Raw genomic sequence first — 72,089 nt, 5'->3', positions numbered from 1 at the left:
TGCCACCCTTGCCAACGAGGAGCCAGCTTGATTAAAGGGCGAGCGGGCTAAGCAGTGACTGCGAAAGTGGCATAGGTTGTGCAGCGGCTGCAAGAGCTGCAGCCAGCGAGGCACCCGCCGCAGACATCCTTGTGTCTACGTCCTCTACCTCCACCTGAGTTGATGACCATGATGATGATGACGACGTGGTGTTTGTATGCACGTAGACCTATATGCTAGTCCATTAGCTAAGGGCTCTTCGTTTCGAGAAGTTAGTGATGTTTAAGTTCCAATTTTGTCAGTTCATATGTATAAGACGTTTTTTTGTAAATGGAAAGAATGAACTACGAATTTTGAGCATGAACAAAATCAATGTTCAATGTCATCTTGAAGAGGCTCGAAAACTTGTGTATCCAAAAGGACCAACAACTTCTAGTATATATAGGTTGGAGAGGGAGGAGGAGGCGCCACACAAGGGGGAAAGTTTCCCCTTTGTTGGGCGGCCAAGAGGAGGGGGAAACCCCCTGCAATTTGGCCTCCTTTCCTCCTTACCATGAGGAGAAGGGGACGCCTCCCTATTGGGCCCTTGTGGCCCAATACTGCTTCCACTGTTAGGCCTTTTGAGACCAGTTGATATTACATTAAATATGAAATTGTTTTATATACCTTCAGTCCATTTTATATATAATTTAACATCCCGAGAAACATTTTCCAGCTATATATATTTATCGGTAATACCCGGTATTACCCGATATTCACTGAAACCGTTCTGATAACCCCGAAATGATTCCGGATCCTCTTGGAAGTACTCCGAATATTAATGAAACAATTCTTCTCATCACTACCATCCTACTAACACTCAGAAGATTGTAATTGCTTTAAGCTTCCGACCCTGTAGGTTCAGTAACTCATAGACATGGACGATGCCGTTCATTCAATGACTGACAGCGGGACTGTGGATGTCCTTACCGAGCCCTATGAGCACAAAATGATATTCGAGTGAATCTATGGTTATCATGTGATGTTCCCTTTTACTTCGTGATACATCACAAAACCTGGGATGCATCGGTATCCTCCTAAGTCATCACTATGCTCACTATACCGTAATCCTTGTTACTGGTTTTGTTCTTCTTTCTCATTATTGTGTTCTGGCATCTCCGTGACATAGCCACCTGCGTCTGGCCAGACTATGATGAATGATGTCACATCAAGAGGGGCCTAAGAATATCTCTCCATCATCAGAGGAGCAAATCCCACTCTCGACCTATCCGGCCACTTGTCAAACTTTTTGATGAACCTGTAAGTTGTCGTTATGATCACCGTGTTACAGGTGACGCTTGAGCAACCCCAAGGTTCACCGTATGGTAAGAAGTGACCATGATACTCCGATGGTCTAAGGAGCAAAATCACATGTTAACACTATATTATTACAATTGAATGTAGACGATATTATCTCAATTCATAACAAACAAGTTTGGGTCGATTCAGTATGATCGTTCATCCAATGTCATAATCTCAATGTTGTTTGGGACTATTGTTACACTTAACAATATCGTAAGATCTGAAAAACGTGATCATCAACAACACTTTATCTAGTCTTAGAGGCGGGACTAGGAACCTTTATTTTTCTTTCATTTATCATTCCACACATGCATATGAGTTTTCCACTGAATTGCATTTCCACAGTCATAGCAGTTATAGCATAAGATGTAAACTCTTTAATTATGAATATGGAAATGTAATAATACAAATATTATTGCCTCTAAGGCATATTTACAACAAGTGTATGTATGCATACGTCAGCATTTGCGTCTATACTGTGTTTCTATAATAAAAAGTAGATCATGTTGATCAAACATGTTGTCATAACAGATGGGTAGCCTGCAGTACACATTGTGAGTTTTTTTTTCATATTGGAACTTTTTTCTGTCTTTTATTATTTTTAATTTTGTATTGTTCAAGACACGATGCACACGATTATTTCCATACAAATGCGTGTGGTGACACTAGTTATCGCACACGATTTGGTAATTGGAACAGTGTACACCACATTGATATGCCTCTCTTTTCCCAATTGTGCACGGTGAGTGAGAGATCGCCCATGTTTCAATTTCCAGCAGATGTTTCTGTTTTTTTAACACGTGTGATGTGTTTACCATACTAAGCATGATTCGTCCCTTGTGCCTTGCATGCAACCTTCTTCTCAAACTAATTATTTTCTGCCAATCAACATTCGTAGTTCTAGCAGAACCTAGCATAAAAGCAATGCGTCAATTACGATTAGGCTTGGAGTTATGGACAGGGGATCATGGCCGGGTGGACATTTAAACCCGGACAGTGGTAGTACTAAGATAAACTCCCTAGCATGAACCCTTCTAGCATTAAAAGTAATTATATGAGCAAAACACAACTTTTACAATGGTTGACCTCTTGAGTTTATGCCTAGGCCATGCAAAATAAAAGTAACTATGAGTTCCTTTATCATTTAGAGGCTATATTCATCCAACGTGTATGGTGGTCCGTTAAGTGGATTAGTGAAGCATGATGTGTTATGTTTTTTTTGACTGAAAGACTGTAAGGGAACCCCTACAGTATATTGGTGCAACAAATCCAAATTGCAAGTATCATGCCTTGAACCTAGGTGGGTGGGAAGGCATCAGCCCCTTCCCACCACTAGGCTATGCCTTACACTACTAGGGAAAACCCTAGTAGTAGCACGGGTTTAATGCCCACTAGTAGCACGGGTAGCCGTGCTACTAATAAGGCGCTACAGCTATTACTTAGCAGTAGCGCGTGCGACAAGCGCTACTGCTAAGACACATAGCGGCAGCTTGTTCTATCCCGCGCTGCTGCTAATCTAGCTAGTTGCAGCGTGTTTACTATCCATCGCTACTAGTACTTTTTTTTTCATTTTTAGTATATATTTATACGCCGTTATACAAATTTTGGTACAATACCAGTTATGAGGTTTATATTATAATGTCCATAACAGTGTGTCAAATGAAGGTGGATTAGGTTCAAGTGGAGGCAATATGTGGTGCATGTTAAAAGTATACTACTAATCCACACTTGATCTAGTTTGGACTAGTAGTACTTTCGATGTGCACCACATGTTGCCTCCACTTGAATCTAATCCGCCAGCACGAGCTATTTAATCATCATCATAGTCATTATCACCAACAATATTTATTTAATCACCATAGTCATAGTGTAGCACATCATTATCTTCAAACTCATTCTAGCTAGCTAATCACCACAAACACTAGATGCGGTAGCTATCTAATCGCCAGCAACACTAGCTAATAATAATCGTCATAGTCATTACCACCAACACTAGCTATTTAATCATCATAGTCATAGTGTAGCACATCATCATCTTCAAACTCATTTTTAGCTAGCTAATCACTCCTGCTGCTCTCTCTCAGGTAAAATAACATAAAACACGTGTAGCTCTCCTCCTTCATCAAGTTGGAGCATGCAGATGAACCTGTCTCCTAATCGTGGGCTGCGCTTCTGATTGCTGCCCCTAGTACTTCTCTGCGCTCATCCATCATAAATTTGGTCCAGTCTTTCACTATTAAGACTTCCTCACTATTAGAAATCCTGAATACACTAAAGTACATTGTAGGATATCTTGGCCGTAAGCTAACAATACTCATGGTACCATTAGTCTCGATCCCATGAGGCACAACATTCATCGGGAGTCCCTGTTGAAGAACATCGTATAGTAACATACTTAGCAATGAAGTTTAGCTTCAAAAATAATGTATGCAAAAGATGCACTGAGGACAAATAGTAAAAATCTTACCATCTTTCCTAAATAGATGTGACCGTAGTTCATTACAGACAATATTGGTCGCACGTTTTCAGTACTAACATTTTTAAGTGCAGGAAGAAAATTTGTCTTGACAGTATCAAGATCCTCAAGCCATGAAACATAATGACTTAGCTCCTCGTAGTTTAGTTCAGCCCCGGGACAGTAGTAGGTCCTGTCTACCAAGCGCTGGACATGTTTGCTTGAACCAAAATAAGCTGACAATAGAAATTAGTTGTCAACTATTTTTGAATAAACAATATCAAAGACATAAATATGGTTGAGAAACTCACATAATGGTATAACTGGAGGTGTCTGCACATCGACCCAGATGTCGGTATTACCTTCAATATCATCTTCCGGACGAATATCAAAGGTGATAACCATATCAGGCTAAAATGCATAAGTCTTGCATAGTGCTCGCCAAGTTTTGCATCCAAAATAGGTGTAGTCGTCTGCGTTGTATAATTTTGCGTGGAAAATATAACCATGCTCGTTCTTCAAGTAAACTTTCTTTACCTCCATAGTACGACTGAAACCTATCTTATCCAAGGCAAAAATTCTTGCATGGCAGGGTATACGCTAGTAGAATAGTAAAAAAATTAAAATATAAGTTGAAGCAAATGAAGCAGATGTCATGCTTAATTACGAAAAAAGACTTGTCGTTGTGACTTACTGTATCCACTTCGAAGTTCACGTCCAGCTTGATGCTGAAGCGCCTATCATCATCTAGGAAGACTCCGTAGCACAGGTCGCGCTCGTCTTCGCAGTATTTTCAAATACCGAAATCCTTTTCGTTGTCAGACATTTCCTATGTTCATAGTTGAAACATTAATTGAAAATCGATCGAAGACAACTACCAGGATACTCAAAATATCTTATAGGACTCATATTGACATGAGCATTCAATAAGAAAAACCAAATTGTAAAATAAATAAGTATTGAAATTAGCATGCATTCAGTAAGCAAAAGTAAATGATCTCATGCGACCGTAGATCGTCGAATATTATCACTAATCACTAGTAGAAAAAGGGTCAAACGTGAAGCACATTAGTGCCGGTTTGTATTTGAGCCGGCACTAATGTATACATTAGTGCTGGTTCCAACGGCTAGCCGGGCCGCTTTCATTAGTACCGGTTCGTGGCGAACCTTTAGCACCGGTTCGTGCCACGAACCGGTACTAATGAGAGTGGTGGCATGATGTTGTCACACTGGGACCCCTCCAGCCCCTTTAGTACCGGTTCTTGGCACGAACCGGTACTAAAGGTCGTCCTACATAAACCCTTTGTCCACCCGAGCTCGCTCTGTTCTTCCCCTTTCCCCTCTCCTCTCTGTTCTTCCCCTCTTCCTCTCGAGCTCATCACACATTTTGCCCAAAATTTGTCAAGATTTGAAGGCCCTCATCCATTCAAATGATCACAAAGGTTAGCAACTTTGTCCTTTCATCTCTCATTGCTAGATTAGCTCTTGCAATGCTTTATATAGTGATTAATTTGTGAGTTTAGTAATTTGGGAGGATATATATATATATATGTGCTAGTATTTGATTTATATGCAATTTTTTCTAGAAGGTATGTGAACCGGAAATTCCAACCGACCCTATTGTCGAGAGGTTAAATTTAGTTGAAAGAGAAAACGAGTACTTGAAAGAAAAATTGAAAAGAATTGAGGGGGAGAAGATGGAATTGGAGTTGCATGTTGCCGATGTCATCGATGATCACAAGATCAAGATGGAGAAAATGCGCTTGAAGATTAGAAAGATTAGAAAATATGCCATCGATAGTGAGGCTTGGTATCATTATGCTGTTGGATCCATTGTTACCTTAGTTGCGATCTTGATCGTATTTGTTGTTGCACTTAAATGCTTTAGCTAGAGAGTTATTTGTTTGTTGCATTTATGTGTTGTATGAACTTTATGTGTGAACTTGTATTAATTTGGTCTATTCGGTGTTGTGTAATGAAGATGAGCCGGCAATGGATGTACGATGACCGATGCTCTCCCCAGTTCGTTGAGGCCGTGCATACTTTTCTGCTTGCGGCTGAGGCAAACAAGCGGGCGGATGGTTTTATGCCTTGTCCATGTGCTCGCTATAAGAATGGTCACAATTACTCTACGTCAAGAACCATTCACGTCCACCTGTTTAAGTCCGGTTTCATGCCCCATTATAATGTTTGGACCAAGCACGGAGAAAGAGGGGTTATGATGGAAGACAATGAAGAAGAAGAGGACGACGACAGCTATCCTGGCCATGGGTTCCCTGAATATGATGATACAACAATGGGGGAAGAAGCTGAGCCGGTAATGCGGAAAGAAGCTGAGCCGGCAATGCGGGAAGAAGCTGAAGAAGAGGCATCAGATGAGCCCGTTGATGATCTAGGCCGGGCCATTGCCGATGCAAAGAGAAACTGCGCAAGTGATTTGGAGAAGAAGAAGTTGCAGCGCATGTTAGAGGATCACAAAAAATTGTTGTACCCGAATTGCGTAGGTGACAAGAAAAAGCTGGGCACCGCACTGGAATTGCTGCAATGGAAGGCAGAGAATGGTGTATCTGACAAGGGATTTGGAAAGTTGCTGGTAATGATAAAGGATATGCTTCCAAAGGACAACGGATTGCCCGAGAGTACGTACGAAGCAAAGAAGGCTGTCTGCCCTCTAGGGTTAGAGGTGCAGAAGATAAATGCATGCCCTAATGATTGCATCCTCTACCGCGGTGAGTACGAGGATTTGAACGCTTGCCCGGTATGTGGTGCATTGCGCTATAAGATCACCCGCGATGACCTTGGTGATGTCGAGGGCCGGCGCCCCAGGAAGAAGATTCCTGCCAAGGTGATGTGGTATGCTCCTATAATACCATGGTTGAAACATTTGTTCCAAAACAAAGAGCGTGCCAAGGCGATGCGATGGCACAGAGAAGACCATAAGAAAGACGGAAAGTTGAGAGTACCTGCTGACGGGTCGCAGTGGAGAAAAATCGAAAGAAAGTACGGGAAGGAGTTTGCAGATGACGCAAGGAGCGCATGGTTTGGTCTAAGCGCAGATGGCATTAATCCTTTTGGGGAGCAGAGCAGCAACCATAGCACCTGGCCTGTGACTCTATGTTTGTATAACCTTCCTCCTTGGTTGTGCATGAAGCGGAAGTTCATTATGATGCCAGTGCTCATCCAAGGCCCTAAGCAACCCGGCAACGACATTGATGTGTACCTAAGGCCATTGGCTGAAGAACTCTTACAACTGTGGAATGGAACAGGTGTACGTGCGTGGGATGAGCACATGGGGGAAGAATTTGACATAAAGGCATTGCTGTTCGTGACCATCAATGATTGGCCTGCTCTCAGTAACCTTTCAGGACAGACAAACACAGGATACCGCGCATGCACGCACTGTTTGCACGATACCGACAGTATATATTTGGCTAATTGTAAGAAGAATGTGTACCTGGGACATCATCGATTTCTTCCGAGTAGGCATCCCGTAAGAAAGAAAGGCAAGCATTTCAAAGGTGAGGCGGATCACCGGACGAAGCCTCGCCACCTTACTGGTGCTGATGTACATGATATGGTCAAGGATTTGAAGGTGGTCTTTGGAAAGGGTCCTGGTGGACAACCTGTTCCGAATGACGCTGACGGACGCGCACCCATGTGGAAGAAGAAATCTATATTTTGGGACCTGCCCTATTGGAAAGACCTCAAGGTCCGCTCCGCAATCGACGTGGTGCACGTGACGAAGAATCTTTGTGTGACCCTGCTTGGCCTCTTGGGCGTGTATGGGAAGACAAAAGATACACCTGAGGCACGGGAGGACCAGCAACGTATGCACGGAAAAGACGACATACATCAGGGTCATGCAAGCTACGCTCTTACCAAAGAAGAGAAGGAAATCTTCTTTGAATGCCTGCTCAGTATTAAGGTACCGTCTGGCTTCTCGTCAAATATAAAGGGAATAATAAACATGGCAGAGAAAAAGTTCCAGAACCTAAAGTCTCATGACTGCCATGTGATTATGATGCAACTGCTTCCGGTTGCATTGAGGGGGCTTCTACCAGAAAATATTCGATTAGCCATTGTGAAGCTATGTGCATTTCTCAATGCAATCTCTCAGAAGGTAATCGATCCAGAAATCATACCAAGGTTACAGAATGATTTGGTGCAATGTCTTGTCAGTTTCGAGTTGGTGTTCCCACCATCCTTTTTCAACATCATGACGCACGTCCTAGTTCACCTATGCGAAGAGATTAACGTTTTGGGTCCTGTATTTCTACACAATATGTTCCCCTTTGAGGGGTTCATGGGAGTCTTAAAGAAATATGTTCATAACCGTGCTAGGCCAGAAGGAAGCATCTCCATGGGCCGTCAAAATGAGGAGGTCATTGAGTTTTGTATTGACTTTATTCCTGACCTTAAGCCGATTGGTGTTCCTGAATCGCGGCATAAGGGCAGACTGGATGGAAAAGGCACGCTAGGAGGGGAACAAATAATATGTATGGACGGACATTCTCTCACTGAAGCACACTACACAGTTCTACAGAATTCCGCCTTGGTGGCTCCGTATATGGATGAACACAAGAATTTGCTACGCTCCAAACACCCGGAGCGGTCTGATGACTGGATTACACGTGAACAAACCAGGAGTTTCGCCATCTGGTTGCAAGCACGTACCATGCATGACACCTCTATTGAAGATGACCTGTACTAGCTGTCCCAGTTACCATCTTCGAATATAATGACTTTCAAAGGGTACGAGATAAATGGTAATACATTTTACACGATCGCCCAAGATAAGAAGAGCACCAACCAAAACAGTGGTGTCCGCTTTGATGCAGAAACCAAGATGGGAAAGGAAACATATTATGGTTATATACAGGACATATGGGAACTTGACTATCGACGTGGTTTGAAGGTCCCTTTGTTTCGGTGCAAATGGGTCAATATGACACGAGGCGGGGTAACGGAAGACCCGCAGTACGGAATGACAACAGTGGATCTCAACAATCTTGCGTATGCAGACGAATCATTCGTCCTAGCCAATGATGTGGAACAGGTTTTCTATGTGAAGGACATGTCCACCAAGCCAAGAAAAAGAAAAGATAAGGAAGCGAATGCATCATACGATGAGCCAAAGCGTCACATAGTTCTTTCTGGGAAGAGAAACATCGTGGGAGTGGATGACAAGACAGATAAGTCAGAAGATTATGAAAAGTTTGATGAAATTGCTCCATTCACAGTGAATATTGACCCGAGCATCCCGTTAAATGATGAAGATTTTCCATGGTTACGACGCAAAGGGACACACGCGAAGAAAAAGTTTCACGCCCAAAGATCTGGGATGTGATCGGCTTAACTATCATCACTTTCTTCTGTGTTTCACACCCAGGAGGGAATCTCTGTAACAGTTAGGGTAGCTAGTTATGTGTTTTGGCATTTGAAACGCGAAGAAATTTGATGTGCAAGCAAATTCTTTCATGCATTTACTGATTTTTTCAGCTAAATGACCCTGAAATTGAAAAGCATTTCAAATGAACTCAGAAAAGGATGAAAGTTGGCATGGTATCATAATTTCACCCACATAGCATGTGCAAAAAAGTAGAGAGGGTTACCGCAAAAACTGGATGCACTTCATGTACAAAATGGACAATCTGTTTTGAAGTATCAGGGTTTCGGATGAAAACTCATCCGTTACAAAGGCATTTCATTTTTTAAATAACTTAAGCATTACCAAATTGAATATAATGATAAAACACACTAATATTAAACATAAGAAAAAAGAATCACTGAAAAATGTATTTTTAAAGTTAAGTTATTCACAAACTAGTGATTCACACAAATTTCAAATAATTCAAAATTTAAACTATTCAAATTTAAAAACTACCGGAACTAACTAAAAGTTTCTAAAAACTATCAAAAATATTCACAAAGAAACTCTAAATACAGCAAAAAACAACTAAAAATAAATAAAACAAAACAAATAAAGCAGAAAAGAAAAAACTAAATGAAAAAAGCCCACCTACCTGGCCACAGCGGCCTGCATACGACTAGAAACCCAACCTGTTGTTGGGCCAGGATGCAGGCCCGCAAGCCCAATAGGCCCCACAGGGTAGAGTAGCAGAGGTAGGCCCAGAAGGCCTGCTTTAGAGAGGAGCTCGAGACAGCAGCGGCGGCGGGGCTTATAAGCAGGTGTGAGCGCCCTTCAGCTAGCGAGGTGAGACTAAACTTCTGCGCTCCTCGCCTGGCAGCGCACCCCCTTTAGTACCGGGTCATGGCATCAACCGGTACTAAAGGGGGGGTCTTTAGTACCGGTTGGAGCCACCACCCGGAACTAAAGGCCTGCCCTTCCCGCTGCTTGGCCTGGCCAAAACAGGCCTTTAGTACCGGTTGGTGGCTCCAACCGGTACTAAAGGTGCCTTCTATATATACAGCACTTCGAAAAATTTCATTCTCCCTATGTTTCTTCCCGATCGATTGACGCCGTCGCGCCCCCGTCGCGCGCCGTTGCCCTCGCCGCCCCCATCCTCGTCGCCGCCCCTGTCCCCTTCGCCGCCCCCGTCGCCGTCGCCGCCCTCGTCTGCGTCGCCGCCCCGGGCCCGTCCCCGTCGCGCCTTCCCCGCGTCGCCGCCCCGTCACGCCCCGGCCCGTCGCCACCCCGGGCCGTCGCCTCGCCGTCGCCGTCGCCCCGCTGTGAGCTCTCCCCCTCTAACCCCTCTCCCTCGCCCCCGGTGGCCACCATGGGCGCCCCCCCCCCCCCCCGAGCCCATACAAACACACAAGCATGCATGATGAACACACACACACACGCACATTTCCTTAAGTTAATTACTATATACGTATTTTGTATGTTTAATTAGTTTAGATTTTTTAGATTATTATTTTTTCACTAGTATATATGTATGAATGCATGTTAGATGGATATAATTAGTGTTTAATTAGTATGGAATTTTTTTTATATAATGTTGTTTTTCTGTTTTTAATGGATGTATAGAAGTTGTTTTTTCTGTTTTTAGTGATAGATGCTTAATTAGTATGAAATAGCATATAGAATTTTGACATATGCAATGATAGCATAATTAGTGTTACATTTGCATATAGTATTTGTTGTCGGCGATGCCCGGCCCGCATCCTCGCCGTCGACCCGTTCGCGACGACGTCCTACTTCAGAGGACCCATGTCCGGGACTGGGCTCCGCCGGGCTGGCACTGGGAGGTGCTACCTTCAGGGGCGTGATGCTTGGTGAGGAACCCGGCCCCGAGTCCCGTCGTCGACCCTCATCTCCTTTGGTGGCATTTGCGTGGGCCACTTTCGGTGCGGAGGGAGCCGGCCCCGCCGGAGGTGGTACGTCGCCGTGTCAGGGAGGAGGACGAGCACGTCCATCGCTACATGGCTGCTATGGACGTCAGGTTCTCCAATACCTGGCAGGTTCTTTGGGGAGATCACCCGAGCTATGATCCAGTGATGGTTCCTTCACTTTGGTTGTCCACCGCCTAGATTATTCTCTAGTATTCGATCTTTATTAGCTAGCTAGCTAGCTAGTGATGTATTCGATATATAATATTCGAGGTGATTTATTCAAGATTATATATATTATTTGAGAGGATGTATTCGAGATTATATCTATTATTCGAGACGACGTATTCGAGACGATGTATTCGAGATTATATCTATTATTCGAGATGATGTATTCGAGATTATATCTATTATTCGAGATTATACTAAATTGTTTTATATTTCTTTTGGCATGGTTAAATAAAAGCTATGGCGGACAATACCGACAGAGAGAGAGAACAGACCATGTTCGATATCATACGCGGGCCAGATGATGATCAGAATGAAGAAGATTTTGACGGCTCCGAATTTCTAAACAACACCGGAGAGGGTGATATGATATTCGATCGCGACGACCGAGAAGATGAAGTCATGAACTACGACGAAGAACATGTTGATCCTGAAACAACAAACACCGGCGAGGTATATATATTTATATAAGCAGGAATCTGGTGATCATCGCATGTTTTAAATGAGTTGAAGATATATTAACGAATCGATCTTTCTTCTTTCAGCCATCCGGATTGAGCAAATCTTCAGGCAAAAGGACGAAACGAGGCCCGAACAAAAAGTTGAAGGAGGGCGTAAAGTACAATATCGAGGCATTCAAACCTAATGGCGAACCATTAGCGCCTAAGAAGATTGCGGACAAGTTCGTTCATCAGTGCGGAGTTCTTGCGAAGGCCCAACTCCCGATCTCCCTTCAAGAATGGAGAAAGCCAGCAAAGCCACGTCCAGATGTTACTTTTGTCGACGAGAATAAAAAAAAACTGCTTTGGGATACTCTCATGGAACATTTCACCCTACCAGATAATATCATAGAAGCAAATGTGCGGAAAGTCAAGGACGCTGCTTTTAGGAAGATGGCGGTTGCATTCAAGAACCACAAGAGAACGACGTGGGAGAAGTACGTCAAGGGAGGAAGGAAGACTCCAGTATTCGAGGGGATACTAGAGAATCAAAGTGCTCATTGGGACGATTTCGTGAAATTCAAGGATTCAGAATTAGCTAAGGAACGGTCGAGAATAAACAAGAAGAATGCCGAAAAAAGGATAAGTTCCATAAGCTGGGGCCAGGTGGCTACGCGGTGGCAATGCCTAAGTGGGATAAGTCTGAGAAAGAGATGGAGTCACTCCGGTTACTAAGAGCTGGCCCCCCACGTGCAGGACTTGGTTCTATGCGCATGGGGGGGAGTCGGACCCGAAGACAGGCAATGTTTCAACGAAGGCATGTCTGAACGGAGCCGACGATGCGCTACTTGTTGCAATAGAAGAGGCTCGATCGGGGGTGTTCCAGCCCAACAGAGAGAACGACGAGCTTACGCGTGCCCTGGGAAATCCTGAACACCCGGGAAGAACACGAGGCAAGGGCGCTCTTCCGTGGTATGAGGGGTTTTCGGACTTGAACGCCGACTACAGAACCCTTGCGAGAAAGAAGATTGCGGAGGAGAAGAAGAGGAAGATGGAGGAGGAGCAGAGGAAGCGGGACTATGAACGCCTTCAAGGACTAGAAGCAAGTCAAGCGGAATTGGTAGCTAAATTCCAGCGGCAGCAGGAGTAGATCGACTCACTTAGCCAGCAAAGGGGGTCTCAGCATCTGCAGCAGCTAGCGGATGATCCAGCATTGGATACCACCGCCCCATCCATGCCGAGAAGCAGCGTGGGTTCCGCCCCGGGCGACGCAGTAGTGCTGGATAGATACCCCGTGGATGACATCACGGAGAACACTAACTGCGAGCTACACTTCAAAATGAAGAACATATCCATGAAGGTGGCGGACGCCGTTGCTTTTTCAAATTCCCCCGAGGCAACCTTCCATTGCAACCCGATTCCAGCGGGCTATGCTCGTGTCTTGGTTGATGAGGTGGTGGACCCATATTCGGAGCTACAGCTTGACATTCCTGGAGGTGACGACGAGCACACATTGGGAGAGGCCATACATCGTGTCATCCTATGGAGAAAGGATTGCATCATCTTTCGAAGGCCACCGACACCGCGTCACCCGACTCCTCGTCGAAGTCCGCCACTGAGTCAGCAGACTCCCGCTCCTCCAAGTCCACCAACGCGTGAGGCCACTCCTCCTCCTCCAAGTCTGGCAAAGTGTCAGGCCACTCCTCCTCCAAGTCTGACACAGCGTCAGACGTCCACTCCTCCTCCAAGTCCGGCACAACCTCAGGCCACTGCAAGTCCCGCACAGCTTCAGGCCACTCCTCGTCGTCCAACTCAGCCCCGTCAGCCGTCTCCACCGCCTCAGCAATCGCAGAGGAGACACCCCGCAGCTATGGTGCGTAGCGGTACGAGTCGAGGTCATAGCACAGGAAGTACAGGCGGAGGCAAGCGATATAAATATGGTCCAAACCTCACTACTCCTCTTCCTGTGAGGGCTTACGACAGGACCGAGGAGCAAACCAATGCCATAGTGCAGGCAGAACTCGACGCCCATTTTGGACCGAAACCGCCACCGCCGCCAAGGGAGAAAGTGCCTGTGGAAGTAGTTCACCACTTCATTCGTATGGCTGAACCACCAGCTCCTAAGCCTGTTGACACAGACTATGAGCGCCACATCAGGAAGTTACATCGACGACGTCTACAGAAGGAGGCGAGCTCGAGCTCGAGCAAACAACAAGCAGCTGTCAAAAAATGTGGGAAAACCGTTGCCCAGCTGGGAAAACAGGCGTCGCAATCAATCCCCCCGCTTGTTGTGCCGCCAACAACACGTGACAGTACGCGCACCCAATATTATTGTGGCCAAACAGTTTACGTTCCCGAGGTGGGTGATGTGGTAATAACCCAGGAGCATATAATGCAGGCTGAAGAACTCAAGATCACTGTTGGACAACTCCTCGAGATCGAGGACATGCCTGGGATTACAGAGGAGGAAATAAAACGGAAATATGTCCGGGGCCAACCTTTGGTCGAGCCAGAAGATGTCAACAAGCTCCCAACGAGAATGTATGAATTGCATCAATGGTACATGGACATTACCAAGAGATCCAATCGAGAGTCCCTCATGGTGAATGTCAAGAAGGATGATTACTACCATGAGAAAGCTGTGGCCATTGAGTATCCTGAACTGTTTCAGTTATACAATCAAGACGCACTCGACAAATCTATCGTCAGTTGCTATTGTCTGTAAGTGATTTCTTTCTGTAATTTAAGTCTCAAGCTAGCTGTAGTGATCCTTTTGATCAATCATTACATGTAATTATCCTCACTATATTCTTTTCTGTGGTATTATGCAGGATGAAGATGTATGAAATGAGAAAAGGTGGACGCTATGGCATTGGGTTCATTGACCCAAACACCGTTAATGAATACACATGGAAAATGAACAAGCATCAAGAAAAAGAGGTAGAGGACAGCATGCTAGAGTTCTTGAAGCGCCTCAAATACAATGAAGATATACTACTTCCTTACAACTTCCAGTGAGTCACACTTTCTTGTACTACAAATTCTCTGTTTTTGCCTACTAGCTAGCTAGCTACATGTTTTTGCTTACATATGCCTGCTTAATTAAGACATGCAAACGTGTGTGCATGCAGATTTCACTGGATCTTGTGTATCATTAAAGTTGACGCCGGAACAGTTGAAATACTAGACTCGCTACTTAAAAAACAAAGTGACTATAACATCTTGTTTGGGATAGTCAACAGGTAATTTCAATCATTACTAACTATATATCTCGGCCTATTTAGTAATTCGTCATTTCATGATATGAACTAATTAATAACCCCTTTATTCATTTTCTTTGTCGGCGGGCAGGGCTTGGGCAAGGTTCATCAGCGTCACGGAAGGCGAATGGAAACCAAAGCTGAAATGGTTTCGAGCCAAGGTAAGTAATTAAGTAGTACTAGCTAGCTAGCTAGCTAGCTGCCATCTCTTTAATTATCATGCTTGATTAATTATTATCTGATCAAATTAAATTCCATTCTCATGATAAAGGCCCTGAAGCAGGCGCAGGGGACTGATCTGTGTGCATTCTGCGTTTGCGAGAACATTCGCATGATGGCGTCCGAAAGGAGCAGATCTCAAAGACAGGAATGGGTACGCTTGTCAGAACACTATTCACAATTTTTACACCATTATCGATATCTAGTCACACAACTAATACACATGCATATTGATCTCCTTCTTAACAGTTCAAAGAGGTGCGGGACAAGCTCCTACCAATGGAGCGCGTAGAAGCACTTCAAGAGGAAATAGAGGGATTTTTGCTCGACCAGGTCATAAATCCGAAGGGAGAATACTATTACCCACTACCGCCCCCATGAAGAACTTCCAATTGTCATCGTGCTCCGAAGGCACCAATTAGGCTAATGCCACTGGCTCCGAAGGCAACATGCATATGTAGGAGAAATTGTATATAGCTATACATGTGTGTATGTGTGAATTAATATGGTTTGCGAGACATTGATGATATATATATGATTGGTTCTACTAGAAATTCTATTTATATATATATATATGCATAACGTGTACAATGTGTAGTACCGTAAAATACCAGCAAACGAAAAAGAATTAAAATGGAAAACACAAAATTAAATGAAAAAGAAATCATAAAACCAAAAATGCCCCAAACATTTTAGTACCGGTTGGTGTTACCAACCGGTACTAAAGGGCTCCCGGCCCCCAGAGCTGGCTCGTGCCACGTGGTTGCCCTTTAGCACCGGTTCGTGCTGAACCGGTACTAAAGGGGGGGGGGCTTTAGTGCCAAAACTTTAGTGCCGGTTTAGGAACCGGCACTAAAGGGCCTTACGAACTGGTGCTATTGCCCGGTTCTGCACTAGTGCTCATACATGGATCCCATCTCAGATTTCATGGCCTCAAGCCATTTCCCGAAATCTGGGCTCATCATCGCTTCCTCATAGTTCGCAAGTTCGTCATGGTCTAGTAACATGACTTACAGAACAGGATTACCGTACCACTCTGGTGCGGATCTCACTCTGGTTTACCTACGAGATTAGGTAGTAACTTGATCTGAAGTTACATGATCATCATCGTTAGCTTCCTCACTAATTGGTGTAGTAGTCACAGGAACAGATTTCTGTGATGAACTACTTTCCAATAAGGGAGAAGGTACAATTACCTTATCAAGTTTCTACTTTCCTCCCACTCAGTTCTTTCGAGAGAAACTCCTTCTCTAGAAAGGATCCATTCTTAGCAATGAATGTCTTCCCTTCGGATCTGTGATCGAAGGTGCACCCAACTGTCTCCTTTGGTTATCCTATGAAGACATATTTCTCCGATTTGAGTTTGACCTTATCGAGATGAAACTTTTTCACATAAGCATCGCAACTCCAAACTTTAAGAAACGACAGCTTAGGTTTCTTGCCAAACCATAGTTCACACGGTGTCGTCTCAACGGATTTAGATGGTGCCCTATTTAACGTGAATGCAGCTGTCTCTAATGCATAACCCCAAAACGATAGTGGTAGATCGGTAAGAGACATCATAGATCGCACCATATCTAATAAAGTACGGTTATGACGTTCGGACGCACTATTATGCTGTGGTGTTCCAGGTGGCGTGATTAGTGAAACTATTTCACATTGTTTTGAACTGAACGCCAAACTCGTAACTCAAATATTTTACTTCTGCGATCATATCGTAGAAACTTTTATTTTTGTTACGATGATTCTCCACTTCACTCTGAAATTCTTTGAACTTTTCTAATGTTTCAGACTTGTGTTTCATCAAGTAGATATACTCATATCTGCTCAAATCATCTGTGAAGATCAGAAAATAATGATACCTGCCTCGAGCCTCAATATTCATCGGACCACATACATCAGTATGTATGATTTCCAACAAATCTGTTGCTCGCTCCATTGTTCCGAAGAATGGAGTCTTAGTCATCTTGCCCATGAGGCATGGTTCGCAATCATCAACTGATTCATAATCAAGTGATTCCAAAAAGCCCATCAGCATGGAGTTTCTTCATGCGCTTTACACCAATATGACCTAAACGGCAGTGCCACAAATAAGTTGCACTATCATTATTAAATTTGCATCTTTTGGTTTCAATATTATGATTATGTGTATCACTACAATCGAGATCCAACAAACTATTTTCATTGGGTGTGTAACCATATAAGGTTTTATTCATGTAAACAGAACAACAATTTATTCTCTTACTTAAATGAATAACCGTATTACAATAAACATGATCAAATCATATTCATGCTCAACGCAAACACCAAATAACACTTATTTAGGTTCAACACTAATCCCGAAAGTATAGGGAGTGTGCGATGATGATCATATCAATCTTGGAACCACTTCCAACACACATCGTCACTTCACCCTTAACTAGTCTCTGTTTATTCTGCAACTCCCGTTTCGAGTTACTAATCTTAGCAACCGAACTAGTATCTAATACTGAGGGGTTGCTATAAACATTAGTAAAGTACACATCAATAACATGTATATCAAATATACTTATGTTCACTTTGCCATCCTTCTTATCCGCCAATCACTTGGGGTAGTTCCGCTTCCAGTGACCAGTCCCTTTACAGTAGAAGCACTTAGTCTCAGGCTTAGGACCAGACTTGGGCTTCTTCACTTGAGCAGCAACTTGCTTGTTGTTCTTCTTGAAGTTCCCCCTTTTCCCTTTGCCCTTTTCTTGAAACTAGTGATCTTGTCAACCATCAACACTTGATGCTCTTTCTTGATTTCTACCTTCATCGATTTCATCATCATGAAAAGATCGGGTCGTTTTCGTCATCCCTTGCATACTATAGTTCATCACGAAGTTCTACTAACTTGGTGATGGTGACTAGAGAATTCTGTCAATCACTATCTTATCTGGAAGATTAACTCCCACTTGATTCAAGAGATTGTAGTACCCAGAAAATCTGAGCACATGCTCACTAGTTGAGCGATTCTCCTCCATCTTTTAGCTATTGAACTTGTTGGAGACTTCATATCTCTCAACTTGGGTATTTGCTTGAAATATTAACTTCAACTCCTGGAACATCTCATATGGTCCATGACGTTCAAAACGTCTTTGAAGTCCTGATTCTAAGCCGTTAAGCATGGTGCACTAAACTATCAAGTAGTCATCATATTGAGCTAGCCAAACGTTCATAACGTCTGCATCTGCTCCTGCAATAGGTCTGTCACCTAGCGGTGCATCAAGGACATAATTCTTTTGTGCAGCAATGAGGATAAACCTCAGATTGCGGATCCAATCCGCATCATTGCTACTAACATTTTTCAACACAATTTTCTCTAGGAACATATCAAAATAAACACGGGGAAGCAACAACACGAGCTATTGATCTACAACATAATTTGCAAAATACTACCAGGACTAAGTTCATGATAAATTTAAGTTCAATTAATCATATTACTTAAGAACTCCCACTTAGATAGACATCCCTCTAATCCTCTAAGTGATCACGTGATCCAAATCAACTAAACCATGTCCGATCATCACGTGAGATGGAGTAGTTTCAATGGTGAACATCACTATGTTGATCATATCTACTATATGCTTCACGCTCGACCTTTCGGTCTCCGTGTTCCGAGGCCATATCTGTATATGCTTGGCTCGTCAAGTATAACCTGAGTATTCCGGGTGTGCAACTGTTTTGCACCCGTTGTATTTGAACGTAGAGCCTATCACACCCGATCATCACGTGGTGTCTCAGCACAAAGAACTTTCGCAACGGTGCATACTCAGGGAGAACACTTCTTGATAATTAGTGAGAGATCATCTTAAAATGCTACCGTCAAACAAAGCAAAAATAAGATGTATAAAGGATAAACATCATATGCAATCAAAATATGTGACATGATATGGCCATCATCATCTTGTGCCTTTGATCTCCATCTCCAAACATCGTCATGATTTCCATCGTCACCGGCATGACACCATGATCTCTATCATCTTGATCTATATCAATATGTCATCACATGGTTGTCTCGCCAACTATTGCTTTTGCAACTATTGCTATCGCATAGCGATAAAGTAAAGCAATTATTTGGCGCTTGCATCTTATGCAATAAAGAGACAACCATAAGGATTTTGCCAGTTGCTGATAACTTCAACAAAACATGATCATCTCATACAACAACTTATATTTCATCACGTTATGACCATATCACATCACAACATGCCCTGCAAAAGCAAGTTAGACGTCCTCTACTTTGTTGTTGCAAGTTTTATGTGGCTGCTACGGGCTTAAGCAAGAACCAATCTTACCTACGCATCAAAACCACAACGATAGTTTGTCAAGTTGGTGTTGTTTTAACCTTCGCAAGGACCGGGCGTAGCCACACTCGGTTCAACTAAAGTTGGAGAAACTGTCACCCGCTAGCCACCTTTGTGCAAAGCACTTCGGGAGAACCGGTCTCGCGTAAGCGTACGCGTAATGTCGGTCCGGGCCGCTTCATCCAACAATACCGCCGAACCAAAGTATGACATGCTGGTAAGCAGTATGACTTATATCGCCCACAACTCACTTGTGTTCTACTCGTGCATATAACATCAAACCATAAAAACCTAGGCTCGGATGCCACTGTTGGGGAACGTAGTAATTTCAAAAAAATTCCTACGCACACGCAAGATCATGGTGATGCATAGCAACGATAGGGGAGAGTGTTGTCTACGTACCCTCGTAGACCGAAGCGGAAGCGTTGACGCAACGTAGAGGAAGTAGTCGTACGTCTTCCCGATCCGACCGATCCAAGCACCGAACGGACGGCACCTCCGAGTTCTGCACACGTTCAGCTCGATGACGCTCCCCGGGCTCCGATCCAGCAAAGCTTCGGGGAGGAGTTCCGTCAGCACGACGGCGTGGTGACGATCTTGATGTTCTTATTGTCGCAGGGATTCGCCTAAGCACCGCTACAATATGACCGAGGTGGAATATGGTGGAAGGGGGCACCGCACATGGCTAAGGAACGATCACGAAGATCAACTTGTGTTTTCTAGGGTGCCCCCTGCCCCCGTATATAAAGGAGCCAAGGGGGGTGCGGCCGGCCCTAGTAGGAGGCGCGCAGGAGGAGTCCTACTCCTACCGGGAGTAGGACTCCCCTCCCTTTCCTTGTCCAAGTAGGAGAGGGGGAAGGAAGGAAGAGAGGAGAGGAAGGAAAGGGGGGGCGCCGCCCCTCCCTCCTTGTCCAATTCGGACTAGGGGGAGAGGGGGCGTGCGGCCTGCCCTGGCTGCCTTTCCTCTTCTCCACTTTAGGCCCATGAGGCCCATTAACCCCCCGGGGGGTTCCGGTAACCCCCCGGTTCTCTGGTTTTATCCGAAACTTCCCCGGAACACTTCCGGTGTCCGAATATAGCCGTCCAATATATCAATCTTTATGTCTCGACCATTTCGAGACTCCTCGTTATGTCCGTGATCATATCCGGGACTCCGAACAACCTTCGGTACATCAAAATACATAAACTCATAATGAAACTGTCATCGAAACCTTAAGCGTGCGGACCCTACGGGTTCGAGAACAATGTAGACATGACCGAGACACGTCTACGGTCAATAACCAATAGCGGAACCTGGATGCTCATATTGGATCCTACATATTCTACGAAGATCTTTATCGGTCAGACCGCATAACAACATACGTTGTTCCCTTTGTCATCGGTATGTTACTTGCCCGAGATTCGATCGTCAGTATCCAATACCTAGTTCAATCTCGTTACCGACAAGTCTCTTTACTCGTTCCGTAATACATCATCTCGCAACTAACTCATTAGCTGCAATGCTTGCAAGGCTTAAGTGATGTGCATTACCGAGAGGGCCCAGAGATACCTCTCCGACAATCGGAGTGACAAATCCTAATCTCGAAATACGCCAACCCAACATGTACCTTTGGAGCCACCTGTAGAGCTCCTTTATAATCACCCAGTTACGTTGTGACGTTTGGTAGCACACAAAGTGTACCTCCGGCAAACGGGAGTTGCATAATCTCATAGTCATAGGAACATGTATAAGTCATGAAGAAAGCAATAGCAACATACTAAACGATCGGGTGCTAAGCCAATGGAATGGATCATGTCAATCAGATCATTCATCTAATGATGTGATCCCGTTAATCAAATAACAACACTTTGTCCATGGTTAGGAAACAGAACCATCTTTGATTAACGAGCTAGTCAAGTAGAGGCATACTAGTGACACTCTGTTTGTCTATGTATTCACACATGTATTATGTTTCCGGTTAATACAATTCTAGCATGAATAATAAACATTTATCATGAAATAAGGAAATAAATAATAACTTTATTATTGCCTCCAGGGCATATTTCCTTCAGTAATAACCCAGGAGCATATAATGCAGGCTGAAACTCTCAAAATCACTGTTGGACAACTCCTCGAGATCGAGGACATGCCTGTGCTTACAGAGGAGGAAATAAAACGGAAATATGCCCGGGGCCAACCTTTGGTCAAGCCAGAAGAGGTCAAGAAGCTCCCAACGAGAATGTATGAATTGCATCAATGGTACATGGACATTACCAAGAGATCCGATCGAGAGTCCCTCATGGTGCAAGCCAAGCAGGATCATTACTACCATGAGAAACCTGTGACCGTTGAGTATTCTAAACTGTTTCAGTTATACAATCAAGACGCACTCGACAAATCTATCGTCAGTTGCTATTGTCTGTAAGTGATTTCTTTCTGTAATTTAAGTCTCAAGCTACCTGTAGTGATCCTTTTGATCAATCATTACCTGTAATTATCCTCACTATATTCTTTTCTGTGGTATTATGCAGGATGAAGATGTATGAAATGAGAAAAGGTGGACGCTATGGCATTGGGTTCATTGACCCAAACACTGTTAATGAATACACATGGACAATAAACAAGCATCATAAAAAGCAGGTAGAGGACAGCATGCTAGAGTTCTTGAAGCGCCTCAAATACAATGAAGATATACTACTTCCTTACAACTTCCAGTGAGTCGCACTTTCTTGTACTACAAATTCTCTGTTTTTGCCTACATATGCCCGCTTAATTAAGACATGCAAACGTGCGTGCATGCAGATTTCACTGGATCTTGTGTATCATTAAAGTTGACGCCGGAACAGTTCAAATACAGGACTCACTACTCAAAGCAAATAGTGACTATAACATCTTGTTTGGGATAGTCAACAGGTAATTTCAATCATTATTAACTATATATCTCGGCCTATTTAGTTCGTCATTTCATGATATGAACTATTTAATAACCCCTTTATTCATTTTCTTTGTCGGCGGGCAGGGCTTGGGCAAGGTTCATCAGCGTCACGGAAGGCGAATGGAAACGACAGCTGAAATGGTTTCGACCCAAGGTAAGTAATTAAGTAGTACTAGCTAGCTAGCTAGCTGCCATCTATTTAATTATCATGCTTGATTAATTATTATCTGATCAAATTAAATTCCATTCTCGTAATAAAGGCCCTGAAGCAGGCGCAGGGGACTAATCTGTGTGCATTCTGCGTTTGCGAGAACATTCGCATGATGCGTGCGAAAGGAGCAGATCTCAAAGACAGGAATGGGTATGCTTGTCAGAACACTATTCACAATTTTTACACCATTATCGATATCTAGTCACACAACTAATACACATGCATATTGATCTCCTTCTTAACAGTTCAAAAGGTGCGGGACAAGCTCCTAGAAACGGAGCGCGTAGAAGCACTTCAAGAGGAAATAGCGGGATTTTTGCTCGACCAGGTCATAAATCCGAAGGGAGAATACTATTAACCGCTACCGCCCCCATCGACCAGGTCATGAACCACTTCCAATTGTCATCGTGCTCCGAAGGCACCAATTAGGCTAATGCCACTGGCTCCCAAGGCAACATGCATATGTAGGAGAAATTGTATATAGCTATACATGTGTGTATGTGTGAATTAATATGGTTGTTTGTGAGACATTGATGATATATATATATATATATATATATATATATATATATATATGCATAACGTGTACAATGTGTAGTATCGTAAAATACCAGCAAACGAAAAAGAATTAAAATGGAAACCACAAAATTAAATGAAAATAAATCATAAAACCAAAAGCCCCCAAACATTTTAGTACCGGTTGGTGTTACCAACCGGTACTAAAGGGCTCCCGGCCCCCGGAGCTGGCTCGTGCCACGTGGTTGCCCTTTAGCACCGGTTCGTGCTGAACCGGTACTAAAGGGGGGGGCCTTTAGTGACCACACTTTAGTGCCGGTTATGGAATCGGCACTAAAGGGCCTTACGAACTGGTGCTATTGCCCGGTTCTGCACTAGTGAATACATCCCGAATAGTATCATACATATAACATCACTAATAAAACTAAAACCCTAGCGCACGACGGGTATCGGCGCGGGCGGTGGACACCCAAAGAGAAGGAACCATCACAGGATCATAGCTCCAGTGAGATCCCTGGAGAACCTGCCAGGTAATTGAGAACCTGTGCTCCAACGCAAACAAGTAGCGGCGGATGTGCGCGTCCTCCTCACTGACACGGTAACGCACCACCTCCGCGGGGTCCTCGAGCCTCTGGACCGTCACTGACCCACGCGACCGCCACCAAAGAAGGTTCGGGTCAATGGCATGCTGGCTCCTCACCAACCTGCGCCCCCCAGTAGGTAGCGCCTCCCAGTACCACCCCGGCGGAGCCCAGTCCCGGACATGGCCCATCTGGTGATGCAGGTGTCCTCCGCCGACTCGACGACGAGGATGCGGGATAGGCATCGTCGACGTCGATGCGCGAAAAATTGCTTTAACTAAAAAAATAACAACAAATGTGACATGTTCAACTAGTTCTATTAATTCAACTAGTTATTACGATTAAATCTAGTCAATTAATTCTATACCTAATAAAATGAATAATGACATAAAAAGGCCTATGCTTTGCAGGAATGTTGACTCCTTCCCGGTGCGGCAAATTCCGGGCACTCGATATATCCTAGTTTGTAGCATAAGTCATGCCGAAATTCACGGAAAATTTCGGCATGACTTTTACTAAAAAGTGGACAAATCGAGAACCTGAAATTTGCCAGAACGGAAATGAATCAACATTCCGGCAAAACAAAGGCCACTCGACTTCATTCCCTGGAAACAACAAAGCCACTTGGGCAAAATCGAACCACTTCAATAATGAAATATACAAATGAACATCAATGACATATATCATATAACAACAATCTTGTTTTTTTGTTTACATAGCAACAATTAGTTTAACCAAGTTTCTGAAAGAAAAATAATTCAGTTTTTTTTTTTTTGAATGAAATTACTGTTTAGGTATTTTCATAAAAAATTTCCCTAGCTAATTTCCTAAAAAAATTGCTAATCATTTTTCCTAAATGCCTCCCGCCCGAACCAAATCTAGGGTTCATATCAACATCAACATAGCATCAACACATATATGAATTGCCCTAGCAGAGAGAGAGAGTAGGGTAGGGGAGAGGAGAGGCAGAGCCTTACGATGACTGCGGCAAGGGAGGGGCAGGCAGCGTCGAGGACGGGGTCGGGGCTCGGGCGCGCGGCGAAGGGCCGCAACGATGTCGGGGTCGGGGGCGGCGTCAAGGTCGGGGGTGGGGGCGGCCTCGAGGGTGTGCGGCGGGCAGCGGCGGTGGTGAGGTTGGGGGCAGTGGCGGTGAGGTCGAGAGCAGCAGGGCGACGGTGCCGATGGAGCAGTTGGGGGAGAGGGGGAAATGGAGGGGAAGGACTTAGCGAAATTTTGAGCCCGTGCAGCCGGGGGTTAAGTCAAACTAGCAGCAGAGCGTTTTGCCGGAACGCGCTATAGCTAAGTTAGCTATAGCGTGTCAAGCGAAACGCGCTACGTCTATTCCTTTCTGTTTTATAATATCCGTAGCGCTTTGCCCTGAAAAAACGTTGCTGCTAAGTCTAAGCATGTAAAAACTTCAAAAATATACATTGGTCATCATTGTTCTTTTTGTGTAGAATCTAAATAGTTAACATGAATCCTCACAGTACCCGTATAGGCACTAGTGAAGATTCATATTGCAACCACAAATCCTACACATATAGTTCAATGAAGACCAAGTGCTTGAGATAGTTTGAGAAGTAACATATTTAAGGTGGTAAACACCTTGTTCGCTTAGCAGTATGGGACTAAACTATTAATTAGGTGCAACACTTAGCAGTAGCGTGTTTTAAAGACATTGTCAATTTAATAATTTAGTAGAAAGCAAGAACAATACATACAACAAAAAACATGCATACCATCTTTCATTGGTGAAATATCATATTTACTTGAAAGGAATGATTCCTCTTAATATTTGAGGGCTTCCATTCATTCTTGTTTGTCGGTCCTATATGTCTCCAAGAACAACTCTGTGATTTTCTCCTTTATTTTACCATCCGGTGCCCCAAAACCATCCCCACCTTGGTAAACACAATGTGAGGTTCGAGCCAAATTAACGCAAGCCATGGTGAGAGTACTAGAAAATCGGCAATGTAAGAAAGCATCTTCGTTAATTGACTTCCAAGCATCCATCGTAAGGTCTTCCATGGCTTTCCGAGACTCTTTCTCACTGGTGTTGTTCTGCGACATGTGGATAGCTATGGAAGATGGTGTGTCCCCTCTCTCAAGCTCAGCCTATAATAAACAATTACCAAAATATACAAATAAATATATATCACATGAGATGACTCATAAAAATGATAAATTCTGATAATGAAACATGAAGGAACAAATAGAGATAAGAATTTTTCATACAGAGTGTGTCGCGGAGTCATTGCATAGCCGTGAAACCAGTGATGTAGATTGAATTAATCTTGGGTAGCTTCGGGCTATATCAAGAAACTTTTGGTGTGGCCTCCATGTTGAGCATGGGAAATGCATGTTGCAACAATAATGGTGCTGTAGACGAAACTGACCCATTGTCCAGGTAGTCCGTTAGGGTTGGTATGTGATTTCCATGATGCAACATTACGTAAATTATGTGTGTCTGATTAGGAAGTTCGCTGTGTTTTTAGTGATGTATGACTTAGTGCCTTACCGCATCCCGAAGAAAACAAAACACATTGAAGCCATGTTTTCCCAACACATTTTTAGCCACCTCATTGGATGTGTTATACATAACAGAGTAAAGTGCTCGCATATATTCAGGAAGAATTTCCCTAGGACTTTGTTCCCACCTGAAATATATTTATTTCAGCACAGGTCAATTTGAAATTACTGGGTGTTTTATATTTTAAATTCTACCTTCCAATTGCCTCGGTGAAGCGGATGAGTTCATCTAGGGTTCCATACACATCATATACGTCATCCAAGTGTGCGGCTAAATGAATAACTCTGGAAAGCACTTCCCGACATGATCCATGGTTTGGATCCCAGACAATTCCATTTGCACAATGGAAGCACTCTATGAGACGATCTCTTGCAAACCCAAATTTCTCACCAAGTCCAATCTCCGTCCTCCATCTACATTAAACATGTATAATCAATCATAGCATGGCAATTAATTTCACTAGAGTCAATTACACCATAGGTGCTTGAACTTGGCAAGAAAAATCAGTTTGGTGCTAAAACTTGTAGCATACATTGAACCGGTGACATAACTTGGTTTGGGCGTGCATCTACAGTGCTAATCGCGCTTGTATACGTACAGGGTGCTGATGCTGCAGGGACGAGGTCGTGTGACCTGTTTTTTTGTTGCAAAAACGCCCTGGAATTTTATTTTTATCATAAGAAAGCCTCTCAAAAATTTTCCTTAAAAAATGAAACAACACACCTGTGTAAACATTGGGCCCCACCCGTCAGGATACATTACACGGAGGAAATTAATATCATTAATAAGAAAAATAATGAGACACGATAGTTCGAACGAAGAACATTGGCTCACTGGCCGCCCAGGCTAGCCACCATACCATTTACAATTTGCTGTTGAAATTGGATAGCTAGTGCTAATGAACTACAGGCAAGCGTGCACATCAGGCTTAAATGAGGGGCTGGCCCTCCGGCCCATTTCTCAAATGTTAGTTGTTTTCCTTTCTTAGAATTATGTACTTGTCCCTCAAAACAATATATAAAAAATAGGGTTATTTTCTATTATGTAAATTATAAATAATTTAAATACAAAGGGGAACTAAATTATTTTAAATAAGTTCATGTATTATAATAAAAATATCTTTCTTTAGAATAGTGTTCATATAATTCTAAAAATAATCTTATTTAATATAATGTTCATATAATTCTAATAAATGTTCCTATTTAAAAGAATATTCGTGTAATTCTATAAATATACACGATAATTTATAATATATATAACTAAAGTAATATTTATGTGTTTAATTATATATATAATTATAGTAATTTTTAGGAATTACGAAAATATTTTTAATGATTCATAAAAACATTCCTCCCCTGTCTCCTATTCACTTACGGATGGCCCCGCGCCATGATGGCATGCCACGTCAGCATCCTATATGTATACGGACGTGACTAGCACCGTAGATGCACGTTCAAGCCAAGTTCTGTCACTGGTTCAATGTATCCCACAAGTTCTAGTACCAAACTGTTTTTTCTTGCCAAGTTTAGACACCCGTGGCGTAATTGACTCATTTCACTATCATGTATAGATAGTCTACAAGAAAGTAACCAGTTAGGATTAGTGCATGCTGTCTGTCTAGAAGCTTAGTAATGTTGTGCTTGCCTCAAAAGTCTCCGAAGTTCTTGTTGATGCACTGTTTGCACCCTCTCGAAGTCTCTCATAGAAAATCGGAGAAGCAACGGGTCGGAATTACTCACATCACTAGCATAGTGTTCTATAAACCATCTTGCTTCTAGTCTAGGAGACCTCCGATGCATGGGAATGTCCAAAGTATGAACCACGCTACTGTGCAAGTGGGGATCCAAGGATGGCAGGAGCTCTTTGAGACCATTGGCACAAAATGTTCTTGCTTCATCCAATGTTTCATCATCTCTGAATGCCAGGTATGATGCCTCATGGAGTGAGAGTAGTCCCTTGATATCTTCCCTCTGGAGTGCGCGTGTGAGGCAATTCTTTTCGAGAGTTTTTAGATATTCTACATGGGTACCATGCATGCAACATTGTAAGTTAAGTACAGCTAATTTCGTTGCTGTCTAAGTTTTACACTGTCTTCCTTAAAAGGAGTTGGTTTTGCTATAATAGTTAACTAGCTAGGTACCTGCAGGTGACACTGGGATACAATTTTCCCTGAGTAACCTGAACCTCAAGGCCACGGAAGCCAGGTCACGATCATCCTCCCAGCTGCACGGGTGAGGTTTAGTACCATGGATGGAGGTGAGGATCCCGACGATCTCGTATCGAAGTGGTAGGCGATATCAGCCGTTCCCTCACGCCGGCCTTTAACTTGTCAAAGCTCCCTGGACCGCCGACCTGTACCGTCCATGAATGCGCACACGTATTAACTTTTTGAGTATAATCTTCATGGGATATATATTGTAAATTCCATATTTTTTGAAGGGATTACCAGATCATGGATGGGGTCGTTGAGAGACAGTAGGAGGGAGTCATAATCCCAGGAGTTGGGCGGGTAGTTGGCCGACAGCCGATGGGCCGCCGATGAGCAGCGAGCCGACCGGCGCAGCTTATCCGCTGCCGGAGACGACGATGGCCGAAAGCATGTATATGCTATGGCGATCCTTGGCAGCCAGGCCATGGTACGGCAGCAATCTTGAACTTCGCTTGATTAGATAGTACGTAGTACTTGAAAGCACTAGGGAGCGGGCTAGCTCTAGCTACCAAGCCAATACTGGTTGTTGTTTCAAAGTAATCTATATATAGGCAAAGCTAGTATGAGCTACGTAGTTTCAATCGTTCAGCCGTGTACTATGGTTGTTGTTTTATATGTAAAGTGGCATGAAATCCTATTTCGTGTTTCGTGACACTGATCGAAATGACACATTTTAAACAAGTTATGCGATGAATGTGGACTCTAGAGAAACCCAAGGGCCATTCGCGGAGGCTCCTGTACCCTGTGGTCCTGTTACACTTTTTTGTTTGGTTTTGCTATTTCTAAGCGTCTGATCAGATTTTAGGATTATGAAGCTATGTTTTACTGTTTGGTCTCTCCCCTTATGTCTGGTCTTGTTGTAGTAGTAGAAAAACCGTGTTTGAGAGCCAAATGAGATACTTCTATTTTCTCCTCCTCCAATCAGGAAACGTAGATTCTCTATCGGATGGAGATGCAGTAATTGCATATGATACAAATGAAATGAGAAATCACTTTTTTATTCCCCGGCCAGCTGGGCCGGGCTTGACAAAGCATTGGTCTCAAATGCATATTTCTTATATCGTAACAGAAACCGGGGAAGAGGAAACACAAGAGTGAAGACTGAAGACTAGACTAGGACTCCCTCCATTGCATAATGTAGTGCGCCTGCACTTTTCGAGATTCAAATTTGATCATAAATTTAACCAACGTGGTTTGAAATCATTATATTCAATTTGTAGAACCCATTTTATCAAACATGTTACTGGAAATGATGTTTTTCCCGCAAATAGAGGAATGATGATTTACTTCGATAGATAAAGAGGAATTTAGTTTCAGATTTAAAATAATTGGAAAAGGAAAGTAAAATTCATATGCCCTCACTTTACGCACTAGACACACACCCCAAACTGGATCGCTATTGTGGCCGCCTAAGGTTTGCCGTCATTGCTGCCATCACAAGCCACCTCCGTCATCTCTGTGATTCACTTTCCACATGTTTCGATTGATTTATTATCAGCTAGTTAATAGTGATACCTACCCATGCGGATCCATGGGGTGCCATGGGAGCCATTGACCACGGCATCCAATCTAAAAATGCAAAATAATTTGTACACTTATTTTTCTAATGGTTTAATGGTATTTTCAGACTATTTGTACTGTAATTGTAACAACTTCTAAACTAGTATATTGCAGTTATGTAGTCTATACATTATATTTGTAAAATGTGGCACCGAATGCTAAGGGCATCTCCAGCCGTTGGCCGCCCCAGGACGCATAAAAATCGCCCCCTGGGGGTGAGCCGGCGATGCACTCGGCGCTGGGGACGGGTTTGCGCCCAGTCGTCGCCCCCAGCTCGCCCCCAGGTGCCGAAATTGGCCCACTTTGCAGCCCAATTTCGGCGAATAAACGGCCCATATGGGCGAGAATAGGCCCGTATTCGGCGTGGTTCGCCGTGTCTCGGCGTTCAATTATCAACACAATTATTTCTTATCACATATTTCATCACAGAAAAATCAAATACTTCAACAAAATACTACAACAACAAATAATTCAATACAAATTATATTGTTCAACAAATAAAAACTCGTATTTCATCACGAGGCGTCCCCCTTGAGCCTCCATAGGTGCTCAATCAGATCTTTCTGCAGTTGATGATGCACCTGTGGGTCTCGGATCTCCTGACGCATACTGAGATAGGCAGTCCAAGTTGCCGGTAGCTGGTGATCAACTTCGGCTAGAGGACCCTGCCTATAGTATGGTTCAGTGTCAATCAATGGGTCTTCTTACTCGCTCTCTATGATCATGTTGTGCAAGATGACACAGCAAGTCATGATCTCCCACATTTGATATTTCGACCAGGTCTGAGCGGGGTACCGAACAACAGCGAATCAAGATTGGAGCACACCAAATGCCCGCTCGACATCCTTCCGGCAAGCCTCCTGAACTTTCACAAACCAGGCGTTCTTGCCTCCTGGCACAGGGTTTGAGATCGTCTTCACAAATGTCGACCATCTCGGATAGATGCCGTCAGCTAGATAGTACCCCTTGTTGTATTGGTGCCCATTGATCTCGAAGTTCACCGGAGGAGAATGGCCCTCAACAAGCTTGGCAGAAACAGGAGAGCACTGCAGCACGTTGATGTCATTGTGAGTTCCTGGCATACCAAAGAAGGAGTGCCAAATCCAGAGGTCCTGTGTGGCTACCGCCTCAAGCACCACACTGCAACCGCCTTTGGTGCCTTTGTACATCCCCTGCCAACCAAATGGGCAGTTCTTCCATTTCCAATGCATGCAGTCGATGCTTCCAAGCATCCCAGGAAATCCTCTTGCTGCATTCTGGGCTAGGATCCGAGCAGTGTCTTCCGCATTGGGTGTTCTCAAGTATTGTGGCCCAAACACTGCCACCACTGCCCGACAGAACTTGTAGAAACACTCTATGCTGGTGGACTCGGCCATGCGCCCATAGTCGTCGAGTGAATCACTTGGAGCTCCATATGCAAGCATCCTCATCGCTGTCGTGCACTTCTGGATGGAGGTGAATCCAAGAGCGCCAGTGCAATCCATCTTGCACTTGAAGTAGTTGTCGAACTCCCGGATGGAATTCACAATCCTGAGGAAGAGCTTTCGGCTCATCCGATAACGGCGCCGAAATGTTCTCTCGCCATGAAGTGGAGCATCGGCGAAGTAGTCGGAGTAGAGCATGCAGTAGCCTTGGAGACGATGCCGGTTCTTTGCTTTCACCCGCCCCGGCGCCGAGCCACCTCGCCGCGGCTTTTCACTGCTCGCCAGCAGCTGGGCGAGGGCGGCGAGCACCATGAGATGCTCTTCTTCCTGGACGTCGGCCGCGGCTTCCTCCTCCAGCAGCGCGGCGAGCTCTTCCTCCTCGTCCGAGTCCATCGCCGAGGCAGGCAAAACGCCGAACACCTTGCGCTCGGTGGGCGTGTACCCGCCATTAAACCGCGCCTCCGCGGCCGGAAACGGCGGCCGGAAACGCCCAGCTGCTGCGGGAGGGGCTGCCGAGGCGAAGTGCTGCTATTTTCCGGCGGGGAATGGCTATCTAGCGGAGTAGGGCGGCGGCCGTCGCCGGGATATAGCTAGTGGTGGCCGAGGGCGCGGGGGGTGCGAGGCGAGTTGGGGGAAGAAAACCTTGACTTTTCCCCTGTCGGTGTGGGCCAGACGTGCTTTTCCCTAGCGCCGGAGCCCCCAACTGCTCCCCAGCGCGCCGGGTTCGGCCTGTGACCGCCGGGCGGAAAAAAGGTCCGAACCGGCGATTTTCGGTGTCCTGGGGGCGCGACTGGGCCGTTTTTTCGACGCCGGCGCCGAAAAAGTGGCCTGGGGGAGCCTGTTGGGGGCGCGGCTGGAGATGCCCTAAGATCTTAGGTGCGCATCGACCACAGTAGACGGATAATCTCAACCAGATTCGCGGTCGGACACACGTCATTTCTCCATCATCTCCCATGTGAAAAGTCTTGCGCGCATGTGAGCCACTATAGGCACTATCTCACTTGGAATTATCCCCGACAGTAGTCAGTAGTTAACTACAATCAGTCAGTATCGGAGGTACACATCTAGTCACGCGATCCTACATGGCATTCACTATCTCTCTATAGAATAGCTGGTAAGCCATCTATATCTGCTAGTACTGAGCTAAACTCGTCTGTTTGGACCTCTCTGGACCCAAATTCCAATTATTTGCTAAACACCACGTTTTCAACAGGCTATATCTCTACTGATTTACTGCATAGTTCCTCCGTACCGCCTACGGTAGGAGACTGTCACGCCACGTCTGCTGGATAGGTGCTGCATCATCTTGTCCCTAGTTTGGCCTGCTGGTCTCGTTTCTTGCTTCCTTGCTGCTTCCGGAATAGTCTCGTTCTCCATTATTTTTCCCTGCGCTATGATCTTTGTAGTTTCCTGTTTTAATTTTTCTCTTGTGCTCAATGAGCTACAATTTCTGGAAGCCAATTGTCACGTCATTCATCATACCGTTCTGAGTAAGACCAGGAAGCGAAAAACTTTTCTCAGCTCGTATTTCCAGTTTATGTTGAAATTTTCTTGTATCTAAAAGGTGCAAAAACTAAACCAATTTTACGAGGTGGCGAAAGTTGATGCAATAAAATTGTTAAGCCCCTGGCACAGCCCTCGATTGGGTCTCTATGGAGTCCATGCGGATGGAAGCAAACTACTGTGGCTGAAGAGAAGTGGAGTACATTCAGAACAAAAAGGGAAGTGGCGTAGAACCATTTCGGCTCACAACGTACATTGTCTACAAATTGGCTGGTCCGACTACTCAATACAACAACCAGGTAACCAGCAGACATCAGTTGCATTTTTTTCAATACAAAAGCAAGGTTTTTCCAGCAGTAATCTTTATTGTGGGTAATTAGAGGTAACACGCGCTCTAAGTACCATGGCATGGAAGCTCACCTTGGTCACGACAAGTACTACGTCGTCATCCTCGAGAAGGGTTACAATCCGCATCACTACCAAATAAAGCTGATGCAATAAAATTGTTAAGCCCCTAGCACCGCCCTCGATTGGGTCTCTATAGAGTCCACACGGATGGAAGCAAATTAATGTGGCTGAAGAGAAGAGGAGTACATCCACACAAAAAGGAGAAATTTTAAGGTGTTCATATGCAATATAGACAGTTAAATTTCTATGATCCAGTGGCTGATATAACTATTACCTCTTAGAAGGTAATAGACGACCATTAATGATGGTGTGAGGGTTAGTATGGACATTGTTGCGGTACAATCAAGGAAAGTAATTACTGTAATTTATTCCTTTTCTTTTAAACCCTGAGTACATAAGGAAAAAAAATAAAACATAGCTAATTAATGCCAATAATCATTTGCAACTATAACATTTGTTTTTCACTACTCGTACCTTGTCATCATGTCTGACAAACGAAATAAGAGGTTTGTCACGTTCTGCCATACATGTCGAAGTACATATTTTATTTTGTCGGTTGCAAGCTAAACAATAGAAAATCTGTATAATTTGTGTTTAGGAAACACCAAAATGAAAACTAGTTGACAAAGCATGGCAAAAAGCTGACAAATAACATTTGTATTTTTCTTTAACATAGCAAGGATGTGTGCTAGTGTTCTTGCACATTTTATTTCGTTAGAGCAGAAAATGTACAATAGAAAACGATTTATTGTCTCTTTACTGACTCAATCAGACTGATGTCACACGTATTGTTGAATTCTAACGCTTAGGTACATTTTTTAGGGTTGCGTGGATACATATGGTATATGTGCATTGCAAGAATTTTCCATCTTCATACGGTACGGGAGCCAAATCAGAATTTGTATTATATTAAAAAGAGAGGAGAAAACTTATTTAAACATTCCCTTTTTAACAAGTAGTTGCCAAAATTAGAATATATTGTGTGGTCAAATGTACCCTTGATGAGAGGACGGGGCAAGAGGGACCATCTTCAAAGAGCTCGAAAGAAAGGCAAGTGAAGTAGAACCATTTCAGCTCACAACGTACATTATCTATAAATTTACTGGCCCGACTACTCAAAACTACAACCGGGCAACCAACAGATAGCAGCTGCATTTTTCGAGTACCAAAGCAAAGTTTTCCAGCAGTAATCATTATTGTGGGTAGTTAGAGGTAGCTCCCTCTAAGTACCATGGCATGGCAGCTCAACTTGGTCATGGCAAGTACTAACATTCTCCTAGTGGTCATCGTCCTCGAGAAGGGTTACAATCTGCATCACTACTGAAATTGACCTGATTGCCGAATCTTCATACCGGGCACTCATTGGAGGCCATCCTGAACTGAGTGTGGCTGAAAACTACTCGGTAGATAAAGAGGAATCGACGAAAACCATGCCTCTCTCCCATCCTAGCATGTGGCACACAAGAGCCGCATTTCTTTTCTTTTTTTCTGAAAAGGAGTATGACCCTCCCGCAGCCTAGCATGATGCACACAAGAGCCGCATGGGGAATAGGGGGAGGCTATTTCTTGTATTGCAGTATATTGACGACAAGCTACTACTCTTCCATGGTGCTGTTGATCAATCTCACATAGTTAACCAGATCCTCTAGGCATTCTTAGAAAAAAAAATTTGGGCTCAAGATCAACCATCGCTAAAAACTTTCTAAACTGATTTACAACAAGCAGGAATTTCCCTTCCTTTATTTGCAACAATATAGCAGTAAAACAATATATTCAACTTATGTTTTATTCTTGCATCTACTTGCATGATTTTGGAATTAACAGTAGCTTCTCCTTCCGGCGCACGGTTAGCCCAAAAACCTCTGTCATATCAATGTCTTTCCTCTCAACCCTTGGTGGCAATTCCCATTCAAAATGGTACACGAGGTTTGCTAACATAAGCCCAAAATTGGCGATCCCGAGGTTTATACCAGGGCACATCCTTCGTCCTGACCCAAAATATAAATCTCGCTCTTGCCTCGCCAGCATGTGATTGATCAGCGTTTGAGCATCCCCGGAAGCAATTGATTCCTGCTTGTTAGCATGGCAGATATTGTAAATGTCCCTCATGATGCATCCAACCTCATCATATCCACTGTATTGCATGCACATAATAATATGGTGTTTTCTGATCCCAGGTTTTTCCATGACGCAATGTCCGCTTTTTGCTCATCGCTAATTCTTCTGTGTGAACGCAAAAGACAAGACAGATCCCGTGGGGCTAGAGGACGGTTGTGTTCATCGATGAAATCCTTCACAAACCACTGACCTGTTTCCTCCTGTCTTGCAATCACCAATTTAGCTTTACACACTACATGAGTTATACTCCGTGGCCTCTTCTTTCTATGTTCCATCTTCCTCTTCATGTGCTTCTCTTCACGACCCCCTTCACGACTGCACACAAATTTCCTTAAAATTATATGGTAGTTGGATCCATCCCACTCGACATAGCTTCTCCGGACACTAAAAACTTTCTCAAGACCATATTTATTATATAATCTATAACCTTCATCCTCACTATTAAACATCTTGTTGGCAATATGATAGTACTCCAGCATTAACTCATGACTTACATCCGCCATGTCTTCCTACATCACCAGTCAGATGAATAAAAATCTGAAAGGACAAACAAAAATGCGTGCAAAACCCAGTACAAAATCTTGCGTGATATTTTAAACTTTGCTCCTTGTACGTGTTATGGCAAGCGATCATAAACGTCCATAAACTGCCCCCCCCCCCCCCCATAAACTAGTGAAGTGACCATGGATGATGAAAAATTCTAAATTGAATTGCATGCACTAGGAAACCTAAATCGATGATGACTAAACAAATCTAAGTAGGAAGTGCAGGCTATGAATCAAAGTAAGTTGAGATTCGGGCGATTCATACCTTAGGATGCAAGTTCGGAAGCGATGGAATTGACGGGGGGCGAGTTCCTATAGCGCCGCCGCAGATGTCACGCTTTTTTCTTCTTCCTGCTGCCGGGCACGTCTTTTATAGTGAAGGGGACAAGGAGGAGGACGAGGATGACGCCGATGATGGTGAATTGGTTCCTCTCGCCGGGCGGCTCATCGGACAGAATGAAGGGGACGAGAACGAGGACTTGACCTCCTGGATCTACTAGACGTGGTTCCGGTCGTGGACGTGATCGGTTGAAAGCATAATATTTTACCCTGGACCATTATACCCTTCTCTGCTTAAACTAATTAGGTTTGTTCATTTTTAATCTCCCACCAGATCGGACGGCTAATAAAAATCGGAGGGGCAAGTACTCAAAAGTACTCCCAGTACTGTGCCAATCACCGTAAAGGAGCTCTATTTTCAACTATTTGTACTGTAAGTGTAACAACTTCTAAACAAGTATATTAAAGTTATGTAGTCTATACATTATATCTGTAAAATTTTGCACCGAATGCTAAGATCTTAGGTGTGCATCGACCAAAGTAGATGGATAATCTCAATCGGATTTGCAGTCGGACAAACGCTCTATAGTCTTCCATGTGGAAATTAAAGCCACACGAGGGAGTGTTAGAATATAATTGTGTAAGATAGAGGTAAGAGTTAGAAATAGAATAGGTTTAACATGTTTGACTTGCCATCTCTCCCTCACAATGTATTCTATATATACCCCATATGAGGGTTGATGTCTACTACGTAACTTTATTCTTGTAGACAGGTGTTCGGCCTCCAAGCGCAAAGTTTTGTAGGACAGTAGCAATTTTTCCTCAAGTGGATGGCCTAAGATTTATCAATCCTTGAGAGGTGTAGGACGAAGATGGTGTATATCAAACGACCCTGCAACCAAATATAAGAAATCTCTTGTGTCCCCAACACACCCAATACAATAGCAAATTGTATAGGTGCACTAGTTCGGCGAAGAGATGATGATAAAAGTGTAATATTGATGGTAGAAATATATTTTTATAATCTTAATAAATAAAAACAGCAAGGTAGCAAATAGTAAACGGGCACAAAAACGGTATTGCAATGCTTGAAAACAAGGCCTATTGTCCGTACTTTCACTAGTGCAACCTCTCAACAACGCTAATATAATTGGATCATATAACCGTCCCTCAATGTGTAACGAAGAATCACTTCAAAGTTCCTATCTAGCGAAGAACATAAGACGGAATTGTTTGTAGGGTATGAAACCACCTCAAAGCTATACTTTCCGATCAATCTATCCTAGAGTTCGTACTAAAATAACACGAAGCTATTCTTTCCGATTGATCTAATCAAGAGTTCGTACTAAAATAACACCAAATAAAATTCAGATTTATAATATTCAGTCCAACACAAAGAACTTCAAAGAGTGCCCCAAGATTTCTACCGGAGAAACAAAGACAAGAACATGCATCAACCCCTATGCATAGATTACCCCAATGTCACCTCGGCAATCCCCGAGTTGAGTGCCAAAACATATATCAAGTGAATCAATACGATACCCCATTGTCACCACGAGTATTCAACTGCAAGACATATATCAAGTGTTCTCAAATTCATAAAAGTATTCAATCCGATAACAACGAAATCTCAAAGGGAAAACTCAATTCATCACAACAAGATAGAGAGGGGGGAAACACCTTATGATCCGACTACATTAACAAAGCCCGCGATACATCAAGATCGTGAAATCTTAAGAACACGACAGAGAGAGATTAAACACATAGCTACTGGTACAAGCCCTCAGCCCCAATGGTGGACTACTCCCTCGTCATTGTGGTGGCTGCCGGGATGATGAAGATGGCCACCGGAGATGATTCCCCCTTCCGGCAGGGTACCGGAACGGGGTCTAGATTGGTTTCTCGTGGCTACAGAGCCTTTCGGCGGCGGAACTTCTGATCGAGGTTAACCCGAGGGAGTCCTGGATTAGGGGGTATCCGGACAGCCGGACTATATCCTTTGGCCGGACTGTTGGACTATGAAGCTACAATATTGAAGACTTCGTCTCGTGTCCGGATGGGACTCTCCTTGGCGTGGAAGGCAAGCTTGGCGATACGTATATGAAGATCTCCTCCCTTGTAACCGACTCTGTGTAACCCTAGCCTCCTCCGATGTCTATATAAACCGGAGGGTTTAGACCATAGGACAACAACAATCATACCATAGGCTAGCTTTTAGGGTTTAGCCTCTACGATCTCGTGGTAGATCAACTCTTGTACTACTCATATCATCAAGATCAATCAAGCAGGAAGTAGGGTATTACCTCCATCAAGAGGGCCCGAACCTAGGTAAACATCGTGTCCCCTGCCTCCTGTTACCATCCGCCTTAGACGCACAGTTCATGACCCCCTACCCGAGATCCGCCGGTTTTGACACCGACATTGGTGCTTTCATTGAGAGTTCAACTGTGCTATCGTCGTAAGGCTTGATGGCCCCTTCGATCATCGGTAACGATGCGGTCCAGGGTGAGGTCTTCCTCCCCGGACAGATCTTTATATTCGGCGGCTTCGCACTGCGCGCCAACTCGTTTGGCCATCTTGAGCAGATCGAGAGCTATGCCCCTGGCCACCAGGTCAGGTTCGGAAACTTGAATTACACTGCCAATATCCGTGGAGACTTGATCTTCGACGGATTCGGGCCCATTCCAGGTGTGCCGCATGATCACGACGAGCATGGTATAGCTCTACCGTCGGACAGTGCTCAGGAGATCACACCAGTAACTACTCCGGCCTTCAATCCGAAGCAGATTGCGCCATCCGAGGACGGGCGGATAGACCCCGCCTTGGAGGCCGCACCCTCGGCAGCGATAGAGCCGAACACTGACCTTACCCTCCACGAGAGCCGTGACGCCGAACCACTGGACTCGTCTACGGCCACGGACTCCGAACCGCCGGCGCCCGTGCTTGTCGAATCCGATTGGGTGCCGATCATGGAGTTCACCTCCGCGGATATCTTTTAGCACTCGCCGTTCGTCGATGTACTAAACTCGTTAAGGTCTCTCTCCCTGTCAGGAGAACCTTGGCCGAACTATGTCCAGCTAGAATGTGATGCGGATGACGGAGAAATTCACTCCCCACCCACCACCCACTTAGTAGGCACTGTCGATGATTTAATTGACATGCTCGACTTCGACTCCGAAGACATCGATGGTATGGACAACGATGAAGGAGACGAACAGGAACCACTGCCCACGAGGCACTGGACCGCCACCTCATCATATGATATATATATAGTGGATACACCCAAAGAAGGCAATGGTGACAAGACAACGAAGGATGACCCCTCCAAGAAGCAACCCAAGTGCCGACGTCAGCGGCGGCGCTCTAAGTCTCGCCACAGCAAAAGCGATGATACCGGCACTGGAGATAACAGTACTCCGGACAGTGCCGAGGATGATGACAATCCCCTCCAGCACGATCTAGAGCCGGAGGATGAACAAGCCAGCCCTCCTAAGCGAGTGGCAGAGGGAGAAGCAGAGGATGACGATTACATGCCACTCTCTGAAGACGAAGTGAGCCTCGACGATGAAGAATTTGTCGTGCCTGAGGATCCCGTCGAGCAGGAGCGCTTTAAGCGTCGGCTTATAGCCACGGCAAATAGCCTAAAGAAAAAGCAACAACAGCTTCGAGCTGATCAAGGTTTGCTAACAGACAGATGGACTGAAGTCCTTGCGGCCGAGGAATATGAACTCGAACGCCCCTCCAAAAGTTACCCAAAACGCATGTCGCTACTCAAGGAAGAAGCAGCAAAACCTACCTCACCGGCGTACAATGCGGCTGACCGACCACCTCATGGCCGAGACAGAAGGGCATTCCAGCCTGAAGATCAGCCTGCACCCCGCCGCCATTCAAACAAAAATAGAAAGGAACGGGGCAACACGCGTGACCTGCGAGACATATTGAAGAGCAAAGCAAAACATGCAAGATCGGTCTACAGATCACGGGGGCGCACACCACATGTGACGACGATCGTCACGCCGGATACAATATAAGTAAATCCGGCCGGGCCGAATACAGCAGACAAAAATCATACGAGCCGCGTCGTGACATAGCCTGGCACAGAGGCGCTGCACACCCCCTATGCTTCACTGATGAAGTTATGAATCACGAATTCCCGGAGGGTTATAAACCCGTAAATATTGAATCTTACAATGGCGCAACAGATCCTGTAGTATGGATCGAGGATTTCCTGCTCCATATCCACATGTCTCGCGGCGATGATCTACACGCCATCAAGTACCTCCCACTAAAACTCAAAGGACCAGCTCGGCATTGGCTGAATAGCTTGCCAGCAGAAGCCGTCGGCAGTTGGGAGGACCTGGAAGACCCATTCCTTGACAACTTTGAAGGCACTTATGTGCGACCACCGGATGCTGATGACTTAAGTCACATAATTCAGCAGCCAGGAGAATTAGCCAGGACATTCTGGACACGGTTCCTAACTAAGAAAAACCAAATTGTTGACTGTCCGGATGTAGAGGCCTTAGCGGCATTTAAGCATAACATCCGTGACGAATGGCTCGCCCGGCACCTCGGCCAAGAGAAGCCAAAATCTATGGCAGCCCTCACGACACTCATGGCCCGCTTTTGCGCGGCCGAAGACAGCAGGTTAGCTCGTAGTACCAATACAGCACATAAACCTGGCATATCAGAAGCCAGGAGTGACAGTGACAAACCACGATGCAACAAACACAAGAGCCGCAAACATGGTGAAAATGCCAAAAAACGACAGTTAATGCCTGGTTCAGGGGCTCAAAGTCCGGTCAGCGGAAAGGGCCACCCAAAAAATATAAATCCGGGTCCATCTAGTCTGGACCGCATACTCGATCGCCAATGCCAAATTCATGGCACCCCGGAAACGCCAGCAGCCCACACCAACAGAGAATACTAGGTCTTTAAACAAACCGGCAGGGCAGGCGCCAAAAATGGAGAGGGGGGGTCCCAAAGCGTTGATTGCGACGAAGAGCCTAGACCACGGAATGCGGGAGGACAAAATAAATTTCCCCCGCATATTAAATCGGTAAACGTGGTATGTACCACCCAATTTACAAACTCGGACCGAATATCCATCCTTCGGGACGGTGCCTCAACAGACCCTGTCGTCCCGCAATATAAGCTGGGGCCGATCACTTTCAACCACACAGATCGTCCGATTGACTCCACTCAGGGTAATCCAGCCGCTCTAGTCCTCGACCCAATCATAGAAGGGTTCCACCTCACTCGAGTCCTTATGGACGGAGGCAGCAGTCTAAATCTGCTTTACCAGGACACAGTGCGCAAGATGGGCATCAATCATTCAGAGATGAAACCAACTAAAGCCACATTCAGAGACATTATACCAGGTGTGGAAGCCAGTTGTACAGGCTCCATCACCCTCGAGGTAGTCTTCGGATCGCCAGAAAACTACCGTGATGAAGAGTTAATTTTCGAGATCGTCCCTTTCCGCAGTGATTATCAAGCACTGCTCGGACGAACCGCATTCGCTCGATTCAACGCGGTGACACATTATGCCTATCGTAAACTCAAGATGCCCGGTCCACGTGGTGTCATTACGGTTAATGGCAAGGCCGAACTTTCCCTCGGCACCAACATATAAACTACAGCCAGCCTCGAGCTGACGCCCAGGCTTCCGGACACCGTTAAGGGACTCCGAATTACTTCACGGAGAGCACTCCGGCGAAGGCCAGGACATGCCAAACTCAGCGGCTCGACCGCCCTCCAGCACATAAACACTTATGGCATTTTATTCGCAGGTTCACCTTTGTGCCGACCAGGATGGGCTACTCGGAGATAGCTCGGACATGTAAGGGGCTCCCCAGACATTCCCCGCGATGACCGTCCGGCCATATTACGGGTCCGCACTCAGCCTCTTCCCCATGGCCTCAACAGCTTCCGCAATCATATCACCTTTTTTATCACATTACTTGTACCCTTACGCATAGACGTCCTGTTCAAATACAAATATGTGGATTTTATGACGTTTACCTGTTGGTTATTTCTTATTGAACTCATTTTGTCAAGTGGCATTTGCACACAGCAATATGAGTTAAAACGTGCCAGGGGCTTTGTTCAACCCACAACATGGCAATAAAGTCCGAACACCTTCGTGGCAGTTCGGCACCCCGAACTCATAGCATTATATGCATTAGCTCCGAATCATGTCTTGGGTCAGTAGTTGGGTTTGCCCGGCTCCCACGTTTTGGTACCTTACGTTCCTCTATATCGGCTAAGGTAGCACTGGGAGAACTACTGCGATTGTGTCCCGGTTCTTTCGGATGAGCACCTCAGTAGAGAAAGCTAAAACTGACTGTCATGATAAGGCGAGAGCTGGTCAGCTGTTCGAGAGGTCATAAAATCTTTAAGGATTTCTCCCGCATAATGCCATATCCAATGCAGCGTGCGACGGATCGGATTCTCTCCCCGATCAGGCGCTCATAGTGCCGCTAGTACAGTCTTCCGAACACCAGGGGCTGCGCCGACCATACTAAAGCTCCCATGGCTAAGTGAGAGTGATAAAGCCCTACAGTCCGATTGCCTAGTTCATTGTGCTGAGCACCTCCTTCGAAGGACCCAAAACTGGGATAAAGAGTGCTCAGGTTTATCCCGAACACCCCCGTACTTCATACGTGGGGGCAAAAGCCAACGACTGGCCAACTCTCAGGTTTAATATATAAAACGGCCGCACAGGAGGGTAAACTTTCCTATAACAGGCAGTAAATGATATCACTGACCTTGTTTAAACATTACAAAGGAGAACATGATTCGCATTCATGGAAATATAATGTCCTTGGTGCATAGCTCCGCGGCAAGGTAGGATCCTTTCAGGACACTCTCATAATATAACTCGGGCTGGCGGTGCTCCTTCCCCTCCGGCGGTCCTTCGGTCATCAACTTTTTCGCATCCATCTTCCCCCAGTGCACCTTTGCGCGGGCGAAGGCCATTCGTGCACCCTCTATACAGACCGACCGCTTGATGACGTCAAGTCGAGGACAGGCACCCGCAAGCCGCTTCACGAGATCGAAGTAGCTGGTTGGGATTGGCTTCGCAGGCCATAGCCGGATTATTAAATCCTTCATGGCTAGTTCCGCCGCCTTCTGGAGTTCGATCAGCTGTTTCAGTTGATCAGCAAAAGGCACCGGATAATTCGGTGCCAAATACTGCAACTAGAAGAGCTTGTCCGCAGTATTCCTTTCTTCGGCTCGATAGAATTGAGCGGCATCCGATATGCTGCGAGGCAGCTCGGCAAATACCCCTGAGAAATCCGGATTCCAAACAAAAAACATAAGTCCCCCCAAATACTTCCTCTACACAGGAAAAAAACCTTACCAGCCGCGATCTTTCTCGCCTCTTGGATCTCCTATAGGGCACTTCGGGTTCCCCCCCGGGCATCGCTCGTGGCCTGATGAGCCTTGGTGAGTTCAGATTCTTTCTTCATTAAACTCTGCTCCAAGGTCTCGCATTTCCTTACGGCCTCTTGTAGATCATGCTCAGCCTTAATAACCCTGGCCTCGTGTTTCTCACGAGGTGCCTGCTCAGTGGCGGCCTTTTCCTCGGCCGCGGCCACAGCCTTCTTGAGGGCTTCAACTTCGGTCACAATTCCTAGCGCAATGTCATAAAGGCTCAGTTTATACTGAAAAGTCACTCACAATAGACGCGAGCAAGACATGCGCATACCCTGTTTCTCCCTCAATTGCATTGTTAACTGGCCAAGTTCTTCCTTGGCCCGCTCCAGACTTTGATTCAGTCCGGAGATTTCTGCATTATGGGAGGCAGCAGCTCTTGTAGACACATGCTCAGATAAGAAGAGAACTAACTGTCATTCAATGAGTCTTCCCGCGAACATAAACTCGATCCTCTGTCCGGTTCTTTCTTTCACCGAACAGTGTATTAGGGGCTACTATCTATACTATGACACTCTTCGTAAACTCATAAAACATACCTCAAAGCCTTTTATAAGGCTGATACAGGCTTCATTCAGTCCACTCTCAGCGGACTGAATTCCCTCAATCACCGCACCCATAAGGGCACGGTGTTCACCAATGATGGAGGCATCTTTCAACGCTGCTAACAAAGCATCCGACACTTCTGGATAGACAAAAGTCGCTGATGGAATAGGCACTCTCCCTCCAGTCAAAGGAGGCTGCCTGCTTCATCCTAGAGCCGTATAGGCCTCTGGAATCACATCCGGTTGGGAGCCGAACTCCGTACCACTCCCACCGTCAGGCCCCACGGGAATTTTTCCCCCATGAGTCCGGCCACTGAGGTTCGACCCCCAGGCACCGCCTTCATGGGTTTTTCCTTTCCTCCTTGGCCGAAGTCCTTCGGGGATGAAGCCTCGGTGTTATGCGCCTGTTTGGAGGAAGGGGCCTTTGGGGGCATCCCGCTCTTCGTAGCGTTTGAGCTCAGCAGGTCTTCCGATGAGGACTGTTTGGCATAGGACCTTGCCAGACTACAAAAAATATGGCGTGGGTTCAAATACTAAGCCATGATAAGTCCTGTCGCCTAAAACGTACTCGGATTTTATACACTTACCAGTTCACCAGGGGCTGGGCCCTGGGATCCCATGCCGGGCCGCCGTCGGCGGCGGCAGTGGACTCCTCCGGAAGAAGAACCTTTCCCCTTTTGGGCAGCTCGGCCTCCAAGTGTACGGAGGCCATCCTCTTCTTTCTTCCCCCTGCAGGGGATTCATCTTCCTCCTCCTTCTCGTCATCCTCGGAGGTGGAATGGGCATTGGAGACTTCGGATATTGTGGCCGAAGTGCCATGGCGACGAAGGCCGTCCCGGTTCTTTTTGGTCTCCTTCACGGCCGTCTTCTTCGGCACCTTGTACAGTGCCGGGACCAACATCTTCGTCAGAAGTGGGATGGCCGGTTCTTCGGGCGGCGGGGCCGGACAATGGATCCGCTCTGCTTTCTTCGTCCAGCCCTGGGAGAATGGCACAAAACACGTTAAGTGTTTCCTTTGGGTTGCGCGGGTAGAAAAATTTGATAACTCACCGAGCTTGCCGGGCGGGACAGTTGGTACCCACGGTCCTCGGCAGAATCCGGCCACGATTTGCTGGACTTAAAAAGCACCTTCCAAATTTCCTTGTGCGTGAAGCCGAAAAGCTCTCGTAAGGTTTGATGCTTGACCGGATCGAATTCCCATAAATTGCAAGACAGGTGCTGATAAGGCAAGATCCGGCGAACTAACATCACCTAGACCACATTGACAAGTTCAATGTTCTTGTCTTCCATATCTTCAACGCGCGTCTGGAGCACCGATAGTTCGTCGGAAGAGGACCAGTCCAGGCCTTTCTTAAGCCAGGATGTAAGCCGCGGGGGAGCACCAGATCGGAACTTGGGAGAAGCGGCCCATTCTGTGCCGTGCGGCTCAGTGATATAAAACCACTGCTGTTGCCACTCCTTGACAGAATCATTAAAGGTACCCGTTGGCCATATGACGTTGGGCATCTTGCTCACCATGGCTCCTCCGCACTCGGCGTGCTCGCCGCCCACCACCTTGGGCTTCACGTTAAAAATATTCAGCCATAAACCGAAGTGCAGTGAAATGCAGAGAAAAGCCTCACACACGACAATGAATGTCGAGATGTTGAGGAAGGAATTAGGGGATATATCGTGGAGATCGACCCCATAATAATACATGACGCCGTGAACGAATGGGTGGAGGGGAAACCCTAGCCCGCGGACAAAGTGAGGGAGGAATACAACCCTCTCGTGGGGTTCCGGAGTAGGGACGATCTGTCCTGCCGTTGGGAGACGATGGCTGATTTTCTTGGCCAGATACCCGGCCTTCCGGAGCTTTTTGACATCCTTCTCAGATGATAGAGGCCATCCATTTGCCTCTTGCTCCAGATCCAGACATTTTTCGGGGGACTTTTTGTGGTCAGAGAAGAGGAGCGCTTGGGCACTGGAGCTCGAGCCGAAAGAAAGAAATCGGGAAGAAGGCGTGGGTGAGAAAGGTAAATCCTTGTCCTTTTATAAGGGCGAAGGAGGCGAAGCGCCTCCCCGCTTACCTGGTAAAACCTCTCATTCCCCAAAACACCGTAATTGATGGAACGTTTGGGTTACCCACACCCGTACTAATGAGAATCCCGTGGTGAAAGGACACGATCTCTGCTTCGACAAGATGTGCCAAGGAAACTGCCTTGCGATATGCGCCAAGGCTGGTTGAGAATAACGATTCGAATAAGACCGGGCCATGGTATGATGTCATGATGTCGAGTGTGTCAGAAGATTAGATTTGTGGAAATATTATTCTCTCTACGGTGGTATGTGGAACTCGTTTTGAAGAGTCGGACACGATCCTTGTGTTCAAAATCTTCTATGGAGTATTCGGAGGAGGAACCCGCCTTGCAATGCCGAAGACAATCTGCGCGCCGGACTCATTGTCATTGAAGCTTGGTTCAGGGGCTACTGAGGGAGTCCTGGATTAGGGGGTATCTGGACAGCCGGACTATATCCTTTGGCCGGACTGTTGGACTATGAAAATACAAGATTGAAGACTTCGTATCGTGTCCGGATGGGACTCTCCTTGGTGTGGAAGGCAAGCTTGGCGATACGGATATGAAGATCTCCTCCCTTGTAACCGACTCTCTGTAACCCTAGACTCCTCCGGTGTCTATATAAACCAAAGGGTTTAGTCCGTAGGACAACAACAATCATACCATAGGCTAGCTTTTAGGTTTAGCCTCTACGATCTCGTGGTAGATCAACTCTTGTACTACTCATATCATCAAGATCAATCAAGCAGGAAGTAGGGTATTACCTCCATCGAGAGGGCCCGAACCTGGGTAAACATCGTGTCCCCTGCCTCCTGTTACCATCCGCCTTAGACGCACAGTTTGTGACCCCCTACTCGAGATCCGCCGGTTTTGACACCGATATAACACCTGATGGTTTCTCTATTTATAGAATTTTTGGCGACGGTTTCACGCGAAGATGGGCCTCGAGGTGAGCACAACCCACCGGGGCACGGGAAAGGGCCCAGACGCGCCCCGGTGTCTTGTGCCCTACTCCTTCACCTTCTGGTCCTTCCATGAAACTTCGGGGGTCTCTTTTGTTCAAAAAAATCGTCAAAAAGTTTCAGCTCATTTGGAGAACTTTCATTTCTGCACAAGAAACAACACCATGGTAGTTCCGCTGAAAACAGCATCAGTCCGATTAGTTCCAAAAAATGATATAAAGTTTATATAAAATGATTATAAAACATTCAAGAATGATAATATAACAGTATGGAACAATAAAAAATTATAGATACGTTGGAGACGTATCAAGGGTTAGATCAATACAACATACAACAACACAATATTCTATCCATCATACAATTTCCACATGGTATGAGAGCAGTTAGTCTCACGACGCCGATCCTAGAATTTCTTCACCACTTCCGCAGAGCGCCGCCCCCGAGGAGAGATTAACCTCCTCTTCCCAGGGGCGCGGCACCTGATCTGGTCAAATATTAGATCAGTTCCATAGACTAGATCCGTTATATACATTAATTCGAAATTTTCAGCTTCATATTTTAGATCCAACCTAGGCACAAATAGATCCCACAATTGGATCAAATTCTGGTGAAAAGTTGTGCAGAATCGGCATCAGGTTAATGTTTGTGTGTGCTTGCGCAATGCATGGGGCATGAGGTGGACATCCGCGTCACAAAGGCCAGTTCGTCTGCACCGATCAGGGACGACGACGCACTTCGGCTCGCAATGACAACCAGCGCCATGCGCAGGCTCTACATCGACAATCCGCCTAGCCGTGTGCCGCACGGCTGCAGTCCATCCGCAAGAGCCTGCAGCCTCATTGACTCCATGGCCCATGCACGCATTGAGCAGCAAGAACACAGCCATGTGCATACGTGCGTGGCAACATTGGCCACAGGCTGACTCGCCATGATGAACATGCGTATGTGCATGGCATGAGCTGTGGACTCCAAGCATGGCCCTTCTGCAGGGTCAATCGGCAACGCGGGCACCTCGCCGCTGTGCGGATACGCGCGTCCGATCATGGGAGGGCGTTGCTGTCACGCAGAGAATTCGATCTGATGTACAGTGGTTCTCATGCTTATGCGCCAGAGTGCGCCCCATAAGATCTGCACCTACCCCGGTACATACATGACGACTACACGTCCAGCTACACCGAGCCAAGCATAGCACGATTGAGGCCAACAACAATTCTTCACCGAGCCGAGCCGACCGACTACACCGACCAATCTGCACTGCATCAAGCCGATCTCCACCGACCCCGCGCCGCATCATCAAGCTGTAAGACTACGTCAGGGTAGAAGCCAACATACTTCGTTGAGCACATCTACGAGAAGCGATCTTAACATGCATCATCCACACGCCAGGCCGGTGTGGAACGAGATGCAGTCTGCATCGACTTATTCGGCGCAACACGATATCGACACTTAGTCGCCGCGAGGGACGCCTTCAAGCGACACATTATCGTCGACATGCCGCTGCGACGCCATCACCAACACTTCATTGCCATGGTCTTCATCAATGTGGTCTTCATCAACATCTTCGTCAACACACCGCCGCTGCCATGTCCACAAAATGGACACCTAGCGTCCTCTGACAGACTTTTCTACAAGACGCGACCACGACGATGGCAATGACCGCGTCATGACGACGGCATCGGCCGCGTCATCCATGATGACATGACTGCATCGACACGGCCTCAGTACAGTGACGACCCTACACGGTCACACGGTTCTTGCAAAATCGATGTGTGCTCGACGGGCTTCCTCCGGTCTTGGCAAAACCGGTGGACTCGTCGTCGACGACACCCTCTGACATCCGCATGGTGCATCGTCTACGTCAGCACCTCTGTCATAGCACCTTCTTTTTGCGCCTCCGGCTTTGTGTGGCTTCATCATCCACGATGACTACACCATCGACCACGACTACTTCGACCACAGCTACATCATGATCGAGGACCTCAACATTGAGCACACGACTACGTCTACAGCAACACATCGGCAACAACTCCAGTCAACAGCGTTCGCGTCGTCACAAGCTTCCACGCCACTCCCGCTGTGACTGTGGGAGGGAATAGAGGAGAGAGAAGAAAGGCACCAGAAGGGGACGCAGTCACCGCCCTAATTGTCGATGCAGTTGATGATGACGCAGCGGAGAAGACGACGGAAGCACAAGACTTGAAATTCAGTCGCAATCGTCCGCTTCACTCCCGCTACGACTGAGGGGGAATGTTAGAATATAATTGTGTTTAAGATAGAGGTAAGAGTTACAGATAGAATAGGTTTAACATGTACGACTTGCCCTCTATTCCAAGTCTCTCTCCTTCACAATGGATTTGTTGAGCATAAGGACTATTAGAAAGTATAGGATAGACTAGGATTTCGTCCTACCTTGTCTTGTACTCCAAGTTGGTCTTTGTAATCCGATATATATGCCCACAAGTCTCAAGCAATACAACAACTAATCCACCAAAGATCTCTCTCCCTTCTAACATGGTATCAGAGCGCACCGAGGCGACCCGTCAGGGCCAGCCACTGTCAGCACATCGGTCCGCCCGTCGCCCTGGCCGGCCATCACCGCCCCGCTTCGACCGGGAAACCTGCATCACCCTGACCCGGCGGCCTCACGCCATGCGACGGCCAATCATAGTCGTCGTTCGTGCGCTGGCCCGGCCATCGATCCACATCACCTGCATCCGCACGGTGGCCCCGAGGTCTACCTCGCCAGCCTCGTCCTCGGCTGTGTCGGGACGGCTGCATCAGGCTCGTCGGCTGCCTCGACTCGGGCACCGATGCTCCGTTGGTCGCTCAGGCCTCGCTGCCCGGGCGTCGGCGCTGCTTTGACAGCCCGGGTGCCTGTGCTGACAAGCTCGTCTACACGATGTCCCACGCCATCCGTCATCGCCGGCCTCATCTCGGATTCCGCCGCCTCCACCGAGCGGCGTCCCCGACCTCGTGCGCGATCGGCTTGATCACCCGCTCGTCGCCGCGATTCGCCTCATCTACGCCTCGCGACCGACCTGGCCAGTCGGTTACGCACCCTCCGCAGGTCCCGTGAAGATCGTCCGCGAGTTCAGCGCGCTCCTCCACCGATCGAGCAACGGGCTGCAGCTACATCGCCCCGTCGGGCCGTAGCGCCACCGCCCCGTGCTTCTCCTCGCGACTGCATCGACTTGTGCTTTGCCGCTGCGACGCCCCTATGGGCCGTAGTGCTGTGATGCACGGTCCCAACCGCCGTGCCGAGGCTGTCCCAGCGGTTGCACCAACCCGCGCTCCGCCGCTGCACCGCCCCTTCAGGCCATAGCACCACGACCCGCGGTCCCCACCACCGCTCTGAGGTCTTCCTGCCGTCGTCCCAACCTGCCCGCCGCCGCTGCGTTGCCCCTTCGAGCCGTAGCGCCGTGGCCCGCGGTCCACTCCACCGTCACCGCGCTCGACCTCCCGTGGTATGCACCGCACCGTCTCCCTCGGCGTGGGAATGCCACCGTCTGCGCCGGTCTTCATCACACTGTCAGGGTTGTTTGCCTACTTTGAGCACCGCCGATGCACTCGTAACCTAGCCGCCGCCGCCGCCGTCAGGCCGTTGCCGCCTCTCTTCTTTGGCCGCCGCCGCCGCTACCTCCATAGCCGCCGCCGCCCGTCCACCTCGTTTGTCTTCATCCAGCACCAGCTCGTCGCCAGTGTCGCCGTCATGAACCCCGACCACTTCGTCTACTCTGACAACCACAGGTGGCATCCGCCCCGCATCGATGATCACCGCAATAGTCAACGAGTTCTCCTCTGCTGGCCCCTCTGACTCCTCGACATGGCGTACAACGTGCAGGTCCCAGTCTCCGCATGCCCGGTGCTGGCAACACCGATGCGTGCCTTGATCCACGATATGTCCCCGGGCCTGGCAAGCCTGGTCGGCGCTTTGTCAACTTTGTCTTCGTCTGTCTACGCATGCCCGGTGCTGGCAAAACCGGTGCGTGCCTTCGTCCACGATGTGTTCCCGGGCTTGGCAAACCTGCCGCGACGCGTCGTCAACATCTTCTTCCCGGCGCACCACTACTTCGACACCACTGCGCCTATGCTAACTCGGCGCCTCCTTTCGCCCATGGCTCCACGGTGACTTCCTCGACACCGGCCAGCCAGACTCGACATCGACCACGGGTACCTCGACCACGGGTACACCACCCACGCTCTCGGCTCCATCGACAAACGGAACAAAGGGCTACCGCCTTGCTTGAGCAACCTCGTCGGTTTCCACTCCAGCCACGACTACACGATGCGTCGAACGTTACGACTGTGTGTGTGGGGGGAGGGGGTGTCCGTCGGCTTGCCTTCGGATTCTTCTCCAGTCTCACCGTCTGCGTCGCTACCGTTGTGACTGCGGGGGATGTTGAGTATAAGGATCATTAGGAAGTATAGGATAGACTAGGATTTGGTCCTACCTTGCTTTGTACTCCAAGTTGGTCTTTGTACTCCTATATATATGCCCACGAGGCTCAAGCAATACAATAACTAATCCATCAAACATCTCTCTCCCTTCTAACAGTATTCTATATATACCCCATATGAGGGCCACATCAGTACAACATACAACAACACAATATTCTATCCATCATACAATTTCCACAGAGAGCAACTAAGAGTTATGTTTTGTATCATGTGCTGCAAACGATGACTACTGTAGAAGATGAGAAAATTCATACATGCATGGGAGCCACTTAGGCATGAGTGCACTTTGAATTATCCCCGATAGTACATACGTACAGTCAATGATGGCGGATACCAGTGATAGCTGGGGAGAGGATACATGGGGTACCATTGTCCATGGCACACCCAATAAGTGCTACATTTTGAGTCAATAAAAATGCCATTTATCGAAAAAATAGAACAATTAAGAGTTTTTTTTAGCATGATGTGCTGCAACCGATGGCGTCTGTAGAAGAAGAGAAAAATCATGCACGCATGGGAGCCACACGATCTCACTTGGAATTATCCCTGACAGTAGGCATAACTACAATCCGTCAGTATCAGAGGCACACATCTAGTCAGGCGATACTACATGGCATTCACTATCTCTCTATAGAATAGCTGGTAAGCCATCTATATCTGCTAGTACTGAGCTAAACTCGTCTGTTTGGACCTCTCTGGACCCAAATTCCAATTATTTGCTAAACACCACGTTTTCAACAGGCTATATCTCTACTGATTTACTGCATAGTTCCTCCGTACCGCCTACGGTAGGAGACTGTCACGCCACGTCTGCTGGATAGGTGCTGCATCATCTTGTCCCTAGTTTGGCCTGCTGGTCTCGTTTCTTGCTTCCTTGCTGCTTCCGGAATAGTCTCGTTCTCCATTATTTTTCCCTGGGCTATGATCTTTGTAGTTTCCTGTTTTAATTTTTTTCTTGTGCTCAATGAGCTACAATTTCTGGAAGCCAATTGTCACGTCATTCATCATACCGTTCTGAGTAAGACCAGGAAGCGAAAAACTTTTCTCAGCTCGTATTTCCAGTTTATGTTCAAATTTTCTTGTATATAGAAGGTGCAAAAACTAAACCAATTTTACGAGGTGGCGAAAGTTGATGCAATAAAATTGTTAAGCCCCTGCCACAGCCCTCGATCGGGTCTCTGTGGAGTCCACGCGAATGGAAGCAAATTACTGTGGCTGAAGAGAAGTGGAGTACATTCACAACAAAAAGGCAAGTGGAGTAGAACCATTTCGGCTCACAACGTACATTGCCTACAAATTGGCAGGTCCGACTACTCAATACAACAACCGGGCGACCAGCATACATCAGTTGCATTTTTTCAATACAAAAGCAAGGTTTTCCAGCAGTAATAATTATTGTGGGTAATCAGAGGTAGCGCGTGCTCTAAGTAGCATGGCATGGCAGCTCACCTTGGTCACGACAAGTACTACGTGGTCATCCTCGAGAAGGGTTCAGATCTGTTCGCTAGGCCTCCGCGTCGCCCCCGTCTCGGGCGACTCGGGCAGCTCTTCAAACCCTAGCCATCAGGGTCACCAGCACCTCCCTCCCTTCCCTCCGCCGCCGCCGGGCTAAGCCCGAGGGCCGACGGCGGTGGCAAAGGCTCTCCTCCCTGGATCACGTCGGAGGGGGTGGGGCGGGACCTCCATGCGCGTGACGGCGCGGCGGCGATCTGATCCATGGTGGCACGACGACGTGCCTTGGGCGGAGGCCTTGGGCGGCGGCACGGTTGCCTGGTGGCGAGACGGCGGCGGCGACGTGAAGAGGGCGCCGTGGAGGTCCCGGCTGGCCAGATCAGGATCCTGGGGCGGCGGCCCTGGACGGCGGCGGCGGGTGAAGCTCGGTCTTCCCGCGGCGGCATGGCGTGGTGCAGTCCATATCCAAGGCGGATCTGCGTCGGCGATCTCATGGTTTTGCCACGGATTGGTTCCGATCAAAGACGGTGATGAGCGTGCGGGATCCATCTCGGCGGCTCTTGCGGTTTGGCGAGGTGAGGTGGGAGTCCTCCTCCCAGGCTCCAGTGGTGGCGCATTCAGGCAGTGTCCGGTGTGCCAGGGCTCCTATGGTGGCACTGCTGTTGCGGTTGGTCGCTAGATCTAGGCGGCTAGATCTGGGGCTTTGAAGGCGGTTGAGACAGTGCACAGGTTGTCGGGTGGATTTCTTGGGACGGATCCGAGTGAAAACTTGGTCTTCGGTCATTGGCTGGAGCCGGTGATGATGATGCCCTTATCATCGTTTCCTTCATGAAGGCATCATCGAGGTACAAATCCCAAACCCACCCAATACCTCCGGGGAAAACCCTAAATCAGTTGATCGGATGACGGCGGCATTCATGTGTCATTACCCCCTTGGGGGCGGCATTCTTGGAGATGCACTCGGGCTCGAGGGACCAGCGGATGGCTTCTTCGATGGAGCGATGTTCCTTTCTACATATTCATGGCAGCGGCTCTTGGCGGCATGGAGCAGGGGAGGCTTGGCGTCAGATGTGTGGTGATGGACACGCGCAGGAGGTCGACGCTGTCTGGCGTCGTGGTGGCATCGGAGGTAGCTAGACCAGGCAAGGTTGATGCAACAGTATAGCTATGAAGATGGATTGGTGACAAGTGGCTGCAGCGGCCTCATACCCGGCAGGCGTCCTGGTTGAGGAACACGCTGGACTGGTGGGTGCCCATACCCGACAGGCGTCCTGGTTGGGATCTCAGGTCTTAGATGTTAGGTCTGGCTATGATGTTTGTTTGGTATTACGCCCAGACTATCAGCGCCCCTTCATTAATTGGATAGGTGTAGCGACAGTTGTTGCTTAGACGGTGGCTTTAGTCTTACTGTTGTATGACTTTTTAAGATCTTGTGAGAATAATTAATAAAGTGGCCGCATGCATCGCCCAAATACAGAGGCTGGAGGTCCTCCTCCTTTTCTAAAAAAATCCTCGAGAAGGGTCACAATCCGCATCACTATCGAATAAAGTTGATGCAATAAAATTGTTAAGCCCCTAGCACCGCCCTCAATTGGGTCTCTAGAGAGTCCACACGGATGGAAGCAAATTAATGTGGCTGAAGAGAAGAGGAGTACAACCACACAAAAAGGAGAAATTTTAAGGTTAAATTTCTATGATCGAGTGGCTGATATAACTATTACCTCTTAGAAGGTAATAGACCATTAATGATGGTGTGAGGGTTAGTATGGACATTGTTGCCGTACAATCAAGGAAAATAATTACTGTAATTTTTTCCTTTTCTTTTAAACCCAGAGTACATAAGGAAACAAAAACATAGCTAATTAATGTCAATAATCGTTTGCAACTATAACTTTTGTTTTTCACTACATGTACCTTATCATCATGTCTGACAAACGAAATAAGATGTTTGTCACGTTCTGCCATATATGTTGAAGTACATATTTTATTTTGTCGGTTGGAAGCCAAACAATAGAAAATCCGTATAATTTGTGTTTCGAAAACACCAAAATGAAAACTACTCCCTATATTCCTTATGTAAGGTGTATTATTTTTAGCACGGTGACCAAGTCACATACTTATAAACAATTTAGGACAAAATTACCCTTGTCTAATTTGTGGATTAGCGGCAGGTAAATCATTTTTCCTAGGAAAGGAAGAGATACACACAATCGGGAGAGTTTTTCCTCACAAGGAGAGATACATGCAATCAGGGGAGAGATACTTTCTTTTTCTGGAGGGCCAAGATCAGAATTATGAGGAATTAGAACAAATGCACCTTTTTATCAAAAAAGCTAATACACCTTATATAAAGGAATGGAGGAAGTAGTTGACAAAGTATGTCAAAAAGCTGACAAATACCATTTGTATTTTTCTTTAACATAGCAACGATGTGTGCTAGTGTTCTTGCATATCTTATTTCATTAGAGCAGAAAATGTACAATGGAAAACGATTTATTGTCTCTTTACTGACTCACTCAGATTGATGTCACACATATTGTTGAATTCTAACGTTTAGATACATTTTTTAGGGTCGCGTGGATACATATGGTATATTTACATTGCAAGAATTTCCATCATCATACGGTAGATACAACACATACAGGAGTCAAATCAGAATTTTTATTGTATTAAAAAGAGAGGAGAAAACTCCTTGAAACATTCCCTTTTTGACAAGTAGTTTCCATAATTACAATATATTGTGTGGTCAAATGTACCCTTGATGAATGGACGGTGTAGATTAAATATCCCTGTTACATCTTAGGGGGTAAGAGAGGGACCATCTTCAAAGAGCTCGAAAGGAAGGCAAGTGAAGTAGAACCATTTCGGCTCACTACGTACATTATCTATAAATTGGCTGGTCCGACTACTCAAAACTACAACCAGGCAACCAACAGATGGCAGCTGCATTTTTCGAGTACAAAAGCAATGTTTTCCAGCAGTAATCAAGATTGTGAGTAGTTAGAGGTAGCGCGCTCTAAGTACCATGGCATGGCAGCTCAACTTGGTCATGGCAAGTACTAACATTCTCCCAGTGGTCGTCGTCCTCGAGAAGGGTAACAATCTGCATCAGCACCGAAATTGACCTGATTGCCGAATCTTCATACCGGGCACTCGTCGGAGTGTGGCTGAAAAATACTCGGTAGATAAAGAGGACTCGGCAAAAACCATGCCTCTCTCGCAGCCTAGCATTTGGCACACAAGAGCCACATTTTTTTTCTTTTTTCCAAAAAGGAGGATGACCCTCCCGCAGCCTAGCATGATGCACACAAGAGCCGCATGGGGAATAGGGGGGATGCTATTTCTTGTATTGCAGTATCTTGACGAAAAGCTACTACTCTTGCATGGTGCTGCTGATCAATCTCACATAGTTAACCATATCCTCTAGGCCTTCTTAGAAATGTTTTTGGGCTCAAGATCAACCACCGCAAAAAACTTTCTTAACAGATTTAAAACAAGAAGGAATTTCCCTTCCTTTATTTTCAATAATATAGCAGTAAAACAAAATATTCAACTTATCTTTCATTCTTGCATCTACTTGAATGATTTTGGAATTAACAGTAGCTTCTCCTTCCGGCGCACGGTTAGCCCAAAGACCTCTGTCATATCAATGTCTTTCCTCTCAACCTTTGATGGCAATTCCCATTCAAAATGGTACACGAGGTTTGCCGACCCTTAGGTAAGGAAACAACGCCCCCGCGTCGCTCCCGTGCGAGCGACACGGGCGGACGCCCCAGCCCTAGCCGCCGCCGGCGGCGGCATCCCGTCTGTCCTCTCCGTCGCCACCGGAGGACGCCGCAAGGCGAAGCCTCGCGGTCGACGGTGGCGGCGGGGACCTTTTCTACGCTGGCGCTGGGGGGCTCTCGGACACGGCGAGTGGTCTCTTGGTCGCCTGCGCATCGCCCATGGTGTTGGTGCCCGGATCTGTCCGATCTGACGCGCCTGGCTTCGGCTTCCTGGTCGACGTGCTGCTTGGCACGCGGGCACGGAGCTGCAAGAAGAGGGCCGTCATGTTCTGGTCAGATCCGCGCCGGCCGACCTGAGGCGGCGGCCTCGCGGGGGCGGACGGCGCTCCTCCGGCGGCGGGGAGTGCTCGTCGGTGTGGTAGACCGGATCTCCTCGGCTGCGCGGGCAGCGAGGTCCCGGTGGGCGCTGGTCATGGTGCGGGGAGGCCCCGGGCTCCCCTCATCAGATCGGAGGCGATCTGGTCCGCTCGAGTTGCACGACCTCCGGCCAGCCTGGATCTCCGGCGTGCACGCGCCTGCTGATGTTGTGTCTGGTTCGGAGGTGGTGGCAGGGTGCTTAGCCGGGGGAAACCCTTGGCCGCCAGTGGCGGTCACGGCGTCGATGGCGTCCCGGACGCCATTCCCTCCTTGGTGGCGGCGCCGAGGCTAAACCTCCCCTGCTGCTCCCCTTCCCCTGCGTCCGGGTGAAAACCCTAGCCCTGGTGGCTAAGCGGCGGCGGCGCCACAGCATCGTCACCTTCTTGAAGGCGCCGACTTGGGCATGGGGATGCTGGGTGTGCATGGCGAGTTTATCTGGTTCCTGGTGGCGGCCTGTCTGATCTACCGCGTCGCTGCTCCGGGCTTGTCTCGTGACTGCGATGCTTATCTTCCAGCCGTGTTTCCGATGGCGACCTCGCCCTTCCTCACCTTGTACTTGCCGTGGTGGAGCGGTTCTTCATCTCACTCATTGATGGCGGCGGAGATCGGCGGCATGGCGCTGTCGAGGCTCGGCGTCCGATGCGCGGAGATGGACTCGCGCAGGAGGAGGTAGCTGTCTGGCGTCATGGTGACGTCGATGGCAGGAGTGGCCTTCACAAAGTAGAAGACTCAATATAATCTGAAGACGGACTTGTGGAAGATGGCGGCGACGACACAAGAGTGTGTCTGACCGGATTGTGCCCCAGACCCGGTATGTGGCTCGGCTGGGGCTTCCGGCTTTTGATGTTATGTTTAGGTGAGTGGTTTGGGTAGTGGCCCAGCTAGCATCCTTTCATCATATGGATAAGAGTAGCGGCATTTGTTGCCAAGATGGTGGATTCAGGTATATTGTTTGTAATACTTTGTAAGGTCCTCGAGAATAATTAATAAAGTGGCCGTATGCATCTACCAGATGCAGAGGCCGGGGGTCATCCTCCTTTTCGAAAAAAAAACACGAGGTTTGCCAACATAAGCTCAAAATTGGCGATCCCGAGGTTTATTCCAGGGCACATCCTTCGTCCTGACCCAAATGGCAAGAACTGGAAATTATTCCCCTTGAAATTTACATCCACATCGCTATCTTCATATATAAATCTTTCAGGTATGAACTCTTCTGCATCCTCCCAAGAGCTGGAATCCCTACCAATGGCCCATACATTGACAAGCACATGTGTCCCAGCAGGAATCATGTACCCATCGATGTTGCAATCAGCCATAGCAAGGTGTGGAGCAAGGAGAGGCGCAACAGGATACATCCGAAGTGACTCGTTGAAGACTGCTCTTAAGTACGTCATCTTGTTCATGTCGGTTTCGGTTATAGTTTCTTGTCCCCGGGGTACGATACTCCTCACCTCATCTTGTAGCTTCTCCAATAGGCGTGGCCTCCTCATCAACTCGGCCAAGGTGAAATCGAGATTATTAGCTACAGTGTCTGCTGAACCGAAAAATACATCCTGTGGATATTAATTAATTAGGATCGTATAAGATATACATAAATCAACATATATAATTTGGAAGGTACCATTTGTACTTACTGTCAGGAGAGCTTTCACTCGCTCTCTTGTGAGACCATACTCATACTGAGCAGACAACAGAATATCTATGAAATCACCGTCCTTTTTATCAAACATTGACTTGTCCATGCTCCCACGTTCATCGATCAACTTATCCAGCAAATAGGCCCATCTGCACTTCACTTTCTCGGCCTTTGCGCAAACCACCCTCTTAAGCACTCCAGCCCTAGCCAATGTTGGAAAGTACTCCTCCAAGTTGAATCCTCCTAGTATTCGTGAGGTATCGTCAGTGAGGTCCCGAAGGAGCTTGCTCCGTCCTTCTGTCCGGAAGGACTTTCCCAGCACGATCCGACATGCCATGTCATATGTGAATGACTTAATAAGCTCACTCATGTCCACTACACCACCTATTGCGGCGACCTCCTTAATCTTGGTCATCACCAAGGTCACCTATGATGAGATGCATATTAAAGTATGAGAGTAGCTAAAATTTATGGCATTATTAAGGGAGGGAACATGGCAGGCATTTTTTTCATTTCATTTGTGATACAATTTAGTACAATTTGTTATGATAAGAATGATAAGTTTTTGATAGAAAATTTTCCAATGGGGTTCAACAATGGAAAACCATTTAATAAATTCAGACATACATGATGGTAAAATACTGATTAATGATAATACCTCACTCCCAATGCTTTTAGAAATGTAGAATCTCCTAATTAGTGGATGTTGTCTATACGTGGGTTTATTTAGAGGACCGTCTTGTGGGCCCTCACCTATTTTCTGGGTTGTCGCCGTTGTTGAGTAGGATGAGGGTCTCCTTTATGGATTTGTTAAGCCATGACCTTTCTTCCCGCTATTTCTCAAAGATCCACCTTTGTTGTCAGTAAGCTGGTCATTTCGTCATCCAACATTGCCTATTGCTAGAACCACCTTGTAGTGTACGACTTCACCATCTTCATCGGCTCTTGTGCTTTGCCCCTAGATTATGGTAGTTTTGGTGAGAACACACCCCTCCCCTATGTTATAAATAAATGACAACCTTGGAGTTGAAATCCTCTTTACCCCCGCCCCCTCCCCAAGGTAAGATAGTTTTGGTGAGCTCACACTCCTCTTCCCCATGTTACCAATAAATGACAATGTAACCTGCTTGGAGTTGATATCCTCTTTACCGGCTTGTCACCATAGTTCGACATTCCCTTGTATGTACAATCTTTTTTGACACTTGGTTCGCTGGTTCACCCTTTGATGCTCAACCACTCCACTTAGTTATATTTGATGATGATGGTGTGTGTGTGTGTGTGTGTGCGAGGGGGGTGGGGGCAAATTAAAAAGCAGAACCAGTTTCCTTCCAAGTTCATTTTTGTTTTGACGAAAAGACTTTTCGCAGAAAATTAGGGGAAAACTAGGAAAAGTGTCCAAACTCGACCAACTGCAAGATGCCCGTCAAAGGCCCAATACATATTGGGCTGGGTATGTTTCAAGATATATTAATGAAGTACAACCTATATTATATGTACCCACATAATTTGAGGTTGACTTTTCATACAAGTTGGCAGAACCAGCATTTGAACAAATGAACCAGTGAAGCCATCGAGCGACCGTTTCACTCACTCTTCTAAACTATGGTTGGGGAGAGTAGGTTGTATTAATCGATCAATTCCTAATGATGTTAAGTCCATGCACTCACTAATGCCCCGGCTGAGGTCACCTAGCATTAATGGGGGCTTCAAATGCGGTAAGATTATCATCATGATGACTATAGCTATCCCTTGAATGATGCTGACATAAGGACCATCACGTTCCCGCAATTATGCTAGGATCTTTTGTTCAACTCCATAGGTCTCAAAATTAAACTTTATTTCATCTCTTCTGCGAATTTAATTAGCAACTAGAAGAACGCCCGTGCGTTGCAACGGGGCCACATTAACTTTAAGAGTTCAATATTAATCATGTTAATAATACATTTAATATTCTCATACATATCAAGTGACACTGACGACCTTTTTTGTCAATTTAGCAACAGGCTCAGTTGCAACGGGCTCTTTATACATATCAGACAACTCGCTACTACTTAAACTACAACTATGGCTACCAATATTTTTTTGTCAATTTAGCTCAGCAATAGTGCCTGGCTTAATAGACTGCTTTGTATTCACCCCCTCAGAAGACAGAGAGAACCAACTCAACATGTCAGAAGATTAACAGAAATTTCATTTGTATGGCATGAACATATAGCAGGAGCACCAACACATGGATCAGCAGAGAGCAGAGCACAGCATGCACACACTCAGGCCATCTATATCATACACACACAGCAACGCACACACGCATCACGCTGGCATACACATACAGAAAAGCAGGCACACACGCATCATGCGCATTGGCCGGTGCGACGCACGCAGAGCAAGTACGTACGCACGGAGAGCAAGCTAGCAAGCACGCACGCGTCCAACCCCGCCGCTGCATGCGCTGGCACAAGGTGAGGCAGCAAGGGAGACTGCACATTGAAGCTGTCCATGCAAGGTTGGAGGTGCTGGGCCGGCGACGGCGGTGTCGGGACGGCGCTTGATTCGTTCCTGGTGGCGTGGAGCTTCGGGCGGCAACGCGGCGATAGCTAGTGCTCGGGGATGGGGGTTTGGGGCGGGGGCAGTCGACACGATGGCTGGCGAAGTTAACGGGTTCGGGTGGCTGGAAATTCGGCGGGTGACGGCGGCACAGCGCGAGGATGGGACAGGCGGAAAACCTAGCGGGCGTTCAACTACCAATACCCACGCCTTTTTTAGGGGAATTGCTTGTGAAAATAACGTGCGACGACGACTTAGCGAGCGGATCCCCTTAAAAAAGACATAGCGAGCAGATTCCCTTAAAACTGGTAGGAATGGATACGATTGATGAAGTTGATAAATAGTGGTGAATGTTGGCCTAATTTACTATCATCATGCATGAAAACGAATCATCAAGAAAAAGAATACTTCCTATTACTACACTCATAGGAAGCTTCCTAATCTCTGCTACCAAACAGTTTCTGCCCAAACAAGGAAGAAAAGTTATGGACGTGATTCGGAAGGAAACAAACGTTATGAAGATTAATTAATTTAGATTTGATCTTTAGAGATTGATTGTGATTGATTCTTTTACATAAAGACATTACTAAATAATTTGCGTCAGTATGGAAAGTTCTGATCCGTTCAGTTTTTTTCGTTGTGTGAGAGGGTGAAGTGAAAATAAACCGATGAAGTGGGGGAGGCGACGAAAATTTTTTAGGACGGTTAACCTACGAAAAAAAACGGGACGAAAGTGGTGGGACGAAAAAAAACCTGGAAGCGAGACTACCAACTGCTCCCAGGGTGAGGGATGAGAGAAGCTGACCTACGGAGCGCGGCGCCAGCTGTGTGTCGCCGCTGCCGCTGCAGAGATAACACGATCATCGCCGCAAGACGTAGAATCTGTCGGAGCTCGCTCACTCGGAACCGGCGAGGAACGCCGCCGCCATGAACTTGGAGTTCAAAACCCCGCCACTGGACCTCCTCCTGTGCCTCCTAGATCGTCTCCACACCGTCCCCAGAACAGGATCCGACCCCTACTCACCTCCTCAGCCGGATCTGGCCGGAGATCGCCGCCGCGCGCCCGGCGGCACGCAACAGCGTGGCGGTGGGTGGCGGGGCACTGGAGGCGGCGCACTGGAGGTGGGGGTGGCACGCAGCAACGTGGTGGCGGGTGGCGGCGCACTGGAGGCGTGGGAGGGGTCGTGCGGGTGGAGGTTCTTTTTTTTTATTTTCTTTCTTAATTAGGAATGTAATGCGTGCTAATATTTATTAGGATGGAAGGAGATCAATGGGAGAAATAAATCCGAGAGGGAGGTAATTTGTTTGGAAAGTGATCTCCTGTATTTGGTATTATTTATGAATTTTTAATTACCAAATATTTACATGATTTAATTGAATCGACACCTGCCAAAGCAAGCATGAATAAATGAAAGAAGTATCAGACACGATTCGATTTTAAGTGTGAAGAAGAAAAAATTAACGTGGGAGTGGTGGTGGGAGGTGAGACGAAAATAAACCGGACGAAAAAAAACCAGACGAAAGTGATGGGACTATTCAACCAACTCGTCCATTAAGAATAGAGATATCTTAGTTATAAAACAAAAGACATTGTCTCATGGCACCTCTAAGGCAATTATTGTTTGAAATAAAGAAATAACACCTCTTTATGGCCTATGCGTGCACTTAGTTAAAACCCCAGGTCAACCCAAACCCCGTCAACTCATATTCATCCGCTCGTGCAGCTTCACCCACCAGCCCTCCACAATGGCGTAGCTTCATCAACTGATTAAAAGAACAATAGTTGTGGTATTGTAAACTACAATTTGGGATGGATTTTCCTCTACAGTAACAAGGAAGCCTCCTCCGCCCCTCCGTAAGAACAAGGGGTAGTACAAGAATAATGACCTGCTGTCTATCAACTACGCCTTTCAAACTGATCTTAAGCCCTAACTCACCTTCCATGGAGGAACCTCACAGAGGAAATTGACTTTGGGTTTTTGGGAAATTGGATATGGTTACCAACAAAATGAAAGAAATAACACATTTACAAGTCATCCATGCGTGCGCTACCGGCTTAAGTACCCGCTCAACCCCTATCCATCACTTCTTTTTCCAAAAAAGTAAAAGAAACATATCTGCCACCTCGTGCCAATTCTCCACTGGCCCTCCACACAATCGTGTTGTCAACAACTGATTTAGAAGAAATAATAGTGTAGTGTTGTACACTATGGACGGCTAGCAATAAAACTAGATTGTCTACTTAAAAGTTGTGTGAAATCATTTTGAACCTCACATTCCCAAGCATTTGGACATATTCATTATAAGTCATTCCCTATACAACATGTTCTCTTCGTTTAAACTATTTAAAATTCTAGATTTGTCCTAAGTAAAAACAAATTAAGTTTATCAAAGTCTATAAAAATACAGTTTTGCTAGAACTCATCTAGATGAGATATAGTTTGGTGTCATTCACCTTTTATAGCCATTGGATATGATGCTATAAGATGCGTGTATGCTGACATGGGTTGTATCTGTTTTTGTTTTCAAAGCGAATGAGACCAAATATCTCATCTAAATGAGTTCTAGGCACTCCCATAAAAATATATCAACATCTACAATGCTAAACTAGATTAATCATCAAATGTATATCCATACTATATGTTGTAGATATTAGCACATTTCCCTTTAGACTAGGTCTGAGATTAAAATATTTCGACCAACAAAACGTGAAAACTGCAAGATCATTAAAATTACCTCCTCTGTGGCGGCGCTGCGGGAAGAATGCACTTTTTTAACACTCAACACGTGGTTCGTGAGAAGCTTCTTTGCCTGCCGCCAGTGCTCGCCATATGGCGCAAAGGCGACGTCGGATGAGCCATACAAGATGATGTCGGGGACCATGGAGCGGGGCCGTGACGCAAAGACATGGTCGTGCGTGCGCAGCACCGCCTCCGCGGCACGCGGCGACGAAACGATGAGTGTCTGCACGGCGCCGAGACGGAGGAGCATGAGGCCGTCGCGGCTGTGCCTTGCAGCAAGGGCGCGGAGCGAGATGTGTGGGAGAGTGCCGACAGGGTGCAGGTGCCCGATGATGGGCAGTGCCGGTGGAGAAGGCGGGAGGCGGCTTTCTCGCTGCTGCCTTTTTCCTGTCTTCGTGTTCACAGTGAAGCAATAATAATGCAGAAACAAGAGGAAGAGAGGTAATAGGGACAGAAACCATGCCCGCGGAAGCATCTCTAGCATGACGAGACCTGCCATCGGAAATTATTGTCTAGCCCAGCGCTTTGTGGAGCGCTGCCGGAAGTGGTTCTTCTTAACCAGCTTAGTTTATCATCACAAGCTCGATCAGCTGCTTATAAGCTAGCCAGGCAGAGTAAAACGACAGAATTAAGCTCTGTGGTGCACTCAACTTGGAGCAGTTAGTTAGGGGCAACGTAGCTTTCATTCCTAAGAAACAGACAAGGAAGTCTTTGACTCTTGGTTAGGTGCTTTATGAACTTTCTGTTCCCCTCAGAAAAAATGTGAAAAATACCAACATCATGGGCAAGACAACTGCAACCCGTTATTTGGTAGACTCGATGGGTCATTTTTCTTCAGGCAATAACCAATGCACAGGTTGTTATTCATGGTCCATTCCGGCAGGCAAAATATGGAGTTGTAGTAATCACCAGCGATTCCATCGCAAATATGCTGCTCCATTAAAACTGAGAGTTATAAATGAATTACGTATGTTTGTTTTAGGAAGCGTTGAACACTTTATCTCATGTTTATACTCTGATCAAAACCATAGGTAAATTAAATGGAGAGATTTACATGTTGTGGAGATCTGCCGGGTACGACTAAATCCATCTCTAACCGGTCCTTTATAATTTATATTAGATGAGCAAGCCATCTCCAACCTTTAGAGCTGTATATTTGCTCCTTAAAAATGTTAAATTTTTAGCCATCGAGTTAAACTTCACTACTCAATTATTTTATTAAATAATATTTTGGTCAGATACTTCACTAGTTCTTTGCTAAGGGAACCAATCCAAAGAAAACCACAAGAAAAATTACATACATCAATATAAACACCAATTCCTTCACTGCTCCTACTAGTCTGATCAATGTTTTTACGGTACATTAAATAAATCTGGACCCTTTATTTCTGTGATTTAATGGCTTAGATGCCACAATACTACGGCAGAATTTGGGTAGTATATTAAGGCATAAAGGGTATTTTGGGATAGTTCAGTCTTATTAATCCCGCTTCCAGATCTCATCGTGCTTTATGCCCCAATACATTCTTCATTCTTCATATCATTCTCACAAGCTATGATCCACTGGACGTCACCCACCATGACAGCCCATACGCACTTTTGCCGGTGACCCGTGCATGTTCTTAGGCCGCCAGGAGGTGCTTGCTGGACTTGATCTCGAATGCACGATGCTGCAGAGAAGAGCTCTTCCTGGCGAAGACTGATGACCCACGAGTATAGATGATTAATCGTAGTCCTTTCGATAAGTAAGAGTGTCGAATCTAACAAGGAGCAGAAAGAAATGACAAGCGATTTTCAGTAAGGTATTCTCTGCAAGTGTTGTAAGTACTGATAATAGACAGTTTTATAGTAAGCGTAACAAGTAATAAGTAATAATAGTAACCAGAGTGCAGCAAGGTGGCCCAATCCCTTTTATAGCCAAGGACAAGCCGGAAGTATTTCTTATAATGAGGAAATCATCGCGAACCAACCTGTGGTTGGATGGTTAGGTGGACAGTGATATCCCCAGCCAACCAGGGTTCAAGTCCTGGTGTTCGCGTTTATCCTAGAATTATTTCAGAATTTTTGGTGATGCACGTTCAGTGGGAGGAGACGTTCCCGTCGACTATGAGGTGCCTATGGTGACTTCATAAAATCTGATATGTTGGCTCAGTCTCTCAAAGGTGCTCATAGGGGTAGGGTGTGCGTGTGTGCGTTCATATGGGTGAGTGTATGCGCGTATATATGAGCGCTTGCGTCTGTACTATATTCAAAAAATTACGAGTAAAGCATTCTTGAGGACATATGGAATTCTCGTCTAGTCATGTTCATCATGTTAAGTTCATTCACATTCACTAATTTGATAATTTGATATGTGAGTGAACCGGTGCTAGGGTGGTGTTCTTACTTGAACAAACAACCTCTTATGATTACTCCCTCACACAAGCATCCGCAACTACGAAAGAAAAATCAAGATAAATATAACCATAGCATGGAACATATGGATCGGAATTAGCCCTTTACGGAGTAACTCATAAACTAGGGTTCAAACTTATGTCACTCTCGCAACCCATCATCTACTTATTACTCCCCAGTGCCTTTCCCTAAGGCCAAACATGATGAAGTGTCATGTAGTCAACGTTCACACGACACCACTAGAGAAAGAACAACATACATATCATCAAAATATTGAACGAATACCAACTTCACATAATTAGTTATAATAAGACTTCTCCCGTGTCCTCAAGAACAAAAATAAATACTCACAAATCATATTCATGTTCAAGAACAGAGGGGGGGGGGGTATTGTATATGATTAATGATTTGAACATATGATCTTCCACCAAGTAAACCAACTAGCATCAACTACAAGATGTAATCAACACTACTAGTAACCCACATGTACCAATCTGAAGTGGATGATGGCAATGTTGCGCATGAAAATAGAGGGCATAGCACATTGATAGTAGAAGACCTTGGCACTGCGGCTTCTCCAAACTTTCTAGAGAATGACAATGTAGACCATGGAAAGCTGTGTTATGTGTGTGGTGCTAAGACTTAACCATCTAGAGTCCAAAAAGCATTAGTTCTAATCCCAACTAACAAATAGCTCGTCATCTATTTTATTTATCCACTAAAAGCACAATTCGAAGGAGAAGCGGAGAGGTATGGAACAAATATTAACAAAAAAGGAAAATATCTGGCCAATGATGTGGTGGATCATATCCATATTAATGGATCATTTCATCTACGCTAGATGAACCATTGCGCACATGGCGTAAAAACAAAATGCAACCAAGAAGGGGGGCTAACTATATGAAATAATAACGGAAAGGAATGCTTGTTGCACCAATGGCGCGAAATCAAATACATTTGAGAAACGGAAAATTTGCTTAATATTCATGGGCCTTAGCTAAATAAAATGAAGAAAGAGTTGAAGGAAATCATCAGCTTGGGATGTGAAGGTGGGGTGGGGTGGAAATCGTATATATAAGTAAAGACCTGCTCAGATGCACAATTACCTCTCAAAATGGTCTGGATTCCAAACATGCCACAAGACATTTGCACCTGCTATATATACACCACTACCTTGAGTTGACCAGATGTTGACTATTTAAATGAAAGCCTTGTCAGATTTTTTATCATAGTGACCATTATAACCCTTAAATCAGTATCTTCGATGATAAAATAGTGAAACTTATGTTTTGTATCGACAAGCGTGCCCCTGTCTATTTTGTATGCTTGCTCTCGATCGTGAATTGTCTTTTAAATGTGAATCAACATGTGGTTAGATGGCTATTAGGAGGACAGTGGTATCCTTAGCCCACCCGAGTTCAAGTCCTAGACTTGACATTGGTGTTCGCATTTTCATAGATTTATTGCAGGCTTTTCGGCGATGTGCGCTCAATGGGAGGAGACGTTTCCGTCGACTACAAAGGTGTTTGTGGCGACTTCATTAATCTCAAGATGATGTACAGGCTTAGTCTCGCAGAGATGTTCATAGGGTAGGGTGTGCTTGCGTGTGTTCATAGAAATGAATGTATGTGTGTATGATTGGTTCTCGAACCTTCTTCTGGTTCTAGCAGGTCTCTTTCTGGAAATGTTTCATGTGCACACCCGGGCATTTCCAGCAGGGTTCCCTGCTAGTATTCCAACTCGCCTGTCCTTTTTTCCGTCCCCTGTTTCTTTAAAAAGAAACGTATATCCATTATGCTAAGGGATAGAAAAGGTAGTGGCCCGATTGAAAAACAAATTACAAGCTGGTACTAGTGTAATCTCCGAGCCAATTAATTAAGCCACGCAGTGATGAATACCCACGGCCAACCTTTGCTTGTCCGCCAGCTTGCTGTGCTCATCAGTTATCACAATCATGTCCTTGAGACGAGTCACGAGACTGCCGCGGGACAGCGAAGAGAAGAGTCAGGGCAAGGACGATCGCACGTGCATGGCGTGCAATCGGGCGAGTTGAAACGTCGTCGAAAGTACGCGCGTACGTACGGGGTTGGCACGTCTGAAGTGTATAGATCCCACGAGATATATACCTTCCCCTTGCGTCCACATACATGGAACTGGAAGGGAGTGAGACGTACGACGGAATCTTTGTGTATCAAAGCATCTGCAACCGCGTAGGTAAATTCGGATCTTCAAACGCACGCGAACACGTCTGGCCCGTGTCCGCGGATACTAACAGGTAAAGCCTTAAATTTTCTCATCTATATCCGAATAGCAGATACTAGAAATTCTAAATCCATAGAAAAGCATGCAAAGAAAAAAGAAACTCCTACGTACGTAGATCAACTAGCGTAGTACTCGTTGAAGATGTCCATGATCTTCGTGCCCGGCACCTACGCCTCCTCCGGCTCCTCCACGGCGGCATACGCATCCATCTTTGCTTCGACCTCGACGAAGATGGCATCGGTCGCTGCCCGTTCCTGCCAGATGAACCATTGGTTGGCCTCCACATAGGTCTCATTCTAGATGGACTCCACGATGACTTGCTGCTCCGCCATCTCGTCCGCTTGGACGACGGCGAACTTTGCCTCCACCTGCTTCATCTTAAAGCCCGAAGCCGGCGCCGGCTCCTGCTCCGGCTGCTCCACCTCCTCGTCGTCCTCCACCTCGGAGACGGCTGCTGCTCCTCTCCCTCCTCCTCCTCCGGCTCCGGCGAGTCCGAAGGCAGCCCGACAGTGATGTGAGAGGTGCGCAGCGCGCCTCGTGTGGATCTCCTGCTCGATCTAGTACCAGCGCTTCGTGTGAGCATACCATAGTTGGTTATCTTTTTCCAGACCATGGCAAACCTGGAGAGTATGGGAAGAGCGTCGGAGCGGGAGAGAGGACGTGGATGGGCTTGGGCTGGTGTCGTGGAGAAGGAGGAGGTGGATGGGCTAGGGTTGGCAGACACCGGCCTCGGGCGGCGAGCCAGACTGGCGCCATGCGGCGTTCACACCCCCCACCAGAGGAGACGTCCGTCAGACCACCGGATTTTTGGGTGATTCCGTGTGGGACCCCAACATCAGTCCGACGTGGCGGACGCGCCCGGGCGTCCCATATCCACCACATATTTGGGCAGGATATTAGAGGTGCCAGTCAGCCCGGCGTTTGATGCCTGTTTGAAGTACCCATCCGAGTCGAAATTTCATGACCAGGCGGCCCGCTGGACGTCTAAGGCCGGTTTGGGGTGTCCAACTATAGATGCTCTCATTTACTAGCTGTGGCTTGGGTTTGTGGAACAGAATCCTCAACCAACTGTTTGTACGGTAGTTTCTTTGCTACGGATGCATGTACACATCAAGTCTGGCTTCAACTATTTATTTATCAGATGTAATAAATATTGGACATCAAGGATTTTCACGATGGCTCAGTCGGTTTTGCCGCATAGAGGAGACAGTGCCCAATGCTGGAACATCGGGGCCGGCCGCGGTGATGCCCAGTTAGAAGCAAACCGGAGAAGACAAGACGTGTCTGGTCGTGGTGTCACCGGCAGGGCCGAACCGGAGATTCCACAGGTTCGGATGCAATAGTCGCCAAGGAGAAAAAAGAGAGACGAGAGCGATTGAACCCGATAGGTCAAGGAGATTAATTTAGTGCAATTTATGGTGGGGCAAGTCTGTCGGGTTTAACATGACGGACGCGTCTAGGCATCCTCATATTAAAATAGTTTGAATTCCTAATAAGCCACGAAACATTTGCACCTGCTATATATACACTACTACCTTCAGTTGACCAAATGTTGACTATTTAAATGAAAGCCTTGTCAGATATTTTATCATGTTGACCATTATAACCCTTAAATTAGTATCTTCGAAGACAAAATAGTAAAACATATGTGTTGTATCAACAAGCGTGCACCTTTCTATTTTGCATGCTTGCTCCCGGTCGTGAATTGTCCTTTAAAAGCAAACCAACATGGGGTTAGATGGTTATGTGGAGGACGTGGTATCCCTAGCCCACCCGAGTTCAAGTCCTAAACTTGATATTTGTGCTCGCACTTTCATAGATTAATTTCAGGCCTTTCGGCAATGTGCGTTCAGCGGGAGGAAACATTCTCCTCGACTAGAAAGGCGTTTGTGGCGACTTCATTAATATCAAGATGATGTGCCGGCTTAGTCTCAGATGCTCATAGGGTACACTAGTAGAAAACAGGGCTTTGGTCCAGGCCGGGTAAGGGAATTAATCCCAGTTCACTCACGAACCAGGACCAAAGGGGGCACCAGTCCCGGTTCGTCAGGCCAGGGCGCCGGCCGGGCCTTGGTGGCCATTGGTCCCGGTTCGTTTGACCCCTTTGGTCCCAGCTCCAGACACGAACCGAGACCAATTGTCCTCGCTCCTGGCCCACAACCATTGGTCCCGGTTTGTGGCTGGAACCGGGACCAAATGGGGTCCATTTGGTCCCGGTTTCAGCCACAAACCGGGACCAAAGAAATGCCTATATATATCCCCTGCCAGCGAGCAAAGCAGTGCACTTCTCTATTTTTTTGGCCGGCCTGGTAGAGCTTTGTGGTGCTCTAGCTCACCTCCTATGCACATGAGCTGTTCGATGAAATGCCCGAGCCACACTTATGCTTTCTCCTCTCGAAGCTCCTTGTCCAAGCTCCATTTTCCTCAAGATTTGTCTAGGTTTGGCGTTCTGTCCTGTCCCGTCCCCGTCCTCACCGCCGATGATCGCCCGCGGTGATCTCGTCGTCGGCACCACCGTGGTGAGCTTCTTGTTCTTATCCTCTTTTTAAAAGAAAAAAGTTTTTACTTGTATGATTTAGATATATACTTGTGTAATTTTCTTACTTTTATTATTGTTTGTTATTATATATTGCCATGGTTTTGGTATCCGCCTTCGTCGGCCCTCGTCATGTTTATGATTCGGATGTGGTATATATTATCTTTTATAACTATTTCGTTCATTTATTGTTTATGACAATTATGTCGACAAACGTGACTTAGATATTTTTATCTAGGAGGTATGTGAACCGGAAATTCCAACCGACCCTATTGTCGAGAGGTTAGATTTAGTTGAAGAATAAAACAATTACCTGAATTTTTTTTGAAAATAATTGAGGAGGAGAAGATGAGATTGGAGTTGCATGTTGTGGATGTCGTCGATGATCACAAGATCGAGATGGATGCAATGCGCTTGAAGATTAGAAAGATTAGAAAATATGGCATTCATACCGAGGCTTGGTACCATTATACCGTTGGGATCAATTGTTACCTTAGTTGCGATTATGATCGCATTTGTTGTTGCATTGAAAAGTATTACATAGTTTCAATGTATGGTTTAATTAGATGCTCTAGAGAGCT

At 46.3% G+C, this 72,089-nt stretch overlaps 2 protein-coding genes across 2 annotated transcripts; both read right to left on the bottom strand.

The window, feature by feature from the left end:
- Positions 1–25,481: 25,481 nt before the first annotated feature.
- LOC147982878 ((-)-alpha-terpineol synthase-like) lies at positions 25,482–27,684 on the bottom strand. The gene is made up of 4 exons (XM_087540578.1): positions 27,668–27,684; positions 26,488–26,706; positions 26,282–26,420; positions 25,482–25,878 (listed from the first exon to the last, which is right to left on the bottom strand). The coding sequence occupies exons 1-4, from the start codon at positions 27,682–27,684 to the stop codon at positions 25,573–25,575; spliced, it is 681 nt and encodes a 226-aa protein (XP_087396704.1). The 3' UTR covers positions 25,482–25,572.
- A 30,739-nt stretch (positions 27,685–58,423) lies between these two features.
- LOC125540640 (indole-2-monooxygenase-like) lies at positions 58,424–64,861 on the bottom strand. Its single transcript, XM_048704237.2, has 3 exons — positions 64,312–64,861; positions 59,030–59,458; positions 58,424–58,948 (listed from the first exon to the last, which is right to left on the bottom strand). The coding sequence occupies exons 1-3, from the start codon at positions 64,813–64,815 to the stop codon at positions 58,424–58,426; spliced, it is 1,458 nt and encodes a 485-aa protein (XP_048560194.2). The 5' UTR covers positions 64,816–64,861.
- Between the last annotated feature and the right edge of the window lie 7,228 nt (positions 64,862–72,089).

The sequence above is a fragment of the Triticum urartu genome, chromosome 2A (genome assembly GCF_056163025.1).
Source record: "Triticum urartu cultivar PI428250 chromosome 2A, HENAU_Tu73, whole genome shotgun sequence".
Taxonomy (NCBI): domain Eukaryota; kingdom Viridiplantae; phylum Streptophyta; class Magnoliopsida; order Poales; family Poaceae; genus Triticum; species Triticum urartu.
The sequence above is the reverse complement of the archived record's forward strand: the minus strand, read 5'-3'. Positions and strand labels throughout refer to the sequence as shown.

Coding starts and splice junctions, on each gene's coding strand:
- LOC147982878 (XM_087540578.1), bottom strand. Junction 26,421..26,487: donor TTCACCGAGGCAATTGGAAG/GTAGAATTTAAA, acceptor AATATATTTCAG/GTGGGAACAAAGTCCTAGGG. Junction 25,879..26,281: donor TTTGTTTTCTTCGGGATGCG/GTAAGGCACTAA, acceptor TGTTTATTATAG/GCTGAGCTTGAGAGAGGGGA.
- LOC125540640 (XM_048704237.2), bottom strand. CDS start 64,815: ATGGCAGGTCTCGTCATGCTAGAGATGCTTCCGCGGGCATGGTTTCTG. Junction 59,459..64,311: donor GCAGCGCCGCCACAGAGGAG/GTAATTTTAATG, acceptor ATCTCATCATAG/GTGACCTTGGTGATGACCAA. Junction 58,949..59,029: donor GAGTGAAAGCTCTCCTGACA/GTAAGTACAAAT, acceptor TAATATCCACAG/GATGTATTTTTCGGTTCAGC.